General features: G+C 40.0%; 1 protein-coding gene across 1 annotated transcript; it reads left to right on the top strand.

Moving 5' to 3' along the window:
* The first annotated feature begins 17596 nt into the window (after nt 1-17596).
* CDC7 (cell division cycle 7) lies at nt 17597-45206 on the top strand. Its single transcript, XM_080802785.1, has 12 exons — nt 17597-17706; nt 18418-18612; nt 26857-26940; nt 29287-29422; nt 33351-33444; nt 33530-33672; nt 34542-34794; nt 35408-35503; nt 36276-36454; nt 37274-37356; nt 40200-40349; nt 43440-45206. Exons 2-12 carry the CDS (start codon nt 18498-18500, stop codon nt 43829-43831), a joined length of 1725 nt encoding a protein of 574 aa, XP_080658911.1. The 5' UTR covers nt 17597-17706; nt 18418-18497; the 3' UTR covers nt 43832-45206.
* Nucleotides 45207-72089: the final 26883 nt, after the last annotated feature.

Here is a 72089-nt window from a genome sequence, read left to right as displayed (position 1 = left end):
CACTCTTACCCTTTTTGAAGAACTTCTATGTTTCCAAAGAGGTGCCATAAAAATAATTTTTTAAAAGTTCATGATGTAACTTATTTTAAAGACTTCATATTTTTGAGAGAGAGAGAGAGAGAGAGAGAGCACGCATGTGCAAGTGAGCAGGAAGTGGGGAGGGGAGCAGAGGGAGAGGGAGCCGGGAGCCCAACACAAGGCTCAGTCCCAGGACCCTGAGATCAGGATCAGAGCTGAAGGCAGACGCTTAACTGACTGAGCCACCCAGATGTAACTTTTTTTAAATCACTCCAAATTTTAAGACACATGTGTTACTCTATCCTTTTCACGTGGTTAAGGGGAGAAAATGTATTAGAACACATGACTAATGACGTAGTAAGACTTAAAACTGTTAAGAAAAATTATAATCACTGCTACTGAAGGATGTTGAAGTCATTTTACTGGCTTTACCACAATTCCCAGCGATGCAAACACAGGAAGAAAAGACTCAGTGGAATCTTTGACCTTCACTTCAAAAAGGCACTGAGCATTTGCTGGCTTCTCCACCCTCCTGTCAACATTAAACACCCAAGTCACTGTCCATCCACAGTTACGCTGTGAACATTCAATGTATGGATTCCCACCATATATCCTCTATCTCTGCCTTTTGTATTTTTCTCACATGAAGAGGGTACATTGAGGCTCTCCTGTCAAGAAAAGAAGCTACCATTAGAAAATACTACACATAAATCTTAACTTTTGTAATTAACAGCACTAAAGTAAGTATTTGTGTCCTTTTTTTCCCCCGCACATTAGTTGATTTAATATATGGTAAAAATTTGTCCTGAACTCCTTAGTGACAGTTGTTTAATTTATATATCCATGCTACAAAACAAGCTGCTTTCTGATAATCCAGGAGTTGACAAACTTTTTTCATAAAAAGCCGGATAGTAAATATTTAAGATTTTGTGGGCCACTCAGCTCTGTGGCAACTACTCAACCCTGCCACGGTAAGGCAAAAGTAACCACAGACAATACATAAACAAATGAGTGTGTAACAATAAAACTTTATTTATGGACATTGAAATTTGTTTTTTATACAATTTCATGTGTCACAAAATATTATTTAAATTTTTTCTCAATAATTTAAAGATGTAAAAATACATTCTTGCTATGTGTACAAAAATGGGCGGCAAACTAGATTTGGCACAAAGTATATAATTCATAGAACACTGAGGCTCTGATATCAGACTTATTAAAGTTTATCATTGTGTTTAAAGCTTAAGAGTGAATTCTGTTTGTGGCTCCATTTTAAATTACATTTTAGCACTTTGGGGGAGGGGCAGGGATTTACAACCTAACTGTAAAATTCTTTTTTTTTTTTTAATATTTTATTTATTTATTTGACAGAGAAATCACAAGTAGGCAGAGAGGCAGGCAGAGAGAGAGGAGGAAGCAGGATCCCTGCAGAGCAGAGAGCCCGATGTGGGGCTCGATCCCAGGACCCTGGGATCATGACCTGAGCCGAATGCAGAGGCTTTAACCCACTGAGCCACCCAGGCGCCCCAATAAATATGTAAAATTCTTTTTGGGGATAAAATTTGGTATTTAAAACCTAAAGCAAAGAAAAAAATTATTCTGCCTCTAAAAAATCACTAGCACTGAACCCCAGTTGACATTACTGTATTAAACTATATCTTGAAAAACTATTTTAAAATTAGTGGGTGTTTACCCCTTTGAGTTTTTTTAGATAAAACTTGACTAATTATAATCTTATTCTGGAATTTTAAAACATACAGGGATATCATAAGTTCTGTACAGTATTGATATATCATTTTAAGAATTTACTCTCTAGTGTATTTCTTTTCCAGCAAAAGGACACCAAGGCAAAGGTCCTGAACTTGGAATTTCTAGGGATTTTTCAAAACGTAAATCATCTTCTTTAAAGATAACAAGCAATTGGAAGTCAAACCATTATGACTTCACTGGAGTGAATATTCTTCCCATTAATGGCTAAACTGAAATTGTCAGCCTTCTTCAGAGTGGTACCAGATGCTAGGGTTTCAGTGTCTGGAGATGAAACTTGACACATCACAGGATTTGTTCCTTGACCTCCCGGTCCTACTAGTATTTTACTTTACAGTGGAGGCCAGTGAATTAAAATAGAAACAAAACAAAACGAAACTCAACTTTCATAAGTTTGCATTTAAATTTTAAAAATATGACTTTGGTCCTATGATTCTCCGAATTTAGTAATAGTGACGAGATTTATTCCAGAGTGTTTGGAATCTATGTTCTATGGGGAAGAATATGTTTTTTTCTTTGTATGCAGCAGTCACCTTCAAGTACAATATGTTTATTTTATCGTATAAATATTTTTTCTTCCTTGTTAGATTTCCAGTTATTTCTTATAGAGCTTCCCATTCTTCAGATTTTTATTTTTATTTATTTATTTTTTTTAATTTTATTTTTTTAAGCAATCTCTACCTCCAACATGGGGCTCAAACTCACGACCTCAAGCTCAAGAGTCACATGTTCCTCCGAGGCAGCCAGGCACCTCTTAATATTTTTAATTTTGAAACTGGGTTACAACTACCCACAGGTTACAACTAACCACAAAGATGGACAGATGAACAGACAGACAAGACAACAAGATAGATATTATACTAAACAGCTTTGCTTCCTTTAAAAAAAAAAAAAACCCTAATCCTAAGGGAATTATATCTCTTTAAATTATGCCACAAAATAGTAAGACAAAAATCAGTATATCTTTCCAATATGAAGTATGGAATTATTTGTACCTTCAAGCTGAATTTAAAATTAACTTAACCTGAGTCATTTATCTGCTAGCTATGTCAAACAAAACTTTTTTTTTAAAGGGGGTGGGAGGAGGGGTGGGAAGAGCAGAGCGAGAGAGAGAATCTTAAGCAGGCTCCATACCCTCTGAGGAGCCCAGCACTGGGCTTGATCTCATGACCTGAGCAGAAATCAAGTCTGATGTTTAACTAGCTAAGCCACCCAGGTGTCCTGAACAATACATTTTTAAAATATAGTTGAGATCTCGGTGCCCGGGTGGCTCAGTCAATTGAGCCTTTGATTCTTGAACGCGGCTTGAGTCATGATCTCAGGGTGGTGAGGTTGAGCCCCACGTCTCCCTCTGACTCTCCCTGGCTCATGAGCCTATGCTCTCTCTCTCTCTCTCTCTCAAATAAATAAAATCTTTAAATACATACATATATATTTACATTTATATTTTTATATTTATATAGTTGGCATCTACTGGAAAGACTGAATATCCACATTTGAAAGAATGAAGTTGAGCTTTTATCTAAAACTATATACAAAAATTAATTCAAATGGACCCAAATCCTAAACATAAGAGCTGAAACTAAGTCTCTTAGGAGAAAACAAAGGCATATCTTCACAACATTAGATTTGGCAATGATTTCTTGGATATGACAGCAAAGGCACAGTCAACAAAAGAAAAAATAGCCTAATTAGATGTTATGAAAATGAAAAAATTTTATGCATCAAAAGACACTATCCACAGAGTAATAAGGCAACCCACAGAATAGGAGAAAATATTTGTAAATCATATAGCTGATAAAGGATTAACATCCAGAATTTATAGAAAATACCTAAAATTCAACAACAAAATCCAATTCAAAAAATGGGCAAAGGACATGAATAGACATTTCAATACAAGTGATCAACAAGCACTTGAAAAGATGCTCAACTTCACTAATCATTAGGGAAATGCAAGTCAAAACCACAATGAGTTACAACTCACTAGAATGGCTCCTATTTCAAAACAAAACAAAACAGAAAATGACAAGTGTTATGAGAATGAAGAAAAATTAGAACCCTTGTGCACTGTTGATTGGAATGTAAAATGGGACAGCTGCTGTGGAAAACTGTATGGCATTGCCTCAAAAAATTAAAAATAGAATTATCATATAATCCAGTAATTCCACTTCTGGGTATATACGTCAAAGAACTGAAAGTGAGGTCTCTAAGAGATACTTGGATACCCACATTCATAGTAGCATTATTCACAACAGATAAAATGTAGAAACAATCCAAGTGTCCACCAATGGATGAATGAATAATCAAAATGTGGTGTAGGCACACAATTGAATATGACTCAACCAAAAGAAAATTCTGACCCACGCCACAACATGGATAAACCTTGAGGATATTAAGCTAAGTGGAATAAGTTGGGCACAAAAAGACAAACACTGTATGATTCCGCTTATACGTGATATCTAAAATAGTCAAATTCATAAAGACAGAAAATAGAATGAAGTTTTCCAGGAGATGGGGGAGGTGAGGAATGGGGACTTACTGTTTCATGAGTGTAGAGTTATAGTTTTGTAGAATGAAAAGAGTTCTGAAGGTGGATGGCCATGTTGCTCGGTAACAATAGGAATGTACTTAATACCACTGAACTGCACACTTAAAAATGGGTAAGATGGTTAAGATTTTTGTGTATTTCTCCACAATAAAGGAGTTTTTAAAAAATATAGTTGACGTCTAAAATACATCAACACCTTTGTAGCCGAAGAATCCTAAATTCCAATTCCAGTTCTATCACCTACTGACAGCAATTGAGCTGTTTCTAAAGCTCTTTTCCTGGTCCATAAAATAGGTTCAATAATTAAAGAATTAATAAGATAACATATGTAAGTTCTTAATTCAGTGCTTATGACAGCGTTCATTATATCAATTATATCAATAATTTAAGCATACAGCAAATGGGATTGAGAAGAAATTCTTGGAGGTTTCCCTTAATGCACTGCTATTGAACTTTCTTAATTTCTTTTTTTAAAAAGATATTTATTTATTTATTTATTTATTTATTTGGTGGGGTGCATGCGCAGGGGGAGAGGCAGAGGGAGAAGGAGAGAATCTCAAGCAGACTCCTCACACTGAGCACACAGCCCCACTCAGGGCTTGATCTCACGATCCCGAGACCAAGACCTGTGCCAAAATCAAGAGTTGGACACTCAACTGACCGAGACACCCAGGCGCCCCCAAACTCTCCTAATTTCTGTTCAGGATGCCTTAATCTGAAGGCAGTCCTACACTTTGATCACTATAATTATGTCCTTCGATGCCAGAGGAAAAATGCCCATTTTCCTCACTATTTTAATGCAAGACTAAGCTTAGTTATTATCTACCTACCTCAACTACAACCAAGCCCTGAAGAAAGGGGTGCAGGTTGGAATCATTTATCCCAATTCTCTCTCAACTATTCACCAGCTTCTTTTCTTTTCTTTGGCTCCATACCCAGTGTGAAGCCCAACACTGGACTTGAATTCAGGGCCCTGAGATCAAGACCTGAGCTGAATTCAAGAGTCAGATGCCCAAGAGGACATGAACAGACATTTCTGCAAAGAAGACATCCAGATGGCCAACAGACACATGAAAAAATGCTCCACATCACTCGGCATCAGGGAAGTACAAATCAAAACCACAATGAGATACCACCTCACACCCGTCAGAATGGCTAAAATTAACAAGTCAGGAAATGACAGATGCTGGAGAGGATGCGGAGAAAGGGGAACCCTCCTACACTGTTGATGGGAATGCAAGCTGGTGCAACCACTCTGGAAAACAGCATGGAGGTTCCTTAAAAAGTTGAAAATAGAGCTACCCTATGACCCAGCAATCACACTATTGGGTATTTACCCTAAAGATACAAACGTAGTGATCCAAAGGGGCATGTGCACCCGAATGTTTATAGCAGCAATGTCCACAATAGCCAAACTATGGAAAGAACCTAGATGTCCATCAACAGATGAATGGATAAAGAAGATGTGGTATATATACACAATGGAATACTATGCAGCCATCAAAAGAAATGAAATCTTGCCATTTGCGATGACATGGATGGAACTAGAGGGTATTATGCTTAGTGAAATAAGTCAATCAGAGAAAGACAACTATCATATGATCTCCCTGATATGAGGAAGTGGAGATGCAATGTGGGGAGTTTGGGGGGTAGGAAAAGAATAAATGAAACAAGATGGGATCGGGAGGGAGACAAACCATCAGAGACTCTTAATCTCACAAAACAAACTGAGGGTTGCTGGGGGGAAGGGTTTGGGGAGAGGGTGGTGGGGTTATGGACATTGGGGAGGGTATGTGCTATGGTGAGTGCTGTGAAGTGTGTAAACCTCGTGATTCACAGACCTGTACCCCTGGGGCTAAAAATACATTATATGTTTATAAAAAAAAAAAAAAAAAGTAAAAAATCTAAAAAAGCAAATAAAATTTCCTCATCTTATAGAAAAAAAAAAAAACAGTCAGATGTCCAAACTGAGCCACAAAGGCACCTGGCACCAGGTTCTTTTTCTTTTTCTTTTTTTTTTTAAGATTTATTTATTTATTTTAGAGTGAGGAGAGGGAGAGAGCAAGAGAGCATGTGCATGCATATAGTGGGAGGGGCAGAGGAAGAGGGAGACAGAATCTCAAGTAGACTCCATGCTGAGCACTGAGCCAAACACAGGACTTGGTCTTATGTCCCTGAGATCATGACTTGAGACAAAATTAAAAATCAGACACTTTCCGACTATACCACTCAGCAACTCCTTGGCACCAGGTTCTTTTTCCTTTTTTTCTTTTTTTTTTTAACATACAACACATTATTTTTTTCAGAGGTATAGGTCTGTGATTCATCAGTCTTACACAATTCACAGCACTCACCGTAGTACATACTCCCCCAATGTCCATCACCCAGCCACACCATCCCTCCCACCCACCTTCCCTCCAGCAACCCTCAGTTTGTTTCCTGAGATTAAGAGTCTCTTATGGTTTGTCTCCCTCCTGGTTTCATTTTGCTTCATTTTTCCTTCCTTTCCCCTATGATTCTCTTGTCTTTTTTCTCAAATTTCTCATATCAGTGAGATTACATGATAATTGTCTTTCTCTGACTGATTTATTTTGCTTAGCATAATTCCTTCTAGTTCCATCCACGTCATTGCAAATGGCAAGATTTCAGTGCTTTTTGATGGCTGCATAATATTCCATTGTATATCTACACCACATCTTCTTTATCCATTCATCTGTTGATGGACATCTAGGTTCTTTCCATAGTTTGGCTATTATGGACATTGCTGCTGTCAACATTGGGGTACACGTGCCCCTTTGGATCGCTACATTTGTATATTTGGGGTAAATACCCAGGGGTGCAATTGCTGGGTCATAGGGTAGCTCTATTTTCAACTTTTTGAGGAACCTCCATGCTGTTTTCCAGAGTGGCTACACTAGTTTGCAGTCCCACCTACAGCGTAGGAGGGTTCCCCTTTCTACCCATCCTCGCCAACACCTGTTGTTTCCTGACTTGTTAATTTTAGCCATTCTGACTGGTGCGAGGTGGTATCTCAATGTGGTTTTGATTTGTATTTCCCTGATCCTGCACCAGGTTCTTAAAAACAAATAGGCCTAGGGGTGCCTGGGTGGCAAAGTGGTTTTTAAACCTCTGACTGTTGGTTTCAGCTCAAGTCTTGATGTCAGGGTTATGAGATCAAGCCCCGTGTGGGATGTCCACACTCAGCACACAGTCTCTGTAAGAGTTTCTCTTCCTCTCCCTCTGTGCCTCTCCATACCCTGCCCAGGCTCTTTCTCACTTTCTCTCTAAAATAGATAAATAAATAAATCTTTCTTTAACAGTGAATTCCTTCCGCCTCCATTAAAAAACAAAACAAAACAAATAGGCCTACTAATTAGAGGAGAAGCAGGCCATAAAGGAAGTAGTGCCTCCAGCTCTCAGACTCATGGGACCCCACACCTTGTATATACGGGACATATCTGTCCTGAATTCTCATAACCATTGACTCCAGAGCAGCATATTCTCTTTTTTTGGGCTATTTTCTCAAAGGAGAGGTATGTCTGAAGGCAAGTGTCTTGTCAGTGACTTCTTGGATCAATGACTTTGATGGCTACTAACTCTCATCTTCAGTGGGGCAGCCCAAAAGGCAGAATCAAGGCTCAATCCATCACCCAGACAAAGCAGGACACACACAGGAAGCACCTTCTGTATCCAGGGCTCAGGCTGTCCCCTTCCCTACCCCTACTCCCAAAAGGACCCAGCGCTCACTGTTCTATCTCCTCCAAAAATGGCTACACAGAAAGAAGGGAAGTATTTTTCATTGGCTAATTTGTTCCTATATTCACTCATTAGAACAGTTGACTTAGTTAATATTGCTTCAACTGTTTTCTCCTGCAAAGGAGACATTGGCAACACTAGAAACAACGTTCCTGTGGTCAAGTCAGCAATGATGAGAACAGGGTTGCTACTTTTGCTTTCTTGTACACATTTTAGTTCATAAACAAACTAGAGGCTTGCTTTCCTTTCAACATCCCTCAAGGAGGTATAAACACAAACAAAATAGAAATGACTTGAATGCAGCATAAAGCCTTGCGAAGGAGGAGACACACAAAAAATGAAGCTTTTCCAAAAAGAGACCATTTCAGATCTATTTCAAGTTCTTGCTCCTGCTGACTCTAAACATTTATTGAATAGGTCACCCAATTATAGACTCTTTCTCCTATAGTTTATTTTCTACACTCTCCCCAAAGTGATATTAATAAAACTCAGTTTATATTTTTCTTAGCCTTGTTTAGCACCTTTATTATCTTGCTATTACCCATTTTGAGAATAGCACCCAAGAAGGTTTTGGTGATGAGGTCCGTTTCTACTCTCTAGCTCATCTCCCTTTAATCTTTTTCTATTTGTGGTGAAATAACACTAAACAACTTATAGTTCACTGAACACATTTGTCTGTTTCAATTCTCTTTCAATGGCTAAGAAAATGCCTCTTCTTTCTCCCTATTCACCTGGTGGTAAACTCATTAATTTTTCAAAACTCAGCTTTGGCTTCAATTTTCCCAGAAAAAGTTCTCTGAATCATAGTTAATAACTCATTCTTCTGTGCACTTACTCCATTTTGCTCATTCATTCTTTTGACAAAATTCAATAACATTCGACAAATATTTACTGACCTACTTAATACATGTCAAGTACTATGCTAGGGAATCTCATTATCACCTCTGTCTCCCTGGCTAATACCCACATACCGTTTACCATCTGCCAGGCACTGTTCTAAACAACACACATTTGTTAATTTATTTACCTGAGCCACGACTTTGTGAAATAGGTACTCTTACTACCACCATTGTATAAATGAAGTAACTGAATCCCAGAGAAGTTCAGTTGCCCATGGTCTCCCTGACAGCCCAGCATCAGAGCACATGTTCAAAACAGGCCTCATCCCTATTATGAGAGATAACAAGTCCAATGAGGAAGAGCAACATTAACAAGTAACTGTAACAAATTGATAAAAGAAAGAGCACAGGACACTATGGAAGCATACACCCAGAGAACTTACCTGTTCATCTGGTGAGGTTTCCTTGAGAAAGAGGAGCTTAAAGTCAGCCCATTAAGGATGAATATGAAAACTGCCCCCCTTCAACCCCTAGATAGAATTCAAGCCCCTTATAAGAGGAGTCCTCTTCTTAGTCTCTCTATATGGCAGGACCGATTCTATTGGCTAAGCACAACAAGTATGAGAAGGTATTTACTGAATTAATAAATTAGCTAAAAGGTTAGGTGTCTTCTATGAGCCCTACCAAGAGCTTTAAATGTGTTATTTAATCTGTGGTGTTAATTCCTGCAAGGCAGTCATTTCCCCCTCTTTCATTACTAGAGAAACTGAACTTCAGTTCATTCATTTAAATATTTCAAAAATCCTTGCTGTTCCACTGCAGTTTCAGGCTTGACTCACAGACAGCTCTTCAACTTTTAAATCATTTATAGTTTTATTTTTAAAAGATTTTATTTATTGATTTGAGAGAGAGCCAGAGAGAGAACGCAAGTAGAGGGGAGGCACGCAGGCAGAAGCAGACTCCCCATTAAGCAGGGAGCCCCATGCAGGGCTTGGTCCCAGGACCCTAGGATCGTGACCTGAGCCTAAGGCAGATATTCAACTGACTGAGCCACCCAGGGGCCCTATAGTTTTATTTTTGAAATAGTATTTCCCCATGAAATGCTAAGTGTTTTATCCCACGTATATCTTACAGTGAATGTGTAGAATTTTATTTTATAATACAGAGGTTTATTTCACGTACCTATTTTGTCTTAGTCCATTCAGGCTGCTATAACAAAGCTACTGCAGATTGGTGGCTTGAACAACAGACATTTATTTCTCACATTTCTAGAGGCTGGCAAGTCCAAGATCAAGGGCCAGACAGATGAGAACATTTTTCTGGTTTTGTTGTGCCCTCACCTGGCAGAAGGGAGGAGGGAGCTCTGTGGGGTCTTTATATAAGGACAATAATTCCAACTGTAGCTCTCACTCCCAGGATCTAATCACCTCTCAAAGGCACCACCTCTTTACACCATCACAATAGGGATTAGGTTTCAAAATCAATATATGAAAGGGGGTCTCCCAGAAACATTAAATCTATGGCTATTGCACTGAAAGAAAATTTCTGTTCATATTCAAAAGCTGTGTATTTGTTTTATCTTTATCCTAGGTTATCTATCTTTGAGGACTTCCTGAGTGCCTCCGCTTAATAGTGGAGGTAAAAAATAAATAAATAAACAAATAAATAAACAAATAAAATGGGAAGGGTAACTCTTCCAATAACTTTTCCTGTCAGTGGGTGCCTCCACCAGGAGAAAGAAAGATGAACAGGGTTCTTTGAATGTTGTGTGTTGCGCTGGGAACTTACTCTGAGTTGACCACACAACTGAGAGGGACTCCCTACTTTTCCTAGAGGGAGAGGTTGCACCCAGCTCAAATTTCCTCCAGCCCCAAGATCTCCACCTGCTGGGTACCAAGTTTTCCCAGATAAGTTGTCTGTAATCACTTAGCATCTGTCTACACACAGATTGCCTGATGCCCAAGCAGTTTGAATCCCACTAAGTGTGTTCCCATGTGTTCCCTATGAGAAATGAGAACAAGAGGAAGTCAGGATAACCTTTGCAGCAGCAAAGGTTATCCTCACTAGGATATCTCACTAGGAGCACGACGCCTGTAGCTTCTCTTGCTCACCATTAGCTAATAAATTTTCCCAATAAGTTTATTCCTTTTTTCAGACTGTGTAACAATGACACTATAGAATTCACTCTTAGCCACCTTGGAGGACAGCTCTGAATGATTCCTTATCTGTCAAATAAAAACTCCTGCTTTACTTAGCACTCAGGAATAAAAGGTTTTGAGAGGGAGCTGTGTAAGGGGTAGAGGGTGAGAAGAGGTCTGCTGACAGGGAAAGATTTTTTTTAACACAACTGGATAAACATAAAAGGACTTGGGGCCATATGTTACCCCATGCTACAGCCCAGGTAGACGATGGCTTAATTGTCCCTCTAACTTGCTCACTCCTCCAATGGAGAATGCACAAGCTTTGGGACATGAAGAGCAGAATTCTAAGTCCTGGCTTACCTGCTATTGTGTGAACTTATGAAGCAAGTTCGACTTCCAACTCAGCTGTTCAAAAAACTTGCATTTATTTACCTGAATCCAATTTAATTTGCCTCTGAGACATCGTTCTGCTGAGATGGTAGGAAATTCATTCTTTGCATCCCCCTCTAACCCTGGTAGGAATTATGCAAAGATTCCAGGGGGGTATCTTATGGAGCACCAAAGCACTGGGGAGACCACCTCTTAGTGATGAGGTACCCATTGTCCCATTGTACAGCCCACCTGGTCCCTCCCTGCTCCTGTCAACAGGGATGGGCATCTTGCCAGGCCTGGGAAGCTGTCTTCCCACAAACAGTGCTCAGTCATTTCTCCACTCAAGTCTCCCACCTCCCCTTCCAGTGGATAGAACCTACCAACATGGTTGTTCCCCTCTGAAGGACCCCTTCCCCATTTACTTTTTCCCTTTTTTACAGGACATCTAGAATAATAAGATTAAAGCCAGCACAGTGGTCTGTAGTTTCATAGGTTAATTCCCTTTTCTACCCACTTTCTTTCTTACTTCCCGTTTGCATTCCCTAGCTCTTATCTTTGAAGATGAAGAATTCAGAAGTTATTTTACATAGTCATTGTCTTTTCTGTGATACAGCTTAGAACCATAGAAGGATCTATGTAAAAAGCCCTGTTGTGGGGCCCCTAAGTGCCTCAGTGGTTGCGTGTCTGCCTTCAGCTCAGGTCGTGGTCCCAGGGTGGGATCGGGTCCTGCACCAGGCTCCCTGCTTGGCAGGAAGACTGCTTCTCCCTCTCCCACTCCCCCTGCTTGTGTCCCCCCGCCCCCCCTGGCTCTCTGTCAAAAAGGTCTTAAAAAAAAAAGTCCTCTTCTGATATTAGTTGTCTAAAATCGTCGCAGAGCTTTCTCATGCCTTTGAAATAAAACTACTTTCAGATTCCTATTCCAATGTTTTCTGCTTCTGCTTCTTTTCAGTCTCAGTCACCAACACTCTGTTTCCCTTTCTTGGTAATCCTTAACTGTCTCCTGTGGAAGCGGAGGAAAGAGAACAATCTCCTGTTACAGGATTTCTTTTCCTTTAGTGCCCAGGATTCTTGATCGCGCTGCTTCGAAGAATGAAGAGGTAGACCAGATGAAGAGTGGTGGGCAGCAAAGCAGAGTTTAATGAGCAATAGTATCAGGCGACAGTACAAAGCTCCTGAAGAGGGAGGGGACCCAAGAGGGTTGCCCCGTAGTTTCTAGGGGTTTTTATGGGCTTATTGATGGGCTGTTTTAATCTGACGAACGCTCCATGCGCCTATCACTCAATCAAGTTGTTATCATTTACCTATCCTGTGGGAAAGGGTGTGGGCGGTGGTTCCAGCTAGGGGGGTGTAAAATCCCTTTAAGGGTGGTTTCTTCTTATGGCAGGGTGGGGGTGGAAGGGGTTGCAGAGAGGGGCTAGTCCCTGCCTTTCTTCTGACTATCCTTCATTACTACTGGATAAACAAACTCCCTTCCTCAGAATAGGAGTTCTTTTACATAGGATCAAAAACTCGGTACATATATTATTTTTTTTTGGTACATATATTAAACACCGTAAACTAATATAACACTGTATGTTAACTGGAATTAAAATAAAAACTTTAAAAACTCAGTACACACATGATGACTGCAGAAAACATTAGTAAAACACTTACCATGTGGCAAGTATGGAATTAAGTGCTGTGAAGAATAAAGGAGATCGTTAGAAGACAAGGTCCTTCTCCACAAGATTGCAGTCAAGTTGGAACATGAAATGCACAGAAGAACAGTGCACTTTAGAGAACATGAAAGTATATTTAATAAGGAACTAAATTGTTCAACAGTTAATTAGAAAACCAAACAGCAACAGTTTACTTGTAGGTGGTCCATAAGGAGTTAACCATGAATTAGGCAAGGGACAGATCCTGAGCTGGGATATCTGAAGAAATGGAACCTTCAAACTTTAGAGGATGCAGAGACACACACAAAAGATAAAAATGAGACACATACATGCACACACACACCTATGCAGGCTGAATAAACATGCTGTGAAGGAAAAATAGTGAAGGTATTGGTCTGACCCAAAAGAAAACTTTGTGTTACATAGTTATCTACATCCCTAAGTAACAACTGTTAATTCAAACCACAAGTCAACAATTATTAAATTTTTACTTGATAATTAATTGTCAATTATATGCCTGCCCATTTGTATTATTGAACTGAATTTTATAACTAAAATTCAACAATCATTAAATCATCAAATCATTCTGTTTGCTCCTGGAAATAAAAATGCAACCAGCCATTTAAAACCTAAACTCTAGGGGCACCTGGGTGTCTCAGTCAAGTGTCCAATTCTTGATTCTGGCTCAGGTCATGATCCCAGAGTTGTGAGATCAAGCCCTGCATTGGGCTCTGTGCTGAGTATGGAGCCTGCTTAAGATTCCCTCTCTCCCTCTGCCTCTGCCCCTCCATTTCCACTCTCTGTCTCTCTTCCTCTCTAAAAAAAGTAAAAAATTTTAAAAAATAATAAAACCTAAACTCTAATTGTTCATTAATTCCATAGCCATTTATTGTGTCTCTACTTTTTGGACAACACTGGGGATAGGACATAGAGAAAGAGGAAAAAATACCAAATATAAATTAAATGCGCTAACATGGGTTTACTTGGCTAGATGCTTTACATGTCTTATCTCACTCTAACTCATTCCCTCCAGCAAACCAAGCAAGCATGTTGTCCTTTTTTCATTTCTGAAATAGAGATTGAGTGTCTCTCACTCAGATATGGACGAACTCATGCAGGCTACAAACCTAACATAAAGCTTGTAAACAATTTGAGACACAAGACACAGTCATGCAAATAAGTAATTCCTGTGTACAGTGTAAAAGATACAAAGGAGAGGTTAAAGACCACAGAGGTAACTGTATGATTAAAATGAGGGGAAATAACTTTGGCAGGGATTATGATAACGAGCTTTACAGATTAAGGTGACCAATATAAATTAGTGGTTTTCACCCTGTTGCACACTGGAGTCAAATGGGGGAGCTTTAAAGAAATTTGATGTTTGGATCCCACCCCCAGAAATTCTGATGTAATTGATCTGAGGTATAGCCTGGGGTTCAGAATTTTAACAGCCTCTCAGGTGATTCTAATGTGCTCACAATGTTGAGAACCAGTGTTCTAGAACAGCGCTTCTGAGGCTTTAGAGATCATACAGATAACCTGGGGAGCCTGTTTTACTGAAGATTCTATTCTTTAGGTCTGTGGTAGGGCCCAGATTCTTCATGTCTTTCCTATGCCTGTGTGCTGAAATGGCAGCATGCATAATATACTAATGGAACCCAGAGGAGGGGATATTACTTACTGCCTGGGGAGAAAGTGGATTAGGCAGAATAACTGATATATCCCTGGCCTGAGCATGGGTTTTGGACTCAGGATAATACAATCTTTTCCCACCAAAATAGATCTTTTTCTCCAGCAAAATTAACTACCCTCTCCAACGCTGTTACCTCTGTTCTCTCCAACGCCGTTATTTCACTGTTCTGTGCACCATCTACTAGCTCTGTACTTTTACTTCAAGCTTATACTGCAATTACACCAATTCTTAGATTACAGAGAGAATGCCAACCCATGGTTCCCAGTACTTTTTATCTATATATCGATCTGTCAATCTATATAACAGTATCTATCACCTTCCTATAACCTTTCCTTCCTTCTTGCCTCCCAAAGATTCCACGATGCATCATTACAATCACTTCCTTACAAATACCCTCACTTGCTCCTCTGTGTGATATTCATCCTCAGTTAAATCTAACCATTCTTTTCCATGTCTGCTTTCTCTTGACTGAAGGTTAATTGAGAAAATCATACCACTATGCCATCTGGACTCAGTTTAAATTGAAAATAGGCATTCAGTCCAGCTAGCAATATCACAGTCTTTACACAGTTCACCTTCTCCCTCTCAAAATATATCTCTGGTCTTCTCACCTCTCCATCCTCTTATCCCCTTTTTGCCTCACCCTCAGCTGAAGACTTCATCTTATTTTATTAAGAGAATGCATGTGATCTGGTAGGAACTACACTATCTTCCCACCCATACACAAACCATCTGCATCTGAATTCATCCTCTGTTTTTCCCTCCTGTTAAAAGGATAGGAATCTAAGTTCTTTTTTTTTTTTTTCCTATCTACGTTCTTTTCAAAGGTACGCTTATGCTTTGGATCCATTCTTTCATTCTCCCCTATAATTTCATTCCTTTAAGTATTCCCTTTTTCTCCAACATCAACAATTTCTCTCCATACTACATCATTCCCACCATAATATAAGCATTTATCTGGCAACACAACATTAACAAAAAACTTCCCTTGCTCTATTTAACCCACTGTAGCCACCATCCTATTTCTCTGATTTTTATCCCTCCACCTCTGCCCCACCAAAAAAATTCCAAGAAACCAGCCAAAGAAACAAAACCTTAAGACTTGTCCACACTTGTTCATCTTTTGTTCTTCAGCACACTTCAGTCTTTCTGCCTCCCACCCTGAAACTATTCTTGCCAGAGACTTTAATGATTGCTATGTTGCCAAATCCATTGGTCATTTTTGTGTCCTCACTACATGACTTCTATAAAGCATTTGCTATAGTTGACCACTTCCTTTCAATTGTAAAACTTCCTTTTCTTGATTTCTATGACATCAACTTCTTATCTCACAGGTTGTTCCTTCTCAGTCTCTTGCTAGCTCTTCTTCCTCTGCCCAGCTTTGAAATGTTGGAGGTTCTTGTAGCTCTGTTCTCTGTCTATAGTCTGCCTAGATAATCTCAAGTAGTCCCAAGGTTTTTGGTTTCATGTATAAGCTCTTAACTACCAATTATATGTCTCTAGCCTAGACTCAGACCAATATATCCTTTTGCTTACTTGATGTTATCATTTGTATATCTAATAGGCCTCTCAAACTTGATTATTGTCAATGTCCACTGACCAAAGACCACTGGAAATAAAACTGTAATTGAACAAGCTGGGTTTATTGTTTTAGTAGGTGAGAATACACAACATGGAGAACTTTGGACATCTTAGTAAGAGGGTGTTATAAATTTGGACTTGTTAGGTGATTTAGGGAAGGGTTCAAGGAAGAAGGACTTTGCTCTGGACTGGAAGCTGTAGGAGGCAAGAATAATTTTATAATTGGATATTTTAATAAGTATTATCTAGAAGGATTGAGTATTATCTACTGGGCTGAGGCTGTAACTATAATTGGTAAAGCAGGAGCAGTCATTCATATTAGCCAGGATAGGAAAATTTTTGCTCATTTTTGTGGCTCAGACAATGTTTATATTTTGCCTATGTTCAGATATAGTTACATACTTTAATTTTTGTCTTGATTTATCATGGTCATAGAGTGGCTTTGTCAGATGTTGATTTTCTGTGAATTTGCACTCCCCTCCCTTACCACCTCCCCCAACATACCAAGTTTATTCCTATCCCTGCACTAGCTCTACCCCATACCTGGCAGTCTCTTTCCCTATTGGCTCCCATCATGGCACTTCTTTTCTAGTCATTAACACATCCTTCCACTTTATTTCCTTCAAAGCACTAATCAACATCTGGAAGAAATGTTTTCATTTGTTCGTTTCTTTATTGTCCTCTCCTTACTGGAATTTTGCTTCATACAGGGTTGATGTTTTTCTGTGGTGTTCACAGGTGTAACCCCAGCCTCTAGAAACCTGCCTCACAGCCATGGGCTCAATATGAATGAATGTTTGAATGTCGCTGGGCTCATTTTTGCAACAAAATCATAAACAACCAGCAGTTGCATTTTTTGTTTGTTTTAATTTAGTGGGGCAGTCAGCAAAAAGAAGGGGAAAGCAGGAGGTCAGGAAAGTGACCATCTTTTATCCATAGAGTGCCCAGTGTCTTGTGTGGCCGCGCTAGAACTTCTAGAACCTGAGACCCTTCTGTCTCTAAATTATCTTTCCTGAAGATAGTGCTGGATCCTTAACCTTACGGTTCACTATTTTTTTTTTTTAAGCAAAGAATTATTCCCGGGCTTTATTTCTGTAACCGCTCTTTTAGCCAACCACCGCCTGGAAGATAGAGGAAGATACCCAGCTCTCTTGCGCAAGCGCCCAGGAGCAGATTCCGCGGCTCCGAGGATTTTACAGTGCGCATGAGCAACCAAAAGCGGCGAGGCGGGAAGTGTTGCGCAGGCGCGTTTGGCAGTCTCGCTAGGTGGGGAGCTCTTGGAGGAGGCGACCCAGGCACTTGGGGAGCCGCAGAAGTCGTATTCCCTTAAACTGTGAGTTTCCGACGGTTTGTTCCATGGCGCGGGATTGTGAGGGATTAGAAACGAATTCTGGGTTGTGACTTCGGTCTTGTAGCGGCGCAGTAAAGCCCCCACCCCTTTCGGACCCCGCTGACCCATGGCGGGAAAGTCCCGCGCCTGCGCACTAAGCATCCCGTTCGCTCTCGGGTCTGAGGGGAGAAGGTGCTTCCCCGCTGAGCTCGCGGCCGGTGCTCCTAGAAGGATCCCATTCATTCCCTTTTCTTTTTCTTTGCCCGGCGCTTGTGGCCTGTATGGGACCAGTTCTCCATCAGCTTGCGTGGGGCCTTGGACGAGCCGCCTGGCGCTCCCTTTGAGTGGTCAAACGATTTCCTCCCTCAGGTCAAACCGCTCTCCCCACAAGGCCTACCCCAACCCGTCCCTGCTCCCCCGTTCTCCGTCTGGCTCGTGCCGGGGCTGGCAGCCGCCCCAGTTCCCACCAGCACCCTTCCTCCACCGCCGGCCGCTGAGGCGGCTCCCCTGACTCGGACGTTTTCCCCTCGTTCCCTCTGCTTGTGTTTCTGGAAGGTGAAAGTGAAGCAAATGGAATCCTGAGAAATGGCCCACAGATTTCCCACCTTTGGGTATTTAAACATATGGTGCACTTTTAAATGTTTGCCCGTTTGGGACAGTGGCATTTTTTAGTGCTTGGTTCAGTGTGTGATTTAAACTTCTCATCTTCTCCAGTATTCTGATTTTCACAGCTGCTTTGTTCCCTCTGTGGACATGACCCCTTAGCTGGCATTTTGCATCCCAGTTGTTTTGTGATGGAGGCGTCTTTGGGGATTGAGATGGATGAACCAATGGCTTTTTCTCTCCAGCGTGACCAGGTTCAGGCTGATGGCTCGTTAAAAAAACATGAGCAGAATTTTAAACTACCAGGTATGTGTTTAATTCCAAGGATGTGCAGGCAACAGTTCTGTGATTTCGATTATTTTTTTAAAAGGGAACTTCCTGAATGGTAAAGTGAGTTGTATATTTATATGGAAGCATTTTATAAATCAGTAAAACATCCTAAGATCTAGATTTAGGACTGGTTTGCTGTTTAGGATTATAGACCATCTATGTCATTTTACAGATGAAGTTGCTAAGGTCTGAATATTGGTGATCATCCAAGAACACAGTTTGTTGATCCCCAAACTAGAATTTTTTTCTCCTAGGCATGTGTTCTTATCTCTACTCACCATATTGCATTAAACTTGGATTTAGAAGTCAACATTGGAGGGATTTTCAGTTAAAGGATTGAAAAGGAGAATTCACTGACAAAAATAAATGGTTTAGCAATAGTAAAGCACTGTTTCTCTGTGTACGTTATGAAGTGTTGCTTGACCCTAATCCAAACCCCGAAGTGAGAAGGAGGGGAACAAACAATACTTGATTTTGTACACTAAAATGTGCACCTTCATTCCTGCTTTAGTAGTGCCTGGGACATAATAGGCATTTAATAAATACTTGTTAAATAGGGGAGTTCCAGGTGACCATTTTTCTTTTTCCTAAAAGGTAGTGAAATCTTCTTCTCCATCGTTGTTTTAAGCGTATTTAATGCTTGTCCCAAAGATACTAGCTTTGACTTTCTATTCATGATATGTACTTACCCACTACAAAATAGACCTTAACAATACCCTAGAAGAAGTGACATGACTTGGCTTTTGCTTTTTGACTGAAACTAAACTTCTTTGGTGTCAAAATGAGTACCTTTCCTGATGTTCCTATTTTTGGCGATGAAAGCCACTATTACTCCAGTTACCTGTGTGATTTGTGTTTGTTCCCCATATCCAGTTACCCAGCTTTATTTTCTTTTAATATATATGGCATTGCTTCTTTCCATTCCCACATCCACCACAGTGATTCGTTCCCTTACACTTTGCTCCTGAATTGCAATGAAGTTTCTTATCTAAATTGACTGCTTTCACTTCTTTTCCATCCTCCAGTTCATCTGGTACACTGCTACTGGAATAATCTTAAAATGCCACTTCATCCAGTTTCATGGATGCTCTCTTCCATTTTTCCTGTTCTTCACAATTCAGCTTTCCTCTGTCATTGGACGTATAATGCAATACGGAGTCGTTGTATTATAATTTTTGTATTTTTTTAGCACTCTGTGTTTTGTCTTTTTAGTTATACTATAAGCTCCTTGAAGGCAGTATCTTAAGCAGCTCCTGGTATATGTTGTACATTAGGCAGAGTGTGTGAACAGATGAATCCGACTTGGTTCTAGTATTATGTTCAAGTGAAAGCTGCTGTTCTAATATTCTGAAAATCTGGGAAATAAAGAAAGATGAATTTTGTTCTAAATTTCTATAGTTTCGTGGCTTTTGTGTATCAGAACATTGAACCTTAAAAGCAGTACCTTTGATAATTCATAAAACATGCTGAAATTTTAGTCATACCTTTTTTCTAATGACTCAGTAAAAGCTAAGGTTATATCAAAAACAACTTCAGTCAGGAGTAAAGCTGATGAGATCCAGGCCCATAACTGTCTCATGATCTAATATGATTTACTTTCCCTTGATGGAATAACTTTTGAAAAAGTGGGAACTCTTTATATATCTTTGTATTCCCAGAACCTAATAAGGTCTAGCACATAGTAGGTGCTTGAAAATACTTGAATGGTTTATTTTCTTTTAAAGATTTTATTTATTCATCTGAAAGAGAGGGCACAAGCAGGAGAGGGACAGAGTGAGAAGCCGACTCCCCACTGAGCAGGGAGCCAGACTCGGGGTTCTGTCCCAGGACCCTAGATCCTGACCTGAGCTGAAGACAGGTGCCCAGGTGCCCCAGAGCCACCCATGTGCCCCCAGTGAATGGCTTAATGCAAGGATATAAAGTAAAATACATAGTGTAATGGATGAATAACATGATCCTTTGTTTTGGGATATTTTTAGCTTTTTGTGGCTTTTTTTAATAAAAAATTGTAGAGCTTATTGAAGAAAATTTAGAAAGTAGAGAAGGCCAAAATAAGGAAATCGTATCCCACTGTACAGATATTGCCACTGTAGACATTTTATTACAATCTTTTAGTCTTCCTGTGCCTATGGAGGTATATTTAAGAAAAAAATAAATTAGGAATGTAACCAACTTATTTCTCATCTTTATTTTTTTACTTAGGAATATGTAACTTGAACATTTCTTATGTTATTAAATCTATAGCTTGATTTAAATTGACTGCCTAATGTTTCATTGCGTAGTATGCTATAATTTAATTACCTTTTTAGTTGAAGTTTTGGATTGTTTTCCATTTTTAGCTATTAAGAAAAATGCTGCAATGAACAAAGTACTGGGCATAATATTGTATCAAATGTTTATTTTCCTCTGTATTGGTGAACTGTACCATAAGGCATGCATTTGGTGTGTTATGTGGATGCTCTTAGCTCATAATACTAAAATGGGTTGTAGTTGCCATATGATTTGCCTGGGACAGATCCAGTTTATGCCTGTTGTCACACTGTCATTATTATTAGTGGCCCTTTTCACTCTCAGGACTGCCTCAGTTTGGGCTAAATTGATCTTCCTAGTTCCTAAAATGATCTTCCTAGTTTAAGAGATGTAAGTCAGGGATCACCTGAAGGTCCAGAATAGGCATCACATATATTCCTAGAGTGTTAGTTTTACTCCTTGGTACGTAATTTAAAACATTTCATTTATATGATGAATATTAAATGCTTATTATGTGCAGTTACTTTTCTAAGGTGCTGGGATAAATCAATGCATAACAAAAATCAATGCCCTCAGTCTAGGGGAAAGATAGACAATAAAAGAAATATTCAAAAGTGGTTAACACTGTAAAGCAAATAAGAAGGGAAGTGGAGATAGGGAGTGTTGGAGTTGGAGATTGTGATTTTAATAAGTGTAATTGGTCAGAGAAGACTTCAGTGTGATAACACTTGAACTAAGACTTGAAGGTGGTAAAAAAGTGAGCTATGTAGATATCTGGGGGAGAGCATTCCTGGCAGAGGAGACAGCAAGAGAGAAGGCCCTGAGATGGGAGTGTGCCTAGCATTTAGGAGGAGCAAGGAGGTCCTTGTGACTGGAAGCTGGAGGATAGTGGGAGTGATGGCAGAGAGGTATGAGGAGAAGAAATATTCCTTGGCTTTTTTTTTTTTTTTTAAGACAGAGAGGGAGGGGGAAGCAGGCTCCCTGCTGAGCAGAGAGCCCGATGCAGGGCTCGATCCCAGGACCCTAAGATCATGACCTGAGCCGAAGGCAGAGGCTTAACCCACTGAGCCACCCAGGTGCCCCTATTCCTTGGCTTTTATATGAAGCAAGTTGTGAAACTATTAGTGAGTTTGAGCAAAGTACTGATATGGTGACTTAGCTTTCACAGGATCACTCTGTGTTACAAATAGATAATACAGGCCAGCAATGATGAAAACAGTGAGTATAGTGGCTGTATTAAAGCCACTTGGATATATTACGTAGCAGGAAAAAAAATTTTACTAAAAATTTCAAAACAGGGGGTGCCTGGGTGGCTCAGTGGGTTGGGCCTCTGCCTTCAGCTCAGGTCATGATCTCACAGTCCTGGGATCAAGCCCTGCATTGGGCTCTCTGCTCAGGCGGGAGCCCGCTTCCCCCTTCTCTGCCTATTGCTCTGCCTACTTGTGATCTCTCTCTGTCAAATAAAATCTTTAAAAACAAGAAATTCAAAACAGAAGCTAGACCTTTATGTTTAAAATATAGGCATTTAATTTTTTGGCTTGTAGACTTTTCACAGTCTTACCTGAATCCTCAAAGTATATATTCATTCATCTCTGCCTTTAGTAGTATTTTCCACTGTTTAACACTAATGCTCTCTTCTGCTGTTTACCCTCATCTCTACTTTAGAATTGAGGATTTTGCATTCGGTTTGGTTGTCAGAAAGTTTTACTGTTGTGTAGTGACAGGAAACTAAGCATATTTTGAATTTTGTAACGATAGGTGAGTACATAGCAAATTAGTAGTGAATGGTATGGAAGTGGTATGCAAGTGAGTGGCTTGTGCATTACAGTAGTTCCTTATATTTTTCTCTGATGATTTTTTTAAAGATTTTTTAAATTTATATATTTGACACAGAGAGAGAGAGAGAGATAGCGAGAGGGGGAACACAAGCTGGGAGGGTGGGAGAGGGAGACGCAGGCTTCCCACCAAGCAGGGAGCCTAATGTTGTGTTCGATCTCAGTACACTGGGATCATGCCCATGACTCTGGGATGATGACCTGAGCCGAAGGCAGATGCTTAACAACTGAGCCACTCAGGCTCCCCTCTCTGTTGATATCTAATAGTTAACCAGCATCTCTACTACTGAGTGCCAGCTCAAGCTGCAACAGAAGAAAGTTCCAAAATATGGAACTCATAGACTTGGAAGTAAAGTTTGTCTAATCTGACATTTTGATTTGTAGGTTCAGAAACTGGACATTAATGTGGTTTAGTAATAAAAGTTGAATTTAGGCTTTCTTCTATATCAGCACTCCAGTAGTATCTTTTGTGATAATGGAAATGTTTGTTGTCACCTGTGGCTAGAGTGAGGACATTTTTAATTTTTAAAATTTTAGCTTAAATTTAAATAGTCACATGAAACTAGTAGACAGCACAACTCTTTATCATACTACTTCAAAGGTTTTGGTGTTATCAATCATATATACACAAACAACAAAACATGCACACAAACACTTTAATTTACTTAGTAATAAAAAGACGACAAACAGGCCTCTTTTTTTTTTTTTAAGATTTTATTTAAAATCTGCGCGAGCAGGGGGAGGGGCAAAAAGAAGGAGAGGGAGAAGCAAACCCCAAAATGAGCAGGGAGTCCAACGTGGGGCTCAAACCTAGGAGCCTGGGATCATGACCCAAGCCAAAGGCAGACGCCCAACCGACTGAGCCACCCAGGCACCCCTACAAACAGGCTTCTTAACATATTTCATAATATATAAATATCATTGATTGTCAGATGCACCTTTTAATATACTGCTCAGAAATGCTGCCAGTTATACTGACACAATGCTTTTCTTACCACCTAGAATTTTTTATTTTATACTTTTTGAAAGAGTTCTTTTAGATCTAATGAGACAAATAACTGTATATCTCTGGTACATAATTAAAAAGGGAAACATTTCACATCTTTCTCTTCTGAATCAGTTTTAGTACTCAGACTCACTGACATCTATTTTCCCCCCTCACAACATTGTCCTCTGTACATCAGTGTTGCAGAATTTCTTTGAAGAGTTTATTTTTTTAAAAAGCCATTGTTAATGGGCTCATAAGAGCCCACTTATGTGGAGTTGACCTACATTTGATTTCTACTTCATCACCTTTACCACTTCTCCCCATGACCATTCGTGCTTAAGGGTTAAATGTGAATGCTCCTTTATGATTTCTTGGATTTTCTTTAAGGTATTGATACCTGTTCTGTTGATGCTGGCTGACAACTGTAGGTTGCATCCCGATTTTTTCAGAGTTTTAAAAATTGTGTTTCGAAATCAAGGAAATATATAAAATTGAACATATCATTTTAGTATCTTTCATGGTACCTTTCCTCTAATACTGGAATTTGAAGCTAGTTGGAATTGACACTCATTAGGAAAGATTGTAATTGACTGTGGCAACTATGACTGCTTTTGTCTTTTCCCCCCAGGCCTTGGTTTTGGTTTTTAGAGTGAAGTAGTGTGGTAGCTGATAGTGAAGTAGCTGCTACTGTCTTTGGCTTCACTCTTTTGTAACTTCTCAACTTTCGGTACTGTTTTTTTTTTCCCCTGCAGCTATCTCTGAATGCTCATAATGATAGTAATAATTCATTCATTGAACAAACATGCCAGGCACTTCTAACTAGGAGCTGAATGTACTATGGTAAATTACACAAATAGGGATCTACTGATGGAGCTTATATTCTTGTTATATTCTAGCAAACAAACAGGATGATTTTATACTGGATAAGTACTCTAAAGACAATAAGCCAGGTAATGTGAGTAATAAAAGGAATGTTATTTTAAATAGGATGTCAGAGAAGACTGACCATTGAGCCAGTCACGTGAAATTATATGGGGAGAAGATTTCAAGTAGAGGGAATAATAAAAGCAAAAGTGCTAAAGATCTCTACCTACTTGTGATCTCTGTCAAATAAATAAAATCTTTTTTAAAAAAGTGCTAAAGAAATAATGTTAATAACAATAATTACAACAATAAGATTACCACTGTCTTTTGTTTAATATTTACTATGTGCCAGGCATTGTGTTAAAAGTTTCTCTTATGTGTATTATTTCCTCTAATCCTCACAGTATCCCATTAGCATAGGTACAGTTATTACCCCTTTTCTGTAGATGGGGAGACTAAGGCTCAAAGTGGTAAGCTGTATGCTCAAGGAAGATCATACTGCCTGTTAAATATTGGAGCCAGGATTTTAATTTAGGCCTCCCATCCCCAAAACGGATACATGTAATTATGGGTACATTCTTGCCTCTTATATTGAAACCCATGAAGCTTCTCCACTTCACCTATGAAGTAGATGGGAAATAATCCTTATATGGATTGATATAGTGGAAAGAATACTAGACTAGATCTTCTTGGCCTGTTAAATAGTTCCAGCTGTATTTTTTAAAAATTCATTTGAGAGAGAGAGAGAGTGTGTGCATGTCATACACATACTCACACAAGAGAGCGGCGCTGGGAAAGGGAGAAGCAGAATCCCCACTGAGCAGGGAGCCCCATGTGGTACTTGATCCCAGGAACCTGGGATCATGACCTAAGCCAAACGCCTCCACTTAACTGAGCCATCCAGGTACCCCCAGTTTCTGAAAGCTCTTAGTGTTGTTCTTCCTCCCCCTCAAATTTGTCCTCTACTTATCATCTTCCTGCTTAAAAATTTTCCATGGCTTCACTTGCATTCTGTCTTTCCCTTCTTTAGCTACACTGAATGTCATTACTTGCCTTATCCACCTCTCCCCTCAAAATAATCCATGTCTTTACATACATAGTTCCTTACATACATGGTCCTAAAATGCCTCATCCACTTTTTCTACTTGGTGAGTGCTTCAAAACACAGCTTAACTGTCACCTGGAGCTTCCTGGTACCTTCAGATGTGTTCGTTCCCGCCCCCTTCCTTCTAACTAGTAATATATTGCATTCCTGTATTATTACAATTACTGTCTTATATTCAGAGTGAGCTTTTAAAATCTGTTCTTTCCAGTAGACTGAGCTCCTAGTGAAGAGGGTTGCACCAAATTTTTTTTAACTACACATCGCTGAGCATTTTTATAGTGTTTGTTATATGGCCAGATGATTTCATTTCCCTGAGTAGGGTTCTTATCCGAAAATCAGGATAATTCCTGTTCTGCCAATATCTCAGTGCTATTTTGAAGATCTGAAAATATATGTGAAAATGGTTTGAAAATGTCTTAAACCATTATGTACACTATCCAGATTATTATAACTGAAAAAGTAGCTGATGGTTGGCTTAGATATTGTAATAAAATCCAATGACTCTTAAGTATGTAGTTTTCTTTTATATCCAGTAGTTTATCACAACTGGTATTACTACCTGTCCTTATTTTAACCATGTATGTTTTTGTAAAGAGCTTTTATTTATTTAAAAGTAGCCATGTATTGTATTTGCTCTCAAGGATAGAGGATACTACTGATATTCGGATAGTTCTTTAAAAATATTTCTAACATTCCTGAGAGCTTTAGTAGATATTTCTCTCTGAAGGTACACTGGATATTCAATATATAAAACTTTCCCAAGTGTGTAACATTTTGTGTCTTTGGGGGAGAGAAATAGTTTTCAAGAAGATTGCATTGTGTCCTTGTCATGCCATCTAGTGATCGCAGGACAGATTGTTTAGTTATTTTTTTTTAATTTAGCTTCTTTATTGTGTTGTACTCTATGCAGTGACAATGTATCTGCTAGTATGTAATTCCAGACTAATACAAATATGGTGTGTGTGATTCTGGGACTTATCAGTTTTATCTATTTGTTCAAGAAGTGTGTGTGTTATAGCAATCTAACAGGGTTTTAAATATTTTTATCATGATTTTGAGATTTATCATAGCTTTTTAATTTGTAATTTAATTTTGTTTTAGAATTTGAGTTTATTTTGACTTAAAAGTATAAAATATAATCTCATTAATTATAACTACAAATTCTTCTTCCTTGATAGGTGTTAAAAAAGATATTGAGAAGCTTTATGAAGCTGTACCACAGCTTGGTAATCTGTTTAAGATTAAGGACAAAATTGGAGAAGGTAATATAGAGATCTACTTTATAAATTTCTTTTCCTTACATTTTCCTTTGCATAATCTTGATTTTTCATTAGTATTTCCTATTGAAAAGTATATGCTTTTTTCCCCCAAAGATTTTATTTATTTATTTGATAGAGAAATCACAAGTAGGCAGAGAGGCAGGCAGAGAGAGAGGGGGAAGCAGGCTCCCTCCTGAGCAGAGAGCCCAACGCAGGCCTCAATCCCAGGACCCTGAGATCTTGACCTGAGCTGAAGGCAGAGGTTTAACCCACTGAGCCACCCAGGCGCCCCTGAAAAGTATGTGCTTTTTAAACTTTTAAGACCATGGTCATATTACTAATTATGACATCAGGTTTTCTTTTTCCCTGGAAAGAGTGAAAGCATAAGTATTTACAGTAAAATGAACAGTCCTATTTTAATCTTTATGCTGTTAATACCATTAAAAGTATCGATATACTAATATATCAATAATTATTAAAAATGAGAAATTATAAATTCATATGGAGGAATTCGATCAAGGGAAGTCAGCTCCTTTTCCTTTCTCTATTATAGTTAGGTTGAACTCTACATTGAAACATGTATGAAACCTAAGGTGGCAAAATAGATGAAAATAAAGTAGCATGATATCTATGCAGTAATCAGTATTGGGGTGCCTTGGTGGCTTAGTTTGTTAAGTGTCCAACTCTTGGTTTTGGCTCAGGTCATGATGATCTCAGGGTTGAGGGATTGAGCCCTGCGTTGGGCTCCATGTTCAGTGGGGAGTCTGCTTGAGATTCTCTCTTCTCCTCCCCTCCCCCCCACCAGATAAAGAAAAAAAAAAGGTCAGTATTAGCATAAATGTCGTTGAGAGACTGGTAGTCTTGTTGACTGAATGAAGGGTGAATTTATCAGATGTGAAGTGAATGAGAAAGTAAAAGATAATAGAAGGTTTTGGTGGCTATATTGAGAAATACTTAAATAGTTAAAAACAAAAAACCTTCCATTTACTACTTTGTTTGCTTTTCACAATTCATAGTGTCAGACAAGAAAGGGCTGGGTCATTGGGGGCAGAAGAATTAGAAGAGGAGATGATTTGTGATGTAAGAAGTAGATCTTTACATCTTTTCCTTACCTTTTTTTTTTTTTTTTAGAAATTTTAAAAAAATATTTTATTTGAGAGAGAAAGAGCATGAGCAGGGGGGAGGGACAGAGGAAGAGGGAGAAGGAGACTCCCCAATGAGAAGGGAAGGGAGCCTGATCTGGGACTGAATCCCAGTGTGTTCTGACTTAGTGTTCAAAAAACTGTTCCAGGGGTGCCTGGGTGGCTCAGTTGGTTATGCATCTGCCTTTGGCTCAGGTCATGATCCCAGAGTCTCAAAATGGAGCCCTGCATTGGGCTCAGTGGAGAACCTTCTTCTCCTCTCTCTGCCAGCTGCTCCCCTTGCTTATGCTTTCTCTTTCTCAAATAAGTAGAATCTTTAAAAACAAAAACAAAAAACTCTGTTCTGGAATCCACTGGTGTCCTCTTAACAAACCGATAGCTATTCTTGGAGGGGAAAGGGAAGGAGGGTGTTGCAAGGCTAAATAAGTTTGGAAAATGTATATATAAGCTCCCTTTTGGTTATTCATGATGTATTTAAAACACATTAAAGCTCTGGAAAATTTTGTAGTAAAGAAATATATCAGTTTGTTTTGACTCAGTATTTCTCAAATTTAACTGGCCACCAACTCTTTTATGTTTTGTGCTTAGTATAATGCTGAATTTAAAAGCCTAGGTGTTGTAGGGTTTTTTCCCCGAAAACTATTAACATTTCTTCTTCCAACAGACCTGTTATAAGAAAGTAATTTCAAATGACAGTATTACAGAAGAATACTTGTTACCTTGGATTGTGACCATGGAAATATTTTTTTTTAACCTAGGCAAACAGATTTACTGTAGATCTTTGGTAAATTAATATATCCTGTAAAGAACTGAGCACAGTTAAGAATTTATTAAAAATTGAAAGTTAGTTGTATTTATAAATGTTGTTACTTTTTTTTTTTAAAGATTTTTATTTGTTTATTTGACAGACAGAGATCACAAGTAGGCAGAGAGGCAGGCAGAGAGAGAGAGGAAGGGAAGCAGGCTTCCCGCCGAGCAGAGAGCCCGACGCGGGGCTCGATCCCAGGACCCTGGGATCATGACCTGAGCCGAAGGCAGAGGCTTTAACCCACTGAGCCACCCAGGTGCCCCTAAATGTTGTTACTCTTAATGTTTAATATCATTATTAATGAATAGATTAGGATAATTTTCTGGGTTCCAAACAGTTTTTAAAATCTATTTTAGCATCAAAACCAAATATTGAAAAATTTAATAAATTGTTTTACAGGCACTTTTAGCTCTGTTTATTTGGCTACAGCACAGTTACAAATAGGACCTGAAGAGAAAATTGCTCTAAAACACTTAATTCCAACAAGTCATCCAGTAAGAATTGCAGCTGAACTTCAGTGCCTCACAGTGGCTGGGTATGTAACTTAAAGATATTTTAATTGAACTGGCTGTATATAATTTTTAAGATTTTCAAAGGGATATCTAACAGAGATGATGAGATTATCCATGAATTGAACATCTTTCAGTCTGGTGTTTCCAGTTTGGTAGCATTTTTCCTCTAACGTTGGGATGGTTAATTAAATTTGTATTTTTAGAGTGGATTACCCTTGAGGCTCAGCTTGATTTCCTATTCTCTTACCACTTTTTCTAATCTTCCTGCTAAATCATAAACCATGGTCTAGATATTTTTTAAAATGTAGGGAATTCATATTTCATATCTCCTCAGTATACAATTTATATACATAATATAAATTTTTATATTTAAAGCCCCATTTCATACTTTTATTTTGAACAGAAACATCTGGCATGTCTTTCTCATTGATCTCTCTCTTCTAGGTCATTCCTATCAACAAAGGTACATAATCTAGTATCTCTTATGCCCCTGTACTGCCATCCCTCTTTCAGCTGCTCCCGTCATGTCTTTGCTTCCCTCCATTCCCCAGCCAGACTTCCCAAAAATGACCTACATACACTCTTTTCACTTTCACACCCTACCTTCACTACTCACAGTGTCTGCTGTCCTCTGTGCTAAACTGAAGCTACTTTAGATAGAGTCAACCATGACTTCCTTTTTGCCAGTTTTCTGACATGAATGTAGGCAATGTTAATGTTAACATATTTTATTTGAATCATTGTCTTTTGACTTCTGTACTGCCACATGCTCCTTGTTTTTCTTCCTGCTTTATTTGGCTTTTCATTTTCAATATCCTTTTGCCAGTTCTTCCTCTCTACCTGACATTTAAATGTTGGAGTGCCTGATCTTGGGCTTTCTTGCTCTGGACCCTTCTCTAGGTAGTTTGTATTTCCATGTGGCTTTAAGTGTATGGTAATGATTCCCATAAGTATATATCTTGCCTGAGACCTCTTACCTGTAGTTTTGTATATACCTACCTGATTTGACATATCCACTTGGGTACCTAATAAATATCTCAAACCTAATATTCTGTAAACTAGATTTTAATACTCCTTTGGCTACCCCAAAACCCCTGTTGCAACAGTCTGTTTTCATCAGCTCATCTCAGAATCCATCATCTGGTCTTGGCCATTTTACCTACAAAATATGTCTAAAAACCCATCCATATTTTCCTGTCCTCTGAACCACTATCTCAGACCAAGCCTAGATTGCTAAAATAGCCTGCTTCTTCTCTTTCCCTCTGAATCCCATTGTTACAAAACAGCAGAGTGATCTTTAAATATAAAAATTTATATTATGTATATAAATCGTATACTCTTAGTTCCATCACTTAAAATCCTTCAGTGGTTTTCCTTTAAAAAAAAAAAAAAAAAAATTCAGCCTTATCACATGCCACTCTTCCCACCTCCCTCTCTGTGCTCTAGTTTCTTCACTTCCTCAAATTTGTCTCAAGCTTTCTTCTCTTAGTGTCACTGTCCATACTGTCCCCCAGTAAGACCTCTCCCAGTCTTTGCATGCTGACCTCTCTTCTTTCTGATATGAGCAAGAGTGGCACCACTTCAGAGATGTCTTCTGAGGGACATCCAAGTGGCTCAGTTAAGCGTCCGACTCTTGATTTCTCCTCAGGTCTTGATCTCAGGGTCCTGAGTTCAGGCCTTGCATTAAGCTCCACTCTAGGCCTACAGCCTACTTAAACAGAAAAACAAAGATGTCTTCTGAATTAAATGAGATTCACTTATATGTTATTGTCACAGCATCTTTTGATCTCTTTCAAAAACCTTGTAATCTGTCTTATTATGTTACTATTCATTAGATAATAAACTCCATGAGGGCAGAAATGTTAATTTTAATTCGCCTTCCCATTCCTAATATCTGACATAGTGTGCCAAATGACTGTGCCCACTAAATATTTTTTGGATGAATGGACAAGCCAATTTCTTTGTTTCACACACACCCCCCCCCCTTTATTGGAGAAAATAGGAGAGTGAGATGGCCTCTCTAAGGCATAATTACATCTGTTCTAGTTACGTGAATAAAATTGTTCCTTTTTCCATATTTTAAATATTTTCTCTACCATTTTTCCTTTCCATCAAAGGAAAGGAAAAATGGCTCCACTCTAGGCCTACAGCCTACTTAAACAGAAAAACAAAGATGTCTTCTGAATTAAATGAGATTCACTTATATGTTATTGTCACAGCATCTTTTGATCTCTTTCAAAAACCTTGTAATCTGTCTTATTATGTTACTATTCATTAGATAATAAACTCCATGAGGGCAGAAATGTTAATTTTAATTCGCCTTCCCATTCCTAATATCTGACATAGTGTGCCAAATGACTGTGCCCACTAAATATTTTTTGGATGAATGGACAAGCCAATTTCTTTGTTTCACACACACCCCCCCCCCTTTATTGGAGAAAATAGGAGAGTGAGATGGCCTCTCTAAGGCATAATTACATCTGTTCTAGTTACGTGAATAAAATTGTTCCTTTTTCCATATTTTAAATATTTTCTCTTACCATTTTTCCTTTTCCTTCAAAAAAGTGCATGCTAAAAAAAAGTCTATCTGATCTTGCTTCCTTTCTAACTCCCACACTGGTTTTCCTTTTTTCTTTGCCAGATATTTCAGGCAAATTTTATGTTCTGCATCCATTGTATCCTGTTTTCCCTCCTTAAGTCCTGTTTGGCCTCTTCCCTTCCACTTAAATTGCTCTCTTAAAAATTACCAGTTAATTCCTCTTTTGCCAAACTAAAAGACTTCCCTCAGTCCTTATTCTCATGACCTTCATACTGATTACTACTTCATTTAAAACTCCTCATCTGGATGACATTCCTTTGTGGGCTTTCTGCCCCTTCCTTGGTTTACCCTCCAACTTGAGACTTATCCAAGACTCAAGTTTTCTCTTCTCTCAAATCATTTTCAGAGCTTTATGTATCACTTCTCCACAACTACTGTCACTGACCTCAATTCTCAAAAAAGATGTGATTTCGTATCTAGAAATTTTTATCAAAATGATGTCTTGGGACGCCTGGGTGGCTCAGTGGGTTGAGCCTCTGCCTTCGGCTCGGGTCGTGGTCTCGGGGTCCTGGGATCGGGCCCCGCATCGGGCTCTCTGCTTGGCGGGGGGCCTGTTTCCCCCTCTCTCTCTGCCTACTTGTGATCTCTTTCTCTGTCAAATGAATAAATAAAATCTTAAAAAAAAAAATGTCTTGTTTTTCAATGCTTCTTTTCCTGATTTCTCCATATATTTTGTTGGTATCCATGTTGTTTCACTCTTGGGGCTCAGAACCATGGAAGTCAACTTTACCCTATTTTCCTCATCTTTTATGATACAATATAGCATAGCAGTTAAGAGCATAGATCTAGAGCAGACTGTCCGGATTCAAATTCTGTCTCCAAGACTTCCTAGTTTAGTGTCCTTTGGAAGTTCCTGAACCTCCCTGTCCCTCAATTTCCTTATCTGTACAAAAGGCAGAGGAAGTAATAGCATTGTCCTGATAGAGCTGTTGTGAGGATTAAGTGAATTAGTTAATAAATGTGAAGTGCTTACTTAGATCAATTCTTGACATATAGTGAATGCTCAATAAATACTAGCTATATTTTAATTAACTTATTACTATTATCATTTTATTGGCTACTAAGGCTTGTTAATGCATTCTTGTTATTCATGTTGTCCTCATTCTATCACTTCCCCAATTAAAACTATAATTATCTCATGTCTGAATTATAATAACTTCATAACTGGTGCTTTTTTTTTTTAAGCTTGTAGAAGTCAGTTAAACATGTATACCATCCTACAAGTTGTTGGTTCTAAGTAGTTTTCTAGCATTATTTATGCATTGCTAAAACTTCATTTTTAAGGAAACTGAGCCTAAAGTTTCAATTCATTTGACCTTTCCTCTAAAGTTCATTATGCATTTTTCCACTAGGGGGCAAGACAATGTCATGGGAGTTAAATACTGCTTTAGGAAAAATGATCATGTGGTTATTGCTATGCCATATCTGGAGCATGAGTCCTTTTTGGTAGGTTTTAATACTAACTGAATTTTTATTGGCCGAGTATTGAATTAAAAACAATTTTATGACCTTATTCATAACTTTATCTTAGGACATTTTGAATTCTCTTTCCTTTCAAGAAGTACGGGAATATATGTTTAATCTGTTTAGAGCTTTGAAACGGATTCATCAGTTTGGTATTGTTCACCGTGATGTTAAACCCAGCAATTTTTTATATAATAGGCGCCTGAAAAAGTAAGTATGAAAAGTTACCAGAAAATAATTACACTTGAATGAATTTGTGCTATGTGGTTCATCTCGGAAATACAGAATATACTGCATGCACAGATTTTTTGTTTGTTTCAGTTTTTCATTGTGGTTGGGGAATGGAAATACAGTGAAAGAAAATATAAAATTGTATCGGTAAAGCAGTGTATATTAGATACAGCATGGTTCAGTAGAAATAGCACTTAACAAAAAGAAACTTAGAAAGATTGCCCATTGATAGCTAATTTCCTGTTTCAGTACTAAAGTTGTTTTTGTGTGTGTGTGTGTGTGTGTGCACACGCACGTGTATGTTTTTTACACTGATAGAGGCATTATAAGCTGAAGACCTAACTTTAATACTGTTCAGTATACAATGGGTCATACTGAGTATGGTAGGAAGTATAGAAATATAACTTCTTTTCTTGAATTTTATACTTCTGAGTTTTCTCTTTAACTTTCTTTAATCAAATTTTAAATCCATGATTTTAATTCATTTTTAAAAATTTAATTAAACATTATCTACTGTGATGTCATCTCTGCCATGGTAAGGGAACAAAGGATTGGGCTTTTGTCCTGTAGTCCTTATCTGCCTTGTTAGCATAGGCCATTGGAAAAAGGGGAGAAAGATTTTTTTTGTGTGTATGGGATATATCATTCCTTAATTTTCAAGCCTAGTTAACTGCTAAATCATTACCTTGTTGATAAACTCATTTTTCTTGTCTTTTTTCAAGAATGTTATAAATTCTTAATTGATCCCGTAAAGAATTAACTTTTTGTATGAATATGACTTGAGTGTATTATGATGTTATTAAGCTTTGATTGTTACAAAAAAGTAAAAATGCTTACTTTTGTCTTAGGTACGCGTTGGTAGACTTTGGTTTGGCTCAAGGAACCCATGATACGAAAATAGAGCTTCTTAAATTTGTCCAGTCTGAAGCTCAGCAGGAAAGTTGTTCACAAAATAAATGTCATATAATCACAGGAAACAAGATTTCATTGAGTGGCCCAGCAGCACCTAAGGAGTTGAATCAGCAGCCCACCATGAAAACTTCTGTTAAAAGGCCCTACACAAATGCACAAAGTCAGATTAAACAAGGAAAAGATGGAAAGGTTCTGCCTCTTATTTCTCAAATACTAATAAGGTTTTAGAAATGTACTTCTTCATCCAACAGAGGGAGATATAATACCAAGACAACACTTGCAATCAAAAAAATTATTTTTACATTTGTTACATATTAAATTGATTAGATTCCACTAAGATTTATAATGGATTGTTTTACTGTTTCAAAACTGAAATTACTTGGTAGATTTATAATGTCTCTGTCATTACGTTATGTAACAAATATGGAAAATAACACATTTTCCCTGCATGTTATAAAGTTCAGATTAATTATCCTTTTTAAAAGAAAACATTAGTTATAGGGGAAAAATTCTGAAGTGTCTATCTCCATTTTAGCTGCACAGCAAAAATGTAACATCCATGCAGGTGGTTTTTAAATTTTTTAGTTCTTATATTTGTGGATTATGATAACATTGTATGGGTGTTAAAAATTCTGTCTAGACTATTTTCTCCTTTCACAGAAGTGTTTTGGTGCCTGAGAATGACTTGGATGCAGCTGTTTTTGTTTCATGTCACTTAACTCTTTCAAAACTGGCAGAGTACAGCTGGCAGAAAGTGTTACAGATATAATCCTTATTTTCCTTGTTTTTGTTGGTATTGTAGGAGGGATCTGTAGGCCTTTCTGTCCAGCGCTCTGTTTTTGGAGAAAGAAATTTCAATATACACAGCTCCATTTCACATGAGAGCCCTGCAGTGAAAGTAAGTAATGTAGCTTAATAGTGCAATCATCAGTCAGTCGTACACTAAAGAGAATTTAGGGATTAGTAGATTAGTATTTATTATCACTAAGTTTTTAAAAATAGAGTTTTGCTGTGGCAGACAGTATTACTGCTTTGCATCTTGTCAACACTTTTTTATTTTCTCCATTTTTTTTCCTGAACTTTTCTGGTGGAATTTTTTTTATCATTTTTGGTTAGCTGGCTGTTGTTACTCTTTTCTAAAGGAACATTTAGAACATTAGGCCTTTTCTCTCATTGGCTAGAATGTGAGCTCCTAATAAATAACACTTTTCTGACACACAGTTAATAGCATAAAAATGTTTGTAAAGTTTACTAAATTGTAATCAATGTTAAATGGTTTTAAATTGACTTAAGATATCCTGTAACAGATAGATAGCATGAGCAACAAATTAAAACTCTGATTTTAGCCAATGTAATTGTGCAGTTTATAGTTCTGAAATGGAGTTAGACACTAGAACCTAACTGTGTTATACTTTTGTAACATCAGGAAAAGTTGTAATAAAGCATAAGTAATTACAATTGAGGACTATTTAGTAGATTTTAATGTGTTTATTCAACAGGAAAACCTAAAAAGATCTTAAATACTTTAATAGACAACTGTTTACTAAAATCCAACAGCCCATTTGGCAGTTCTAAAAGTTATGTTTCTACTGTTATGTTTTGTTATACTAGCATTTGAAGGTATCATGTTAAGTATCACGAAAATAGGAAATATGACTTTTCTTTTACAGCTTATGAAGCAGTCAAAGACTGCGGATGTACTATCTAGAAAGTTAGCAACAAAAAAGAAGGCTGTTTCTACAAAAGTTATGAATAGTGGTGTGATCAGGAAAACTGCCGGTTCTTGCCCAGCTAACCTGACCTGTGACTGTTATGCAACAGATAAAGTTTGCAGTATTTGCCTTTCAAGGTAATGTGTTTTGATGGTGCTATAAAATCAGCCTGCTATCAGACAGGAGTAGAAATCGCATTGATTTTGGTGGGCAATTGATTTAGTGTGAGGAAAGGAACAATGCAGACACTGATGGGGAGAGGTACCTTGAAGAGCAAATGATAACTATTGTCATATATTGTTCATTTGACATTTATATGCTCTTTGAAAAACACATTTGCTCTTACAGGCAAATAATTTTGGTAGGGGCAGGGGTAGTTTTTTGGAACCTTAGAATCACACATTTTGCTTGCTGATTTAATCTTTTGTTTTCTTTCCTTATTCCCATGTAGAAATAACCAGAACTAAATAGAGTGTCTTTCTCACTCCCACTTCCTACTCTTAACCCCATAAATTCCTCCCTTCCTTTCAAAATTTTCATGAGTTGTCATGAACCTCTCCTAACCCAAGTATATAAGAGAGTAAGTATATCAGAAACGTAACTTTCTGATATCACTCCAAACAAATGAATTTTTATACCTCTGAATTTTGTTGTATTCAATTCTGTTGTATTATGTTTTTCTGTTTTGGTCCTTATCATCTACCACCTATTTTTATACCTGGAAGTTACCTTAAAATTTTTCTGGAATAAGGCCTGATAATTTGTGGGGTAGAGGGAAGAGGTAGAAATAAAACCTAGGATTTTCATCACACTGAATTATTATTTGCTTTATAAGTAACTTTTATTTACATAGATATCAAGGCAGAATTTACTGTAACATAAATAAATGTTACTTTTTGGTCTTAAATAATTAAACTTGTAATATAACTAGAAAAATCTTATTTCGTCATCATAAGGCGGCAACAGGTTGCCCCTAGGGCAGGAACACCAGGATTCAGAGCACCAGAGGTTTTGACAAAGTGCCCCAACCAAACTACAGGTATGTTGCACTAGAAATGAAGAACCCTATTAAGAATTGGTTATCCCAGGTATATTTTACTTTATGATTTTTGTTTTACTAATATTAATATTTTTCTGCTTTTAATAAATTATATAAGTGGTTTTAACAGTGTGGTAGTCCCATTTTTGGATGTTGTTAATGAAAATTTCTACTCCTAGTGTTGTGGTTTTTTTCTTTTTTTTTTTTTTGTAACATTTTTTCCTATAGATTACATCTTGCTTGTCTATTTACAAGATGATTTTTTAAAATAATTTTTTTATTATTTTTTATAAACATATAATGTATTATTAGCCCCAGGGGTCCAGGTCTGTGAATCGCCAGGTTTACACACTTCACAGCACTCACCATAGCACATACCCTCCCCAATGTCCATAACCCCACCACCTTCTCCCTACTCCCCTCCCCCACAGCAACCCTCAGTTTGTTTTGTGAGATTAAGAATCTCTGATGGTTTGTCTCCCTCCCGATCCCATCTTGTTTCATTTATTCTTTTCCTACCCCCCAAACCCCCCACGTTGCATCTCTACTTCCTCCTATCAGGGAGATATGATAATTGTCTCTGGTTGACTTATTTCACTAAGCATAATACCCTCTAGTTCCATCCACGTCGTCACAAATGGCAAGATTTCATTTCTTTTGATGGCTGCATAGTATTCCATTGTGTGTATGTATCTATATATACACATAGACATACACACCACATTTTCTTTATCCATTCATCTGTTGATGGACATCTAGGTTCTACAAGATGATTTTTGCCAGGAATTTTGTTTTGGAAGAAAAATTGTGTTTAGTAGTCTTTGCTAACTTGAAACTTGGCTGCATTTTATCTGTTTGCCCAATACCCCAAAAGTCTTCTGTGATGCACTTGTGTGTTATTTAATTAAAATTGTTCATTATTAAAATTATTATTAAAATTATTTTTTTTGTTATTGCGAAAGTAGTACAGTAGCCTTAAAGAGTTTTGAAAAAGGAAAAGGTTTATAATCTACAAAAGTTACCATTAAGCCAAAACCCAGGAAAAATCTTGAGTAAATGAATGCTGTCACTGGCTAAGCTCATGGACTTTAAAGAAATACATTCAACTATTGTGTGTATTCTACACTTGCTAATGATACAAAAAGAAGGAATGAAATAGCTGCTGACTCTTAAATAATAACAACTTGTAGAGGATGGTTATAAATCTTTATACAAGGTATTTGAGGGATACCTAACTATTCCTATCTGAAGGGAATATGGAAGGAAATTTATAGAAGAGGGAACCTCTGAGAAAAGATGTAAATTGGAGCGGATGGTTGGCAATGATACATGAGCAGAGGATCTCAAGAAACAGGTCTAGTCATATAGGAAACAAGTTTAGTGTTGCTAGAATGTAAGATAGAAGTGAGAAATAAACCTAATAATAGGGGGACAAGTCAAATCACACATGTTAAATAGCTTGGACTATAAGTGTTAGGAAATTATTCAAGGAAAAGACATGGTATTAATTATATTCTAACTGGATCATTCTGGCAGGTATACAGAGAGGATAGGTTTTGGGGAGTGGTGGCTTAACAGTGGTTCAAGTGAGAGATGCTGAAAGCCTGAATGAGGGCATCATTAATAGGAATGAAAAGAAAGGTTAAGGATTGGATGTGGGATTTGGGTTTGGGGTGGTGAAGGAAAAAGCACCCAGGATGTTTATCAGATTTGTAGCTTAGGGGACTTGAATGGTTATCAATAACAAAGGTGGAGAATAAATAAGTAACGGTTTACAAGGAAAGATAAGGTGGATTGGGGCATAATTGGCTTCAGATATTTGTGAGACACAGATAGAAATGTCCAACAGAATAAAAGTCAAGCTCATGGAATTCTAGGCTGGAAATACAGTTGAGTGTCATCAGTACAGAAAAGATGGTTAAAGCCATGAGGCAGATGGAGCCAATCAGGGAGAGAATATAGGGGAAGAAGAGATTGGAACTCTGGGGAACCTCAGCCTTAAGGCCTGGAGAGAAAGCTGGAGGAGGAGGCAGAGGTGGAGAAGAAACAAAGAAAGGCAGGTGATCAAACAGCCAAGGGAATAGAGAACAAATAACTTGGTGATACTAGAAAGTCAACAATTAGGAGAGAAGATGTCCCTAAAAGAAACAGTTTCCTAACATGAGCCTGGGCTGGTCTTACTATTAACTGCCAGAATTCTAGAGATTAAAGTATGTAATTCTTGAGGAACATCCAGATTTTTCCCACGTAGCTATTTTGGATTTCTTTTGATCTTATAAAATACATATCTATTTACTGTTTTCTTTTTTTTTTTTTTTTAAGATTTTATTTATTTATTTGACAGATCACGAGTAGGCAGAGAGGCAGGCAGAGAGAGGGGGGGAAACAGGCTCCCTGCTGAGCAGAGAGCCCGATGTGGGGCTCGATCCCAGGACCCTGGGATCATGACCTGAGCTGAAAGCAGAGGCCTTAACCCACTGAGCCACCCAGGTGCCCCTCTACTTATTGTTTTCTAATGATGAAATATCCTTTAAACTTACTAACATGTTGCTCAAGAAAGAATACATTATATTTTGTATTAAGGAAATTGGACCAGGGTTTCTCAGTCCTGGTAGCACACTACAGCATCTGAAGCACTTAAAAAATACTGATGCCTGAGCCCTACTCCAGAACAATTAAATCAGTGTCTCTGAGTGGGCCTGGGAATCAGAATTTTTGTAAGGCTCAAGATAATTTGCACAGCAAAAGTTAAGAACTAAGGATGTAACATTGATATAAACTGACTACTGGTGATAAAATTACAGATTTGGGATTTTTTTTTTAAAGTTTGTTTTCTGTTACAGCAATTGACATGTGGTCTGCAGGTGTCATATTCCTTTCTTTGCTTAGTGGGCGATATCCATTTTATAAAGCAAGTGATGATTTAACTGCTTTGGCTCAAATTATGACAATTCGTGGATCCAGGGAAACTATCCAAGCTGCTAAAACTTTTGGTAAGCAGTTTTATATTCTAGAACAAAACAGATGCCTTTATTATCTCCTATAAATCAAATTATTATGAAATTCTCTTTACAAATAAACATATTCTGTGTTTGTAAAATTTTCTGATGTTAGGTACAAAATTTCTCTGTTGCTTTAAAATTAATTGCATTGTGTAAAAAAATAATTCATCACTTTTCTTCTATATAATCATTTAATCTTACAAGCACAAAGTGCTACTTAAATATTTAAAATTCAACTTTATAATCTTAAAACAGTACAGAATAACTCCCTGTGGTTATAGATTAACTTTATTATATACATATTTTTAGTAGTATGTTTTAATTTGTTTATTATATATTTATTAAGCATCGGGTGTTCTTGGGCCTGACTTAAGTGATCTTAGTCTATACTAACAAGGAAATTTAATAAGAACCATAGTAGAGAAGATAATAAAATGTGTTAGTTGTTAGGTTCCTTAGGGTTAGGGTAACAACGAAGAAAAATGAGCAGAACACCTTTGCTGATGGAGTTATTGTTGTAAGCCTATACTGGACATGGGAAGTCATCTCCTTAGCTATCCAAGTTCTTACATTTCCAAAGACAGGGATATACAGTGTACTTCATAGGGCACCTGAGAATTATCTCAGCCTTGTTCTGGCCAGTGACTTGAACACTTGTATTTATTTGTATTTATTGTATTTATTCTCCATGTACAATAACAGTTAATGTTTTCCAAAGTGGGTGGCTGTGATTGAGTCAACATGCTACCACAAGATATAAACACCCGTGTGGGACAAAATTTCAGGCAGCCCACTTCAAAAGTAGCTGGGCTGCTTTGTGCCCAGCCCCAGGATCAGCAGGTCTTCCATCAAGGGTTCAGATCAGAATTATCTGAGAAACTTAAAAAAAATATATATGCCTATCTCACCCCACTCCTTCCTGGAAAATAAGATTCAGAAAATATGATATGTAGGAAGGTCCAGGCTTGTTTGAAAAAACAAATGATTTTGACCAAGAACAACTTCTAAGATGATTGCCTCTTACTTAGACACCATTCCTATGGTCTGATCCCATCAGAAAAACTTGGTGGTGGTTGTGAAGAAAGTGTCATGGTAGAGGCTTATGAAAAAGTTTTTCTGCAGCAAAGTCAATCTACAACCTGTAGCTTTCTTGCACCTACTATAAGAAAATTTTATCTGAGGTAATAGTGTGAAATACTACACACATACAAAGGGAAAGTGACCATAAATGGAAGGCAAAATTGAGACCTTGGAAATTATATTCTTACACATTCTTACACATGTTTATTCTCAACTTACTGAGAAAAGTTTTCATCTACTGTTGAATAACTTCATGAGAACTTTATAAACATGAAGTTTATCACAGAGTGAACACCAAAACATTTTGTTGAAGAGCTTAAATCTCCCCCCTTTGTAGTCAAGATTATAATGAGGACCAATAACGGAAGCACAACATGCAACACAAAAACATTCCAGGGTAAGTGTCAGGATAGTAGGCAAGGGCTTTTAAAGATTTATCATTGTAATGCTTGTTCTCATGTTAGAAAAATAATAATGCCATGTAGTACTTGTCTCAGTTTTATTGGTAGGACTGCCACAGCTTTTTCAGTCATATCTTACCATAGCTTTGGGCTGAAATCAGAAGGACTCAAAACTTCAGTAGTCACAATTCACCTTTAGCACCGAAAGAAATGACTTGCTTGGAATTAGCAGTGGGAGTACTTTTGCTTCTATTATGCATAATCTACCTCACTGTCTTTAGCTCCTAGAGGTGGCCCCATTGTGGATTGTCATCAAGGACTTGTTGAGTTCTGTGAAAGAAATTCAGAAGAAAAACCTTGAGCTAAAATAAATGCCTGACACATAGTCAGTAACAAAATATATTTTTTAAAGATTTGAGAGAGAGTGGGGGGAGAGGCAGAGGGAGAGAATTTCAAACAGACTCCCAGTTGAACAGGGAACCCCCACACAGGGCTCAATCCCAGGACCCTAAGATCATGACCTGAGCTGAAGTCAGATCTTAACTCACTGAGCCACCCAGGCGCCCTCACATTTCTGTTTAATAAGGAAATATAAGGCCAAGATAATACCCTACTGCCTATTTGTGTGCTTGTTTTTTGCCCATGTCTGATAAATCTGTCAGGAAATTGTTTGAAAAACATTCACATTTTTAAAAACTGAGATCTGGTTTGCTTATTAACTCATTCAAAAACATGTATCAGGACTTTATGTGGCCCAAGTACTGTCACTGAATCTAGAGCTTAAATTCTAGTGGGAGAGATGAATCTGTCAAATGAGCGGTATTGAGAAAAATAAAAGGGGAAGTAAGAGAAGAGGGCTTAGCTATTTCAGAGATTGGTCAAGGACAGCATCTGTAAGGATGTGATATCTGAACAACGACATGAGAGGCTGAGTAGTGCTTTTTTGTCTAGTCCAGCAGACATCAATTGAGATCTTCCTATGTACCAGACATTGTCTAGGCTTTGGGGATTCAAAAGTAAACTAAATAGTCCCTATCTTCAGAGAGCTTATAGTCTAGTAGGTGAAACAGACCTACAGTTATAATATAGGCCAATGAAAGTAAAAGTAGAAATTTTCACAGGTATAACAAGTTTAGAATGATCAACTCTCAGAGTATCAGGCCTCACAGAGGTAATTCTTAAGCTGAATGGTGATAAAAAAGTTGGAGCATCCTAGACACATGGGGGAGTGCAGGGAATCCCAGGCAAAGATAGGAACCATGTATCCAGAGGCATTTAGAAGCTTGGAAGGAGGAGAGGGAATGGGAACTACAGCTGATGACAAATGAGAGGAGGATGTGGTAAAGCTCAAGAAATGGGCAGTCAGGTGAGTCCTTCCGTAGCTTAGTAAGTCACTGCTTTCTACTTGCTATGTCCCACTTTAATAATTTAACCTTCAACTATGCTGTACAAAACACAGCTTAAATATTAGCATGTGGTGCTCTGACACGCAGTGTGAATATAGCCACAAAGTGCATCGTGGATCTTGCATGATTCTTATGAGAGAGACTTCTGATATGTCCAACTAATATAAAATACATATATTTTTTTTCTTTTTTAGGCAAATCAATATTGTGTAGCAAAGAAGTCCCAGCACAAGACTTGAGAAAACTCTGTGAGAAGCTCAGAGGTATCGATTCTAACACTCCCAAATTAACAAGTGATATACAAGGGCCTTTTTCTCGTGACCCAGCTTTTTCAGAGACGACTGACCATAAAGCTTCTCACCTTACACAAACACCTCAAGCGCAACACTCAGGAAATTCGTTGTATAAAGGGGACAGTAATGGCTGTGGGGGTAGTCTGGATACAGATACCAATTTACAAGGCTGGAATGAGGTACCTGATGAAGCTTACGACCTGCTTGATAAACTTCTCGATCTAAATCCAGCTTCAAGAATAACAGCAGAAGAGGCTTTGTTGCACCCTTTTTTTAAAGATATGAGTTTGTGATTCTCATTCTTCTTGTAATGTTTGCTGTTGTGTATTATGAGGGTGAAAAAGAGTTCTTTGTAACAGCTATAACTTCTTGATTAGAGACCAGGGCAGGATGAATATTTTAAAATCTTAGTATTTGCTCTTTGGCAGACTCTAAAATATGGATTAAGATTACCTAAAATGCATGGGGTAGTTCTTCAGGCTAACTACATGATCTTTGACTTAGATCTACCCAAGTAGAATCAGATCTTTAGCTTCCCTAATTACTTGTCACTGCCGTATACAGAAAAAGAAGCTGTTTTATCCTAGTACATAGTAGTTTGAGGTGTAAGTCTTAAAATTAATGGATGTGATCAGGACTAAAGGAGTCAAAAGACTATTGGTTTCTTTAAACTGTGAGCTTTGTGTACTTTTAGAAAACTCAACCTGGTGCTGGTGCTCTAACCATTCTAAAGGTAATGGAGATCATTCCCTCTTCTAAAGGCATATGTTACACTTACGAGCACTAAAACAATGAAAAAATGTTGGGAATAATATCAGTTAAAACTGAATTTAATTTATCCATTTTTCAAGATACTTTGTTAAAGCATTTGTGTGCGAATTGACACGTTTTTCTTAATGGTTTCTCTTGATTTTTCCACCTTCTCTTTCTCACCTAACACATTCTCCTTGGAAATAACATGGTGCTTTCCACAAAGTTTCTGGGTGCTCTGTTAAATATTGCACGTGTTTACAGTGGGAACTCACTGCATACAGTGGTTGTTTAAAGGGAAGCTGCAGAGCCAAAGTGAATACTTTGTCCAAAATGCTTTTCTTTTTCTCACCATCTTAGGTGTAATTAGGTAACTATTAAAAGGAAAAGTAAATACAGCCTTGAGAATATTATTGGAGATTTTTTCCTCTGCGTAGTGTCATCAGGATCTGTGCATCCTATTACAACTAAATTGGTCCTGCTCAGAGAACGTTGATTACTAGAATCTTGGGTGTGTTGGGAAGAGAATTAAGTGGGCATAATAGAAGAGGACCAGAGATGGAGGCTTATGTATTACTACATTCCAAAATGATAGGTATCATTGACAATATATCAGATTCTTTCTGTGGGAAATAAGTCTGGGGGTATGGATCCGCTGAGAAGTTTCCCATTTAGTAGAGATACAGAGTATAGAAATGTTCTAGGGATCTAGAACATACATTTTGTTATTTTGTGCATTCAAGTCAGTAATGTCTACCTACCCTATTTGGTTAGTATATACATAAACCATTACTGCTGATGTGCTCGGTCTTCTCATACTGTATCTTTAAAAACAAAATTTGAATGTTCTTGAATTTGTATGTTTAATAAAGTTATTTTATATTTTTTATCTGACTACTCATTTGAAAAATCCCCTTCAAAAAAAAAAAAAAGGAGGAATACCCTTTTAAAAAAAAATTAGGAAGGAAATATTTTCCTTCTGAGATTGATGAATGCTCTCTCCAGCAAATAGTAGGCAGTAGATTAACTAAAATTGACCTGGCTCAACTAATATGTGAAAGATGGGAGTAGATTTTTGTTATAGAAAAGGTGTTCATTCACCTCATTTGTAGGAAATTTGTAACAAATTGTAAAGCAGTAAGTCATCTCAGTAATCATAACGAAGTCTTAGCTAAAAAAAATTTTTTTTCTTGGTGTGATTTCACAATCAAGTTAACATATTCTAAGAAAATTAACAGGAAGAAAAATTGAACTGCCAAAAGTGCAGGGCAGGAGATGTTTTCTAAGAAAGTTTAATATTCAGGGTGGTTCTTTTAACTTTTTATTAATATTAATATTCTATTAGAAGAGAACTTGGGGGGCACCTGGATGGCTCAGTGGGTTAAAGCCTCTGCCTTCAGCTCAGGTCATGATCTCAGGGTCCTGGGATCAAGCCCCGCATCGGGCTCTCTGCTCAGCAGGGAGCCTGCTTCCCCCTCTCTCTCTGCCTGCTTCTCTTGTGATCTCTGTCTCTGTCAAATAAATAAATAAAATCTTTAAAAAAAAAAAAAAAAAGAAGAGAACTTGGCTGATATGCAAAGGGAGGTGGGAGGTAAAGGGAGCCAGTGTTTTAAAAGCCATCCAGTGTTGTCAATTAGTTCTCAGGCAATTTCAATCCCACTAGAGAATGTTGGGAGCTGTATAGATAGAAATTAGAAAGGAGTTTCCATACGCATATTCTTCAAGCTTTTCAGCCTTCTGAACAGCATTTTAAAATGGTGTATACCAGCCTAAAAGATTTTAATTAGTCAAAATAGTCATTTGTAGGGAAAGATTAAGAAGGTAACTAGTTAATGCCATTTCCGATTATGATGGAAGTTCCCAGAATATTCAGCTATTTTTTATTGTCAGCTTTTTAAAATTCTTACTGCTCAGACTCTTGAGATAAAACTGTTAAGGGTGTTTTCATTTAATAAGCCTTAGACATTTAAGACTATTAATATAACAAGCTACAAGTATTGGTTTTCGAAACAGGCTGCAGCTCTGTAGCGTTTTTAATGAAACTTTTCCTTATATGGAAATGATTATGGTTGTCTTAATGACCTAAATAAAAACGTGGTTCAAGAATGATTATTCCAAAGAATTAAACTTAGTTTGTTTCAAAATCTGAACAAAATTCATCAAGTGATGTTAATCTCATGTTTCTGGCATCAGCATTTTAGGAATAAAATAGTGTTACAGATGTCAGAATATTGATTGCGTAAAATCTTGAAACCCACAAGACATGTAGGCTTAGGTCTTAGTTATTTCTGCTGTTTATGTAATTTCAGCCCTGCACGTCACTGAAAAGTTATTTATCTTGAGAAACTGGCCAAATTTGGCGGGTAATGCTGTCTGCCAGGGTCTGCAGATGTATTGTTTCTGCCCTATGTTGTACGTGCTGTCTGTGGCCTTTAAAGAACGCTACCTAACACTAAGCAGAATTGTCAACTCCCCATTCAGATTTTTTCCTCTGTTCTTAGAACTGAGGTTGCCATTTCCTAATTTTGTCAGATTTTGTTTCAGCTGTCTTCCTTTCTTGAAAGGTGGATATTATATCACCCATATAGTAGATAAGAAATCAGAAGTAGTTAATGCTGTGTCAAATTACAGCAAGATTTTCAACAAAGTAACCACAAAGTTCAGTGCTAAGCCAAGTATTTACTAGATAATGACATTTTAGATATCTGAAATGAAAAAACTCTGATCTTAGGAAAGCAATTGCAGGTTGGGAGAGAAAATTGTAAAAATGAAGTCAGAAAAGTGATGGCAAAATAGTTCAAGCTTAATATAACCTGCTAAATTTTTTTTTCTCAATAGAAGAAAATGAATTAAAAGAATAAATTGCCCTTGACCATGGTTTTGAGTGGCTTTTAAAAAGTTAAAATAATGTCTGACAAAACTTAAAAAAAAAAATAAGGTTTGGTAAAGAATTCAAAAGGTTAAGTGAAAATCTTATTGGTGTGTGTACATAGCTTTTATAAGGCAAGGAAGATGACTAGAAAGCAGTTGTAAATGGTTTAGAATTCTGATTAAAGCATGCACCATGTTAAATGCCCTTTTATATTTAACACACCATCCCAGCTCTTAAGTGGCTTCCATCTTGGACTTTACCAAAGCAATTCAAGGAAAATAATGATTAGGCACTAGGAAATTTAATACTATCTTATGAAGGAAAATAGAGAATAACTTCTAGATTCATCTCTAATTCTAGATTTAGAGAAGGCAAGTGTCACTCCCTCTAGTAGGAAACCAACATGAACCAAGGGATGATGGGCTTTTGAGATCCTGAAATCAGTAATAACCTATTGGCTGGGGAGTAAGTGGCAAACATTAGAAAATGGAAGAGCTACTTGATTTAAGATTTAGAGACCATGCATGAGCAGGGGCGGGGCGGGGGGGGGGGAATTGGGGAGTGGTGGGCAGAGACAAAGAAACCCAAGCAGACTCCATGCTGAGCGTAGAGCTAGATTGGGAAGAGGAGGGGCTTCATCTCACTACCCTTAGATCATGACCTAAGTCAAAATAGGAGTTGGTTGCTCAACTGTCTGAGCCACCCAGGTGCCCCAGCACCTGGTAATTTCTTTCTAATCAGAATTTTTGCATATATTCCTTACCTACATTCTACTGATGTGTTTTTATAGGTGTTTGTTGAATTATGTATTCATTGTTTGTATAAATTCCTTTTGTAACTTCTCTGAAGATTAGAAACGACTCCAACTCGGACAAGATTAAGACAGTAAATCAGAAGCAGATGTATGGCTGTATAGCCTCACTTTTTTATTTTAGCTCTGTCCTTAAGCAAAAGGAGCGGGGGGGTGGGGAATCTAGCCACCTCCAAGTTTTTCTGGGTGCTTTAATACTTTTTTTACCCAGTAGAAGTTTATTTCTTCTGGCATGTTGCTGGTCTTCCTACACCCTAACTATTCTGATTAAAAACAAAACCAACCCTGTGTGTGTGTGTGTGTGTGTACACACAGGAGTATCTTTGGACAAGTTTAACAGTGCTCCTTTACACTTTTGCCCCAAGGTAAAATTGTGAAATGAATGGTGTTCTGTGAGTGTCCTCTCATTTTAATTTCTTATTTTGAAACTCCACAGATAAATGGCCATATGAAATGTGTGTACATAGCTTTTATAAGGTGATGTTGAATCAATATGAAATCAAAACTCGTCATTTTTATGTGTAAACACCAGCATCTTACATCTCTAAGTTGTGTGTTTTCAGGAAGTATCTTATTTGTCCCTATATGCAGTGTGACAACCAGGCCTGGCATTTATTGAGCAAGTGTTCAATAAATATTTGTTAATTGAGTATATTCAAGTTATATTTAATTTGCTTTTCTGGCAAGATAGGAAGCCAAAAACCTCTCTTAATACAAGTGCCTATCTTCCTAAGTTTGGTACAATTTATTTGATAGGGAGTTACATAAAAATGAAATGCCTCATTCCTTTTTACATAATCTCTTTTCAGTAGACTGTGCCCACCCCCAACAAATATGTAATTTGAATGAAAGCAATATTTTGATGTCAGGTTTTAGGTTCCAAAGGGCCCTAAAGGGGTGTTTGAGCTTTTAGTTGCCATAACCTGCAATGCCTCTCCCTCCTCTCTGTGTATCCCAAATGCATTCTTAGTAGGCTGTCTGAAGTCACATTCCTCCCTCTACAAAACCTCTCCTGAGCAATTCAAATGATCATTTCCTTGACTTCCTATACCCAGATGATAAATTTCTGGAAGGTAGACTGCTTTATGTCCTCTCCCACATTTCTTACCACATTAGGGAATCAAGTACACTGTCAAAACTTTGAGTCGACTAGAAACCCGACACCAGGAGGTATTTCCAAACCCCACCAGTCCCAGCCTAAGGACAGCCCCTTTTGTTCTTTTTAAAAGATTTTACTTATTTAGGGGCACCTGGGTGGCTCAGGTCATGATCCCTGGGTCCTGGGATTGGGCCCCACATCAGGTTCCCTGCTCAGGGGGAAGCCTGCTTCTCCCTCTCCCACTCCCCCTGCTTGTGTTCCCTCTCTCTGTGTCTCTGTCAAATAAATAATAAAATCTTAAAAAAATTTTTTTTTTACTTATTTGAGGGAGACAGAGAGAGAGAGCATTAGCAGGGGGAGGAGAAAGGAGAGAAAGAGAGTCCCCACTGAGCCCCATACAGGGCTGGAATCCCAGGACCCCGAGATCACGACCTGAGCCAAAATCAAGAGTCAGATGCTTAACTGACTGAGCCACATGGGCACCCAGCCCTTTTATTTTTATTCTTATTTTTTTATCTTAATTTTTTTTTGTAAGACTTTATTTATTTGACAGAGAGATCACAAGTAGGCAGAGAGGCAAGTAGTGGGAGAGGGAGAAGCAGGCTCCCTGCTGAGCAGAGAGCCCGATGTAGGGCTCGATCCCAGGACCCTGAGATCATGACCTGAGCCGAAGGCAGAGACTTAACCCACTGAGCCGCCCAGGTGCCCCAGCCCTTTTATTTTTAAACATCTACAAGATTGTACTGATTTCCCAACTTTCCACCCCATCCTAGCCGTATCAATTCTAATTTCCCTCTACTCCACTTTGCTGGTGTTCCATTCCCATTGCTTTGACCTCAGTGGAGACAGAACAGCTGGTAGACATTCTGTCTGTAATAACCTTTCACATCCTTGTATAAGAGGAAAGTGAGCAAAAATTTCATAATTATTACAGTTGTGTTTTTACTCCTACAACGTACCAGGCGCCATAACAATCAAATCGATTTGTTTTAAGGACTTGTAAGTATGCATCAAGTACTATGAAAAAGCATTATATATGCACTTGATTATACTTTGCTAAAGTGATTCATTTTCATACTTGTAGGACCCTGTTCATCTCAGCTTTTCCCAAGACCACTTCAGGTCCAAAAATGTCAGTCCTTGAATGTGTTCTGTGAATTCAAAAATTTCTGCATCTAAATTGCATTTTTAAGAATGTCTCTTAACTAGAAGTAATGTGAAAATGTTAGACATGTGTTCTAGTTTTTTTAGCTTTAAAAACATGTCTGCATTAACGTGGCATTTGAGCCTCTCTTCTGCTTTGTGAACCAACTGATGTATATATTATTGAGTAAAATGGACAGTCTTTCCAACATCTTTAAAACACCAAATAGAGCCTTAACTATTTTCATTGAGGTTAGAAGCATAGATGTAACAACTGGGAACCAAAGCCCCTTTACTCACCTGTTACCAGTTAAAAATAAACCATGTCTAGAGACAGCATAACAAAGGAGTCAGCCAAGGCTGGCTCTTCCCTGTTACCTCGTCATTTGGAGGAGTAAGTGAGAGCATGCTCTCTAAGTGTAATGTTGACACAGTACGTACTGGTTTCCCTTCCCTCCTTCCTCTTACATTTGCCACACCACATGGGGCTCTGGCCTAAGAATATTCTTAAGTATTTCTTCCTCAACCATTTTTTTTAAAGCTCCTGTTAGGACTTTTAAACCATTGAGTGGAAAATTGCCATAATCTGGGATGCTATAAGCCTGACTCTAGTAAGACCTATTTTCTGTACGTACTGATGTTCTATCCACCAGATGGCAGGTGTTGTTTGGCATGTTCTAACAGCTGTCCAGACATGTTTGGACTAGTGTATCAGTAAGGCTATTAAAACAAAAAAGAACATACACAAAAATAATGGCTCTTATATAGTAAAAAAAATTCTGCCAGGCAAAGGGGAATGAGGTTGGGGGGAATGGTTGGCTAGTGATCACCTACCATACCCTCACCTTTTCCAGGCACAAATTTCTCATATGTTGTACTCTTTCTCTCCTGGGCTTTTTCATATCCTCCTTCCTTTGTCTGGACTTCTTCACTAAACCCTGGCCTTGGTCACCTGAATATCTCCTGTTCATCCTTCAGGGCTCAGCTCAGACATCACTACCTTTAGGAAGCCTTGACCTCTCTTTTTGAGTTCAGTGCCTCCAACCCTTCCTCCTTGATCCTCCGACCCTGCTCATCGTTTGTATCCTGTTCCAATATTGCCTCCTGGAACAGGCCTCCCAATTTACTTATCATTTCTTCCTCTAGAATAGTGCTTTGGACAAGGAGACTGTCACAACGGTATGGTACTCACTCACGTGTGGAATTTAAGAAACAAAACAGAGGGTCATCGGGGAAGAGAGGAAAAATTAAAATAAGACGAAACCAGAGCAGAAGACAAACCTTAAGAGACTCTGAATCACAGGAAACGAACAGGGTTGCTGGAGGGGAGGACGGTGGGGGGATGGGGTAACTGGGTGATGGCTATGAGCACTGGGTGTTATATGCAACTGATGAGTCACTGACCTCTACCTCCGAAACCAATAATATACTATATATTAAGTTTTCAAAAGTGCTAAAAACAAAAACAAAAAAACCCACCTATGGTAAGGAATGACTTCTTCCACAGCACCCCGTAGCCTCCAGTCATTTTTGCATGGCACTTACAGCATAGATCATCAGTCTCTTGTATTATCTACTAGATTATAAACTTCATGACAAGAACTGCCGATTTTATGCACCACTGTATCTTCAGTGCCTACATATAGTGAGGCCTCAATCAGTGTTTTTTGGAAAATGAGCACACATAACTTCAATATACACATATGTACCCAGTATGCCTACAGTGAAGCAAATTGTTTTTTGAGGAACTTCGTGAAGCGAGGGCACATGGTAGCCAGGCTACTATTTATATGAGACTTTTTTTCCCCCCAAGGAGGGCCTCTGTATGTTTATTGTCAGCCTCTGAACAAAGGGGCGTTCTAAGCCCTCTGACCCCCGGGGAGGCGGGGAGCAGGGGACCGAACACTTGGCTGAAAGAAAGCCACCTTCGAGAGATGAAGCTTATGTCTGGATTAAGGGTGAGGAGATGTCGGATACATTTCTGTACGTCTCCCAAGGACCAGTGCTGGAGGCTTCTCTGTCCCTAAGTCAGTCCCCAAGTGGAAGAAAATGCAGCGGTGCCTACAGACACACCGAGACACTCCCCAGCTCACCTCACCCATTCTGCTTGCCTCCTCTCCCCAATCAGCGTCAGCAGTGAAACGTGGGCTAAACAATGCCCCCTGCCCCCAAACAGGCACCCCTCCTCTGCCTCGGGATCCCCACTCACCTGCTTCTCGGGCCTTCCCTTCCTGGGCGTCCCAACGCCCGGCCTCCTCCTGCAGCCACCGGCTGAAGACAAGCCAACGGCCTGGGAGTGAGCGAGGAAGACAGGGCGCTCCCCGCCCCGCAGCAGATCCTCAATTGATTTCCCCTGACCCCGGGGAATCATAAGGGGCACCTGGTGCTCTCAATAAAGCCAGGTTGTTTGGATGATCCCGATGGGACCAAGATGTTTACATTCTTCTCACTCTCTCACCACCACAACGTGGGAGGGATCCAAATATGTTGCAACAGTGTGGCCTTAGGCCCGTGGGTCTTGAGTTATGCAGTGTTGTGGCAAACTCTCCTTGTATAGAGATGTTAGCAGCAGAGAACTCTGTCCTGAACCTTAGCAGTAAGAATGCTAGAGGGCTTTCTCCCTGTCTGTGCCCACAGGTTTTCTGAGGTGTCTCGCTGATGAAACAAACAACTGAAATCCTCCTAAGAGTCTAGGAAATCCCTTCTCCTTCCCAGACACCATGTTTATCCAGGCCATTGGAGCGAGGCTTGGCAGGGGCACACGAGGCCCCTGAACCTGACCCTTCCCCAAGTGCCCATTTCAGGGGTGGCAGATGTTTAGATTGGCGGCTGGACTGAAGTAGGGGGAAATAAGAACACTATTTCTTTCCACGTGGAGTCATGTAGAGTTTCTCCTGCAGGTGATAAAGTTGCAATAGGAAGGAAAATCTGAACTTGAGTTTTCTGGCTTTCCTCTGGATATAAATTTTAGGGAATCTCTCCACATTGCAAAATCTTCCAGGAACTTCCTCCCTCTTTTAGAGCCTTGTATTGTCACGGCTTTATCCTGCTTGGCATTGTCCTGATTTATATGCCTATCTTATCCTTGAGCCACATCTTACTGATTTTCACAGCCAACCTCATCCTTCCCCTGCCTTGCAGGGTCTCACATAGTGCTTTACACTGAGCAGGTGAGGACTGTCAACTGGATTTGGAGCTGTTTTCATCCAAGCCTTCCATTACCCACACTGATTTGAGAGACTTCGTGTTTAAAATACAATGACTGTATTTTACTGTAAAAAGATGGCTGTAGGAGACTCAGGTTGGGGTATATGCTCAAATCTCAACAGCTCCCTTTTCCTTTGGGGAACTCTCCAATACGTAGGAGTGGTTCCCCGGTGATCATATCAGTGTTGTTACCCCACCCCCCAAACACACCCCACATTAATCCAGGGTTTATACCTGACCATGTAGGATCCCTCAAATTTTTACTTCCAATATTTGAAACTGTAAGGGATTGAGCTAAGTCCTACTGAGGACTGGGATCTTGAGAGAAGATTCAGACTTCCATCCCCAGGACCACTCGTGTTCACACTTCACCTGGAGTCTGGTCCTTCAGCTCCTTCTATTATACAAGCTGCCCCAGCATCCTTCTAGGAAGGCCCTTTTGTGCACAAGTTAGTTCCTGCGGCGCATACTCAAAGGACCTGAGCCAATGCAGTGATGGAAAAGGGCACAGAGAAAGCCTGCTGGGCTCTGAGGCCTGCCACTGTCTTCCACTTGCTGTGTGTTATAGAACAAGTCACACCTTCAGCTTCATCTCCCCAGTGATCCAGGCCGCTGCTGGGGAGAACACACTGAAGTATTGAGGGAGCTGTAAGCTGCAGGAATGGCAGAGGAATGGCAGTGGGCGGGAATAGCCTGCCTTTCACCTCCCGGTGAGCTGGCGAGTGTCTCAGTATTTCTCATTCTGAGAGCGACAACTAGTACAGGCAAACACAGGTAGGTAGGAAAGCAGGAGGAGCCTGTTTGGGAAGCAGAGAGCTCCCCTGGAGTTTGAGACTCCTTGTGTTAAAGTATAAGGTTTTTTTGTTTTGTTTTGTTTTGTTTAGGTATGGCAAGGACAACCTAAGATTAGGAGAAGACTGCCTTTGAAAAGATAGTTCAACTCACAATCCCAGGAGAAAGGGCACACCACACCACAGGGGGCCGCGTGGGGACACATCGAGGCCGAGGTGGGTCAGCAAGCAGGAGGAGCGGGCCAAAACGCGGCCTAGAGCCTTTACTGTGGTTTCCTTGGGAAGGAATGGGCAAGACAGGGTGAGCAAGTTTAGAGCGGGCTAGTTGGAATCATTTTAGTAGGCTCAGGGGCCTAGGGGCTGGCACCGGGCTGTTTCAGGTGGGGGAATAGTGGCCTTGAGGGTGACAGACAGAGAGGAGGTAGTTGGGGTGTGGGTTCTGGATTGGTTGGTTTGCCTTTTTTTTTTTTTTTAAGTAAGTTCTATGCTTAATGTGGAGCTTGAACTCAGGACCCCAAAATCAAGCATTGCATGCTCTAGTGACTGAGCCAGCCAAGTACCTTGCTTTGTTTTTCTTTGTTTTGAAGTAAACGCTACACCCAGTGTGGGATTCGAACATCAAGAGTCTTACGCTCCACCAACTGAGCCAGCCAGGTGCCCCTCGCTGGAATTTGAAAGGTGCCCTCTGGGGCTAGCTGCTTCCTATCTCTAGGAATTGGCTAGCCCTGGGAGGGGCAGTCCCTCCAGGGTCAGCAAGGCCCAGACGTCAAAGAATTACAATACAAAAAACACCCCAAAAGCAAAAAGCCATGGCTGGTCCATTCCTGTAGGAGATTTGAGAGAAGAAATGGGAGGTGGGACTCGATCATGAGGCACCACAGACATTATAAGTGAAGGAGGTTGGGTTTCATTCTACAAATTCTTCTGCAGCACTCTAAAGGACTTTGAGCTGGGGCATAGTTATTAGAAATATTATTTTGATGTCTTTGGACAGGACGAGGTAGAATTTAAGGATCCGATCAACAGAACCTGGTGACTAACTGGATAGGGGAGGAGGAGAAGGAAGGAGGAAAAGCTAACTCCAGTATTTCAAGCCTTTGTGATTGGAGGATAGTATCACTATTAATAGATACGGGTATCTGAGGAGAAGGCACTCTCAGTAGGAGACGTGGGAGAAAAGTGGGGAGAAATGTTGAGAAGGGTTTTACAGATGTCAAGAGGGGAATGGTTCCAGAACATCTGTGTGACTATAGCCAGCAGGCAGTTCCCATGTATTGTTGCTTTGTGTGATTATTTGACACTGTGGGTATCTCAACTCCCCAGCCATGTCAGAAGAACCTTCATGGACTTGTGTCTTAATTGTCTTTGTGCTTCCCCAACCCATAGCCCAGGACCTCCTTCCCTTGGTCCCTGCCCTTTGGGAGGTTAACCTAGACTATTTGTCAGAAGGCACATCCGCCGGACTTGTCCGCATGAACATGGAGCCAGTGTGTTTCTTTGCTTAGCAAAGATGTCACAAAGTTACACACTCAGGACAGAGATAACAGATTAAATATCTGTGAGCACCGGCTTCCTCATTTGCCAAAGAAGGGGTTTTCTAGATATTCCTTAAGGTCTTTCCTCATGCTATTATTTTATGAATCACTTCTAACAAATGTATGAATTTGAGACTTTGTAATGCTGGAAAGTAGGTACCTAGTACATCAGGGCAGTTGCCTGCTCTTGTCTTGTCCGTGTCACCATTAGGCACAGGTCTCTTCTACCTTGACTCCTACCAGATCTTGTTGGCCTCAGAAATAGTCAATTCTAATGGTTAAGTAAGTGCCTTCCAATTCCCTCCCTCATTTTTCTTTTCTTTTCTTTCTTTTTTTTTTTTTTTAAGATTTATTTATTTATTTTTTTGACAGAGAGAGATCACAAGTAGGCAGAGGGGCAGGCAGAGAGAGAGAGAGAGAGAGAGAGAAGCAGGCTCCACGCTGAGCAGAGAGCCCGATGTGGAACTCGATCCCAGGACCCTGAGATCATGACCTGAGCCGAAGGCAGAGGCTTAACCCACTGAGCCCCCAGGCACCCACCTCCCCCATTTTTCTAACCTCAGCCTCCATTTATGCCTGGGTAAGCCCATCTTTTGGGTTGAGTGGCTTCCAACTTCTGCTACAGACACAGAAGTGTCTACAGGCAGAATCCAATCATGACTTCTCTGGAGTGTCCTAATTCCGCTGTGAGAACATGGTGAAGATCACTCAGGGGTGAAGTTATGGTGATGAAGAAGAAAACAGGAGAGAGAAAGGGGAAAGGAAGTCACATTTACTAAGGCCCTTCCATATGTGGCCTCTACTGGATTCTTTGAATCCCCTTATCAACCACTCCAGTAGTGCCTTGTACCATTATAATATCAGCAGACTTGTAAACCCAAGTTCACTGTCTCTCTTCCCATTAGAAGTGTGTGTTCCCTGAAGACAAGGACTGTATTATGTCTGTCTTGCTCACGTCTCTATTCTGGATACTCACAGAGCGTAAGGAAAATGGTGGCTATGAGTAAATACTAAATGAACGAGTGAATAAATACATTTAATTCTAATAGTTCTACAAAGTAATAGTATTTCCGTTCTACAGAAGAAGCTGAGGTTCAGATGGATTTAGTAGATTGCCTGTGGCCACATGGTTAGAGTTAGATTGGGATGGCTGACGGCAGATGACCAGGACTGGGCTCTTTCTTCTCCTGGGCATGTCTTCCGTGAAGAATGCCCCAAGCAAGAGCCACCACAATGCTCTACGTCTATTCTTGGAAATGGAAATAGACCACAGCTAAGTAAAACAGACTTTATTGGGATGATCTCAGGGGCTCACAAAATAGGAGAAAAGTTAGCAAACCGGGGCAGAGGCAGGTATAAATATAAGTTGAGTGACATCCCGGGGTCAGATGCTCTCCAACAGACTTGGTTCCATTCTTACCCTAACTCAGTTCACCTTAGAATTTAAAGGGAGACTTTAAATGGCCAGAGGAGGGCAGCATACCTATATTGACAGTTCCGCCAAGATTGTACATAATGGGGAGAGGAAATTCCCCAAAAAAGAACCCACATGATCTTACCAAAAAAGAACAGGAGTGAGTGCTGGGCATCCAAAAATATAGCAGGTGTCCTTTACAAACTGTTACATGGAGGACCCTCCAGGATCCTGAGCCAGAAATGAGTTGTCCCTTCAAGTGGCTACTCCTCCAGGAGGTGTTAATGCAGGAGGGGAGAGGGAGTGGAGGAATCTGTCACAAAGCCATCTTTGAATCCCAGATGGGCTCCTCCTTAAAAGTTCCTCAGGTATTGAAGAAAGTGAGTGAGACCTCACTTGTCTCCCAACCCAATACCCCCCGCCCCCTTGTCAGACCTGGCCTAGCTGACTTTGTTTGTTGCTTCTGTTGTTATTCACACTTCCTGTGGGATCATTTCAAAGCCCTATTTCCTGATGGTACAACATCCTTCTGCAATCAACTGGCAGGGGGTGAAGCCTGCCAAAACCTCAGGTAGCAGCCCTGCCCAGCACCATTTTCAGCAACATCCTGTGTTCACAACTTTTCAGTTCAGCTCCAAATGCCAATTTTGGTTTGTGAAAATTTCCATGGCCTCCTGGTAGGCTGATGTTCACAGATCCCAGTGCACAGGCACAGCGACCTTGGCCAGACTGTGTTCCTCTCGCACCGGTCTCCAGCCCCTGCCCCCACTCTGGACTCTGTGCTATCATTACTTTACACAGAACACCTTCAATGCTGGCAGTAAGCTCTGACTTCGGAGCATCCTAGCAACCCTCTTTGGTAAGTGAGCATGTCTTAGGAACTTAGAGAGTTTAAGAAACCCCCTTATAGTTATATGGTGTGATTGTGGTAGAAACAGTACTGGAAACCAAGGCTTTTGGGCCCAGGTCCCAGGTTTCTTCATTAATAAGGCTGCTAAATCAGGTCAGTGAGAGGCTTGTAATTCTGCTATAATGTGCCCAGAGAGCCCATAATTTCACAGTTCCAACAAAGCCCTGAATTTTCTGTAGAACTAATTGGTTTAGAAATTTCTCTCAGAAAAAAAAAAGAGAGAGAGAAAAAGAAAGAAAGAAATTTCTCTCAGTGAGTACCTACTATGTCATCAGACTCTGGCCTAAGCACTTTACATCCATTGCCTTCAATGCTCACAACTACCTTAGTATTTACTATTAGCCCCTCTTCACGGAGGCTCACAGGTTAAGAAATTCGTCTCAAGTCCGTCCAGGTAGTGAGTGGTGGATGCCAGATTCAGACCCAGCAGTCTGGTTCCAGAGCCTGTGTCTTCCACTGCACTTCAGTGCATAACTACCTCCCATAGGTGTTTGCTCTCTTCCTGTAACACACACACACACACACACACACACCCTTCCCAAAGACCTCTCTAGGAGCCTCCCTGTCCTTTGGTGTAACAACCCACCCCGCCCCCGGCCCCGCCACCTACTCAATTTAATAGGTACAAAAACAAGGTGCCGAAGAACTTGCCTAAGTGTGGGATTTTTAAAAAAGATTTATTTATTTTGTGTGTGTGTGAGAGAGAGAGAGAAAGTGTGTGTGTGTGTGTGTGTGTGTGTGTGCACATAGGGAGAGAGAAACTCAAGCAGACTCCCTGCTGAGTGTGGAGCCCAATGTGAGGCTCGATCTCACAATCCTGAAATCACAACCTGAGCCAAAATCAAGAGTCAGTGGCTTAACCGACTGAGCCACCCAGGCGCCCCTGTTTTAACAGCTTTAATGAAGTATAATTTACATACTATAAAAGTCACCCATCACATGTGTACAGCTTGATGATTTAAGTAAATTTAAACAGTTGTGTAATCACAATTACCATAATAATCCAGTTTTAGAATGCTTCCATCCCACCAGTTCACTGTCATCTCTAACTCTACTCACATTTGCCCTTTCTAAATATTCCACATAAACAAAATAATACAAAAATGTAGGCTTCTGAGTGACTTTTTCTACTAGGCATGTCTTTGTAGTTCATCCAGGTTTTGCATGTATCAATAGTTCATTCCTTTTTATTTATCCCCTCATACGGATAAACCAGATTTTGTTTATTTACATACTAGCCGATGGACATTTGATTATTTCCAGTTTGGATTGTAAGAAAGGAAAAACCATTTTCCCTCTACTTTTGTGACTACTTGGCCAAGACCCCTGTAATAAAAAACAGATAAACAAGAAAAAAGCCAAACAGGGCACCTGGTTGGCTCAGTCGGCTGAGCATCTGCCTTCGGCTCAGGTCATGACCCCAGGGTCCTGGAATCGAGTCCACCTCGGGGCTCTCTGCTCAGTGGAGAGCCTGCTTCTCCCTCTCCCTCTGTCTGCTGCTCTACATACTCATGCTCTCTCTCTGTCAAATAAATAAAATCTTTAAAGAAATGAAAAAACAAACAGAAGTTTATTAACATGTATACCTCAAGTATACATGGGAGACACCCAAGGAATAATGGGTAATTCCGGGAGGTGGGCTAAAATGCCAGCTGGAACACCATTTTTTTGGCTAAAGTAAGAGGAAAATTGTGAGTGGGGAGGGAGAGTGAGGGTGGAGGCCAGTTAGGGGAGGTTACTAGAAAAAGCATGGTGGAATAGGGTAAGGTTTATTATGCATTTTTAGGTCAGTGCCTTGTCTTTCAATAAGGTTCTCTTGTGATTTATGATCATCCTTCCCTTCCTGGTAAAGAAGGGGAGACATCCTTACAAATGGAGATTTCTTTCAGAAATGTAAATTTCCCTTACAAAAGGATAAATGTTCTGTTTTCACAGCTTCTTCAGTGTCTGATGTTTCTTAAAATAATCCTTATGCTAAAGAAGCATATTTTGCGGGGGCATATTCTGCTACCCTTCAGGGGCTGTTATGATGTAACTATGATATCTTTGCATGTGTTTGTGTGGATATATGTCTTCATTTCTCTTGGGTAGATAGTTAGGACTGGAATGGCTGGGTCATCTGGGAAACATATTTAACATTTTAGAAACAGTTTAGAAACAATTTAGAAAATTTAACATTTTAGAAACATTTTAGAAATGTTCAGAAACATAGAAACATTTTAGAAACTGTTACCCAAATTAGCTTTACTATTTTATGCTTCCAAAAGCCATGTATGAGAGTTCCAGTTTCTCCACATCCTTGTCAATTTAACTGATACTGCCTATCTGATACCTTAGCCATTCTAGTGTAGGTGGGAGCCTCATTGCACTTTTAATTTGCATTTCTTTGTGACTGATGTTGAGCATGTTTTTTTTTAATTTTTTATTTTTTATTAACATATAATGTATTATTATCCCCAGGGGTAGAGGTCTGTGAATCGCCAGGTTTACACACTTCACAGCACTCACCAATGCACATACCTTCCCCAATGTCCATAACCCAACCACCCTCTCCTTACTCACCAACCCCTCCCCCTACACAATCCTCAGTTTGCTTTGTGAGATTAAGAGTCTCTTATGGTTTGTCTCCCTCTGATCCCATCTTGCCGTCTTGTTTCATTTTTTCCTTCCCTACCCCCCAGACCCCACACTTTGCCTTTCAACTTCCTCATATCAGGGAGATTGTATGATAATTGTCTTTCTCTGATTGACTTATTTCATTGAGCATGTTTTCGTATGTTTATTGACCATTTGTAAATCTGCTTTGGTGAAGTGCCTGTTCAAATCTTTTGCACATTAAAAAAAAATCAATTTATCTTCTTATTGTAAGAATTATTTCTGTATTTTGGACAAAAGTCCTTTATCAGGTACATGTTTTGTAAATGTTTTCTCCTATTGTCTGGCTTGTCTTTTCATTTTTCTCAGTGGTATCTCCTGAAAAGCTGAAGTTTTTAATTTTGATGAAGTCTAATTCATCCCTATTTTTCCTTTAAGGATCATCTATCCCCTAATCCATGTTCACAAAGGCTTTCTCTTACGTTTTCTGCTAGAAGTTTTATAGTTTTACATTCAGCTTTATGATTTATTTTGAGTTAATTTTTGCATATGGTGTGGGGCAAAGATTTAAGCTCTTTTTTTTTCTTTTCTTTTCTTTTCTTTTCTTTCTTTTTTTTTTTTGCTATGGATATCTAATTGTTTCAGCATCACTTATTGAAAAGACTATTGAATTGCCTTGACTTCTTTAGATCAAAATCACCCGACCATAAATGTAAGGGTTTACTTCTGAAGTCTATTCTGTCCCATTGATCTATATGCCTATCTTTAGGTCAATACTGCACTGTCTTGATTACTATAACTTTAAAATAAACCTCCAACTTTGTTCTTCTTTTTCAACATTATTTTGATTTCTCTAGATCCTCTACATTTTCATATAAATTTTAGGATCAGCTTGTCAAAATCTGCAGGGAAAAAAAGCTGCTAAGATTTTGATATAGGATTGTGTTGAAACTATATATCATGTTGGGAACAATTGGGGGACAATATCTGAACAATATTGAATCTTTCAATTCATGAACATAGTATATCTCTACATTTGCCCCAATCTTCTTTACTTTCTGCAATATTTTGAGGTTCTCAGTGTATAGGTCTTATGCTTCTTTTATTAAAGTTGTTGCTAAATATTTTTTTCTCTTTATGCTATTGTGAATGAAATTTTTAAATTTTCATCATTTGATCATTTGTCAATAGTGTATCCTGCAATTCTGTTAAACTTGCTTATTAGTTCTATTAGACTTTTGCAGATTCTTTAAGCCTTTCTACATACAAAAGCATGTCACCTGCTAGTAAGAACAGTTTTACTTCTTCTTCTCCAATCTGTATGGACAGAGTAAGACAGTTTTTAATGTCTTTTTCTTGCTCAGTTGTACTGACTACAATCTCCTGCTTAAAGTTGACTTGAAGTAGTGACCACAATCATTCTTGCCTTTTTCTGTCCTGCCCTTTTTACAGATCCTGGATGATCTCTTTTTTTTTTTTTTTAAGATTTTATTTATTTATTTGACAGAGATCATGAGTAGGCAGAGAGGCAGGCAGAGAGAGAGGAGAAAGCAGGCTCTCCACGGAGCAGAGAGCCCGATGTGGGGCTCGATCCCAGGACCCTGGGATCATGACCTGAGCCGAAGGCAGAGGCTTTAACCCACTGAGCCACCCAGGCGCCCTCTGGATGATCTCTTTTTGAAGGGACTCCCCGATGGCTCTTCCAGAAAATGAGGAGGTACTGCAGATACCCAGCATCTCAGTACAGCAACTTTCTAGTAGTTGCCTGAGACTCTTGTCATTTCTCTTCTCCTCAACCCCTGCCCCCCTATCTTAAAGTCCAGTTTCCTGCCTCACAACCAGTCCTGTGCCCAAAACTTTTCAGCTTTCTTAGGGTGTCCGCTCAGCATCTCCTCCTGCCTTATTGGCTCCATGCCTAAAAGACTTTTGAAACTCACAAGACACTCCTATTTCTCTCTCAAAGTTTCCTCTCAGCACTGGTTTTAGTACCTCTGTGTAGCACCTGCTTTCTCAGCCCCCTTCCATGGGGTTCAGCAAGAGGGAATTAAAAATCAACTAAAGTGCTTGGAATTCTGATGAAAGATCCCCAAAACCCCAAAAGAAGCTAAGGATGAGTCTTAGGAGAAGACCCTGACAGCTGAGACCATTCTAGTCACTGTGAGGTCCTGCAATGAGCTCTCTAAACTCCAACTGTCTGCATTTTCTTCTCTCCCATGCTCTTGAGAACACCTGCTAAACCCAAACAGCCTAATCCCTCTAAAGCACCATAAATTCACCATGTTTATCTCCTGGTCTTTGGTTTTGTTCCCCTCCCTCCTGGAATGCCTTCCCACTTTCCTCTGCCTGTCCACAGCCTGCCTCTCCATCAGCACCTAACTCCAGTTCTTTCTCCCTCTTCCACAAAACTTGTCCTGGTGGCAGTGGCCACTGGGGAGCTCTTAACCTCTCCACAGGTGTACTCAACTGCCACCCAATTCACAGCAAGTTTGTGCTGTATAATCAGTATGGATTTTCCCCAGACCACTTTGATGTAAGGAACTTCACATTCGTTTGTTCTAAACCATGATCTCTGGCTTAGACCCACCCACCAAAACTGATGAGAAATTCAATTTTGGCCACCAACCTCCTCTTTGAGGTTCTTGTAGTGGCTGTGGGGGCAAGTATTCAGTATATACTTCATCACTGCTAAGTTATTCACCATCTATACCTTAAAGCTCATCAGTTAGTTAAGCAGGGGAACAAAATCCCGTGGTCATGCTAAGCCCAGTAATGCCTTATTGACCAATGATAGATGGAGACTACACTGGGTTCCCCCTCCTACTACCCCTGACTTGTTCTTTGTGCCTTCCCTCCCTCCAGAGCAGCCTTGTAGCTCTCCTTGACTCCCCCCAGAACCTTTCAATGGCCATCATGGTGATCACTACGCTATGAACATAGCAGTGGGTGGTGCCACCTTTACAGCCCAGCAGGTGGTGCTGGGGGAGCTACAGACCCTGAGGCAGCAGGGGTAGCCAAGCCCATCCCCCTGCAGTCCCTGCCTCCCAGAGGCTCTCCTGATGCCCTTGGGCAACCCCATCCTTGACCCTGGAATGCAAAATTGTCTCATGGTTCATGCTCTTTCTGCCTGCAAACTACATGCCTGTCTCACTGGCTTGCCAGCGTTTTCATAGCACGCAGAGGGCCATGAATTACAAAAGTTACTTTTCTTCAGTCAGTTCAAGCTAGTCTGGCACTAGTCCCTCATTCTCCTTTGTCAACGAGGCAAAGACTCAGTTGTTCATCCAGCTTTGTCTTGCTGCAAGGCAACACTTTCCCAGCCCTTCCTATCTCCCCAGAAGCCCTGGATGTGCCTTTCACTTGACCCTCTCTGAAGTGTGTGGAAAATCAAGGCACTGAGCCATTCCGGGAGAGGTGGGAGCTGGGACAGGGAGGGAGGAAGTTGGTGGAAACAGTTTGCAGTTGGCAGCTCATTAATCGGGTGTTATTTTACTGCTGGGCACGAGTGATCAAAATGACACCCGTGGGAAGGTCTCCAAAAGCCCAGGCACTGTGTGCCGTTGGACCGTCATAGTATGGAAGGCAGGATGTGGGCTTGTTGCTGCCGCAGGGCTCGCCCTTGGAGCAGAGACGAGTGCCCTGTGGGTCCTTGACAGATTGACATATTTCTTTCCAACTTGATGGCTTTTTGGAAGGATTACTCCTAGAGCTTGTTCCTCCCTGCTCTGTACCCCCACCTTTGAGTCTGTCAACTCAGCAGCCTCCTTCATCCATTTCCACGAATCCCCTTGGATTATCTCCTGCAAACCTCAGTGTGGACTTCACTTCTACCTGCGAGTCTCTGTCTTCTCACGCCATCCAGTGCAGTTTCCCTACATGTTTGATTTCTTTCGCGTGTCAGGGCTTTGAAAGGATCTGAAATCTTACCTCTTCATCCAAAGTCAGAGATTGTTTCTCTACATCCCGCATAGTGCCCCATTCCCTTCCTGCCCAGAGAAAGCTGACCAACCCCCACAAAGCCTCACATAGTCTTCACAACCAAACCCAGGACACCTGAAGGAAAACTCCAGTGATTCCAGGGTAGAGCTACTGGCCTCCCAAGCCCTCCCCCACCCAAATCTCAGAACTGCCAGGTCCCCCCAAGCTTCTTCCTGCATGGAGACCAAGGTATGTTCGTTAGGTTGACAGATGGTTTTCTTTTTGTACCCCCTTAACCCAAAGAAAGGGTCTGGTGGAAAAGGCAAGTGGGAACTCCTGAAGGGGAGCTAATTATTTCAAAGCACGTCTATGGTTGCTAGAAGAGAGTCAGAGTGTGTTTGTTGGAACAAGGAAGACTAACAGCCTGTGGGGCTGGTCTGAGAGCGGACCCCAGGATCTCTCACAAACCTTTATTCCATGCCCACCCATGTACCCATTTCCTCCTGCAGCAGCCTCCCCCACGAACCAGTTACTATGAATTTTTACTTCCTACATCGTGTTTCTGTTTTTTCTAGTTCTTGACTTTTTAATCCTGTTCTAGAACCTTAGTTTGCTTCCTGGCCTCCAATCTGACTCCCTCATTAACCTTTAAACCTTCAACAGATAATTCCTTCAGTACCTTCTGTAAAACTTTGGTAAGTGCTGAGGATTCAGCATGAATCCCAGACACAATCCCTGTCTCACGGGGCTCACAGCATTGCATGGATGCCCTTACTACGTGTCAGGGACTGGGCTAAATTCTTCACTTCAATAATCTAACAATTCTCATAGTCGTAACTGTGAGGGTGTCCCCAGTTTCTAGTTGAAGAAGCTGAACTCAGAGTCAAGGAACCCCCACAGTCTCGGCTAATCAGTGGCACAGGCAAGATTCAAGCCCAAGTCTGACTGCTTCAGAGGTCCGGTTGCTTAACCTGTACTAAAAAAGACTGTCCTCTCATCCCTGTTTCTCCCGGGCTCAGGACAGTGCTTAGGCACGGATCACACAGTCAGCATTCAGGGAGGGAAGGAAAATGTTGTTTTGAGCATCCGTTGGGCTCTACCCTTCAACCACAGAGCTCCCTCAAGTTCAGCTCTGAGGTCCCTCAACACCTCTGGGGATTGCAGTCTCCCTCATTCACAGACACTTCTCCCCACCGCCAGCCCCCCAGCGGGCCTTACCTCAGCCTCTTAAGGATGGACAGCCAGACCAAGACCCTTTCCTTCTTGTCTGAGTATCGTGTATATGGAGTTGGTTCAAGACTTCTACCTGAGAAAAGGCCAAAGAAATATATGCCTGAAGCTTTCTAATTTACACAGCAGATAATAAAAATGTCGAAGGAATGTAAGTAGATGGATATGGCACAATCCCCACTCTGCTGGTGTTTCACAGGCTGCCACACTCTGCCGGCTTCCTCCCCAAGATGGCTCTGAGGTGAGAAGCCAGTGTCCACCTCCTCTTCCAAGCTATCTCCTGCTGCCTCCTCAGGAGAGCAAAAGACCTTCCCTTTTCTATTCCTCTAAAGGGAAAAGGCATAGGATAGGCCACATAGAATGAATTAAGTTCCCTGCAGTGCAGATGAGATTTTGATCGTATTGTGATTCTACTGTGACATTTCTTTTTCCCATCTACTTAGTGGATAGTGAAAAAAAAAAATCCTGGAGACCAAAATAGATCGAAACTGTTTAGACAACCTAAAGGAGAATCCTTCCCTTTGTTAGGCCTCTCAGAAAGCTTCTCAGGACTGGGAAATACAGGTTACAGATAAGTCCTGTCTTAGAGACTAGGAAGCAGAGACAGAAAGCAGAATAGTGGGGATCTGGAGTCATACCAATGGCTCACATGGGAATGAGGCAGGACACGGAGGCTTTGACCTACTTTTCTCTTTCCACCACACCACAAACTGTCTTCTGAGTTGCACATTTTGATCCTCTTTGTTACAAGAAGACTGAAATGAAAATATCTAGATTTTTTCAGAGCCCATGTTTGCTTGCTTACTTTTTGTTTTCATTTTTGTTTTCTGCCACTCTAGAGGTGTTCCATCTTTTATGACAATTACAATGAATGCTGAGGTTGGAGATTTGGAGAGGTTATTGGTAAAACCTTGAATTTGAGAGTCAGGAAAATCTGTCTGTACTTGGACAAGTTAATTAACCTGTTTCTGGGCCTATAAATAGACATTACTAACCCCTCCCTCACTGGCACACATCATGAGGAATTAAATGGAATGCTGTAGGTAAAGCACTTGGGGAGTGCCTGCCACACAGTAAGCACTCAGTAAAAGTTAGTTGTTCTAACTGTTACTAAAGCTGTTACTATGCAGACTCCTCTTTACTGCTTGGTTGGTTAGCTTGGTTTGAGATGAGCCCTCCCATGCGGCTTCCTGAGAAGTCTACCTTGTTTGGTGAACCAGCGAAGCTAGTCCTTGGAGGCCCAGTTCCATGCAGGTTTGGTTGGGCAATTGTTTTTCTTGACCCATTTTCTGACTATAGCTTCTAGCTCCAGGATTGCAACCACATCCTTTTAGTCTTTACACTCATTGGACGTGACTTTCAAAACTGAGATTTTAATTGATTGTCAGAAGACAATATTGGGTCATAGAACAGATCTGCTACGTGTTCTTATGATTTCCTGATAACTCAAATCTGAAATGCCCATGCCTCAGGGTCCCAAGCAGTTAGGTCAGATAGAGGAGACCCACATTCAAGAATGCAAGCCTCTTTTGAAAGAGAGTTCTTACTTCTTTCAGTATCTATGGCAAAGAAGATTGCGTCTTGGGCATTGAGTTATCTAAGACATGTTGCAAAAAAGAGGTTTAATGTATAGGAATAACATTAAATTCAAAACTATTTACATCTCTGAGACTTTGTCAATAAGGAATTCTCAGAAATGTTCCTGAGCATCTTTAAGAAGATTTAATTTCAAAAGAGATAAGATATTGATGTCACTTGACATTGGTTTTTCTTTGCTACAAAATGATAAATTTGGCCACCTCACGGTTCTCACTGGGGACATGTTCCAAACTTGGCCATTGAGTCCATTTGCAAAACTGTTTTAAAACAAAACATTTGCTTGTTTATTCCTGTTTGGCCACACGTCATTCACTTATTCATTAAACGTGTATGGAGCTCCTACTATGTGCTAACCACTGTTTACCATGCTGGAGATAATGTTGAACAAAGTATTTTTTCCCCATTCTAATGAGCTGAGACAGCCGATAATAGACAAAATTCATAAACAAGAAAACTGTCAGACGGTAAGGAGCTCTACAGAGAGAATTAGAATGGGGGATTCAGTAGAGAACCACTGGGTGACTGCTTTATATCAAGCTGTCAGGAGGAAGCAAGTGACAAGAACAGGCTTTCTGGAAAGGGAAAGAAATCCAGGTGCAGCCTCTAGGACTTAAATCAACTTGGTATTCTCTCTCTGCTCTTCTCCATTCTACCTCATTAAATTGTAAACTCCAAATGGCCAAGACCTCGATGATCCATTTTTATGATGAGGAAGTGATTCTTTAAGCTAACATGTTACCTTGTTCAGTTGTATTAAAACTCTTTTAAGAGTGAATTAGATTTTTTCAGGAAATTTCTATAATCTTAATGAATGCAACTACTATACCCAGTTTTTCAATTAGAAACCTGGGGTTCATTCAAGACTTTGCTATGAAGATCAAGATATTTTGTGTGGTAAGTTGGCTTTTTTAAATGTTCTTTTTTTCTAGCTAGAAAAAGATGATTAAAAGTGGTCATGTTATCTGACATAGCCAAGATATTTTCTCCTTTTCTTTCAGTGTTGAACTTAGACATCCTTATAATTAGAGAGTAGGCATAAGTTAAGAAAAGTGAGGCTGGAGGCTCCTGGGTGGCTCAGTTGGTTCAGCGTCTGCCTTTGGCTCAGGTCATGATCCCAGCGTCCTGAGATCAAGCCCCATATCCGGCTCCCTGCCTGCTTCTCCCTCTCCAGCTCTCCCATGCTTGTGTTCCCTCTCTCACTATCTCGGTCATAAATAAAAATAAAATCTTTAAAAAAAAAAAAAGGAAAAAGAAGGGTGAGGCTGGGTTATAACAAATAAATTCCACACTGCAGTTCTTTGGGGCTCTCCTCCAAGTGGTGACTCAGGGTTCCACATCCCTTGCATCGTTCACTGATGCCATCTAGATTTACCACAGAAGGGAATGTGAGACCCTGGACAGTTGCACAAGGAACTGTGCCAAGAGTAGCATACATCATTTCTACTCTTTCCTAATAGGTAGAATCTAGTCACATGGCCCTAACCTAATAAGGACTACTAAGGATGTCTGGGAAGTGTAGTTTTCCTGTGTGCTTGGGGAGAGGTGAATGGCCTGAGATTTGTGAACTGTGAGCATTACCTTTGCTACAGGGAAGTCTCCCCTACTGTACCCAGCTCCTCTCCCAAGAGGTAGGTTAGGTTAGGTTCCCCTCTTTGAGGGTAGCACGAGGTCTGACTTGCAACAGGCTAAATAAGTATTTGTTGGTTGGATGGAAGAAGGGCTGGATAGATTGTAACCTAAGGTCTTACAGCTAGTGAAAGAATGAACTACAATGAATATTTGTTGAATCGATTAGCTAATTAATAGAAAATTAATTCACAGTATGCTCAAGAATTATAACAAGAAACCAAAACCACACTATTCAAAAATAGAGTAGTTTTAGGGGAACTTAGAAAATTCTTTTTACTATTTCATTTTATTTCAACATACAACCTTGCTACCCAAAATCGTTCCATCTCTCCTCCCGTCTGAATTACTCTGTCAATCCCTCTAGTTGTTTCAAAATTGGGAAATTATTCTGAAGGCATCACGGCCTGTTGATGGCTTTGACTTTGGCTCCCTTCACCATCACTCCTAGTGTTACCATAAACCTGTTTTTAAGGCCCTGAAGTTGGCCACTCTTGAAATGAAATGGGAAAACCTGAGTTTGCAGGCCAGTTTGGTCCCCAGCCCAGTTCCCCAGCCAAAGAGAGTGAACAATCCTGCATTTGTGGCACCCTGAGGCTGCAGCGACCTTCCGGGCCAGCCAGGATGCTGGAGGGAACACACATTCTCTTAAATGACAGTAGAGGAAGAACCAACCCATTGCCCAAGGACTGATAAATGGGCCCCTCTTTTCCCCTGGGAGAGCTTCAGCAAGGCCCCATGTAGGGATTAACTCTTTCCAGTCTCCAGCTGCGTATATAGAATCTCATCTATCCCATCTCTTAGCTGAAAATAAATCAGCCTGGAAATAGACAATAATTCATCCCCAGTGCTAACTATTGCTACTTATTTGAGTTGATTATCTGATTACTGTATTTCTCCACCTCTGCACCAGAAGGGAAGGACAATGGCTGCTTTATCACTTTGTTTTCTAGTACATAGCACAGGGCATGGCAAAGAATAGATATTATGGCCATCTTTATTAAATGCAGAATGACTATGGGCAAACCTGTCTTAGCACTTAGGCTCTCATTTTGCTTTGTTTTAGCACCATCTTCCCCAGACTGATCATTTCCCGTTCTCATTATAAACACAAACTATATATCAAGTGGCTTCTGCCTTTTGTATTTGACTCAGTGAGTCTCAGAACCATCAAGACAGAAACTTGGGGTCAGCCTGTTCAACACCTTTCAATCTGGAGCTGGGGCTGAAAGCCTCTTTGCTTCCACACTGTTCATGGGTACACACACCCTCCATGCGACGACCAAGAGGACCGCTTACAAACCTGGGGGCAAATACTGTCATGGTTAGTTTTTCATACAAAGCAAGATGCTTAAATTCCCGTTGTTTAACAGACTGTGGGATGAGCAGAAAGTCTCGCATCTCTGTCTTGGGGCTGTCTCCTACCCCATGACTTGTCCAAAATCACAAAGGCTCACAGAATCCCAACAGAAGGGTCTGCCGGACTTCTCCAGCCCAGTGGGGGTTGGTAGCTGCTCACTGCCACCTGCCTGTGTGAGATGTCCACTCAGAGCCTTCAGCGAGGCTGGGCTAGGGCTTTACAAGGGCCACTGAAGAAAGTGGGGAAGATGATTCTGTCTCGTGCTCAACTCAGCATAAGTTCCCAGAATCGCAGCTCTTACTGCCAACCTTCAGTCCTGTATGGAACCTTTCCTCAAAGATCCAGTCACACAACAGGCTGTGTTAGATTGTATCAGGCTGTCCAGTCCTGTGGACCCCAAATTTCAGTCAACGTTCCATCCCCAGTGACCACGCCACTGTAGGTCCAGCAAATTTTCCTTGCCCATGTTTGCAACACAAAAGGTCCTCGGCATTCCTCATGTCCAGCATCTAGGGCTACCCAACATCTCTTAGATTGGTCACGCTGAGGGTCTCCAGGGAGCCTTATTGCCCTCAGAAGGAGCGAGCCATGGCAGCACCGCAGGACACTGAACCCTCCCAGACCTTATGATACGTTTTCTCCGGAGAAAGAGAAGAGGAGGAGGGGAGGAAGGAGAGGAAAGAGAACACTACCAGAGAACCAAGTCATTCCATTACACAGCTCTTCACACACTGCCGGCATGGGCAGATCCCCTGCTTTTCTTGAGCAAAAGGCAGGCTCCCTTCTTGCAATGGCACATACTCCAAAATTTAGTGCCCAACTTTACAATCAGGAAGAAAATGGAGAGATTCACCCCATTGAGTTGTCTGGCTTCAAGGTACTGAATTTTGGCCAGACATTGTAGTAAAATAACTGAAATTCTAATGCAAAATAATCTTTCAGGTGACGGATGGGATGGGTTCCTGGTGTGGAAGGACAGGGTACTTGGGGCCCTGGGGGTCAAATTTTTCCTTTTTGGAATAAAGGTCCATTTTACTTGGCTGTTGCAAGAACAGTGGTGGTGGATAATTCCACAGATACAGCAGCACACCCCGGCTCCCAGGCCTGACTCAGGCCTCCTTTTCAGGGCGGGGGGCAGGTCCTACTGCATCTTAAAGTGTCCCCTTGCACTGGATCATTGCTGTCAGCTTCTGGCAGCCATAGGGGAGGCCCAAGAACTGAATACAAGGTCTAATCCAAAGCACTGACCATCAGTAGTTGGTCTGAAGGGAAAACATCAAACCACAAGGAGGTGGGAAAAGTTGTCACACATGGTTAGTTCATGAGACAAGACTTTAGGACCAGTGAAAATATCCCCACACTTGCTTCACTCTAGGAGGCTACTATGAGAAGCACATGAATCAGGTGGAGAAATCAAGCAGAGAAGCCTCCCAGTGTCACAGAAACAGGCCCCTCATGGGGCCTCCTACCCCAGGACATCAGAGCCTGCGACACCTGTGAGGGAGAGGGATTGGGTTTCAGGGATTAAGAGCCTGTGAGTAAAACCGGTATGTGTGTGTGTCCCTTGGAATGTGCTCCATCACTGAATCATGCTGCTGAAGTTTTTGTTGTTGTTTTTTTCCTTGCATGATTTGCTTCTTTAACAATCACTTCAGAGTTTAAACAGTAACTGCTGCCCGTTTCCTCTTGTAGTC

The sequence above is a fragment of the Martes martes genome (assembly GCF_963455335.1).
Source record: "Martes martes genome assembly, chromosome: 4".
Taxonomy (NCBI): domain Eukaryota; kingdom Metazoa; phylum Chordata; class Mammalia; order Carnivora; family Mustelidae; genus Martes; species Martes martes.
This window is presented reverse-complemented; position numbering and strand designations above follow the sequence as displayed.

Excerpts from the sequence above, each read along its gene's own strand:
- CDC7 (XM_080802785.1), top strand. The coding sequence starts at position 18,498 with ATGGAGGCGTCTTTGGGGATTGAGATGGATGAACCAATGGCTTTTTCT. Across the intron at positions 34,795-35,407 it reads AACAAGGAAAAGATGGAAAG|GAGGGATCTGTAGGCCTTTC; the intron begins GTTCTGCCTCTT and ends TTGGTATTGTAG. Across the intron at positions 37,357-40,199 it reads GTGCCCCAACCAAACTACAG|CAATTGACATGTGGTCTGCA; the intron begins GTATGTTGCACT and ends TTTCTGTTACAG.